Source organism: Bos taurus, chromosome 1 (genome assembly GCF_002263795.3).
Source record: "Bos taurus isolate L1 Dominette 01449 registration number 42190680 breed Hereford chromosome 1, ARS-UCD2.0, whole genome shotgun sequence".
Lineage (NCBI taxonomy): Eukaryota > Metazoa > Chordata > Mammalia > Artiodactyla > Bovidae > Bos > Bos taurus.
The window spans coordinates 80,422,215-80,483,162 of NC_037328.1; the positions used below are offsets into that span (position 1 = coordinate 80,422,215).

The window sequence follows — 60,948 nt, forward strand, 5'->3', positions numbered from 1 at the left end:
AATTTCACTCCTTAATCCATTTCTGATATTTTGTGTTGGGTAAGCTTTGATCTAAGATAATCAAGTGATTTCTTCCTATTTGATGACTAGCTGTTTAAAAGACATTTATTTAATACTTTTCCTCTCTATTGATCTACTGCATCATTTATCAAATATCAAGTTCTAATATCATCTTATAAGTAAAGCAAGAATTGAGAGTGTGACCTGCAGGCTGAGAGGAGAGACAAGCAACACAACCAGTAGGTGCGGATAGAGACAGAGGCTGCCGCCTGGTGGATGAGTCCCTAGCCAAGGCTCTCTTATCATCAGCCTGTACGTTTGTCCCCCTCTACTGGATTTGGAGGATTCAAAGTTATTGTTCTCAATAACTGCCGGAAATAAATGAAAATGATAGTTTAGGCTTGTGCTTTGTCCCTTCAGTCATGTCTGACTTTGAAACCCCATAAACCCCTCCAAGCACCTCTGTCCATGAATAATGGAGTAGGTTGTCATGCCCTCCTCCAGGAGATCTTCCGTAACCCAGGGATCAAACTCAGGTCTCCTGTGGATTCTTCACCTGCTGAACCACCAGGGAAGCCCAATTTAGGCCAAGATGAGCAGAAAGAGAGGAGTTAGCTGCAAAGCCAAGAAGAGATCAGTCAAGTCCCTTTTGTGTTTAAAGAAAATACTTGTTCTAAGACTTTATATGTTGTCCAACCTTCCCACAACTTGTCACCTCCATCCTTTTCCTCTACGGAGTTAGAAGTAAAACTCCTATGAAGACTACCAAGAGGCTCTGTGCTTGCTTTCTCCAGAAATGAGGAAGGCTGAGTTCTTTTCCACAGAGAAACAGGAGGAGAGAATCCAGAACATGAGAACTGGTGGAGGCAGCTACAGAGGGCCCCACAGATGCAGGGTCACTGGGGGCTTCCTCCACATCATTGAAAGGACTGAAAGATCAGGTCTCCTGGATTCTCTGGTTCCTCCTCTTCTTTTAAAAATCAAGATTCTATTTTCCCAGCTCAAGGGGAGTGTTAAGGAACAATCTCTCCTCTCATAGGGGCAATGAGTCTGGATTCCATGACAGTGACAGGTGATGGAGGTAATAGAAGGAGGGAGGGAGGGCAGATGGGCACACAATCCTAGGATGTTTCTGCTGCGAAGAACAGATTCTGACTAAAGAAGAAGGTTATCGTCTAAAGTTCTAGATGGAAAAAATCATCAATTGATAGCAATTGAAAGTCAGTGCAGAGATGCTGAACTTTCAATTTATTTTAAAACTGTGTGTGCTCCCTATTTAAATATAGCAATTATTACATTTTGATTTTGAAAGACCTCTCTTTCTAAAGGGGAAAACATAACTAAATAAAACTGTAATCTAAGACTAAGTTCTAAGGCTCAATTGCACCTATAAAGAAATCATTTACATGGGTCATGAAGCTAATCCTAATACCACTTATAATTCTTTGTCTTTGTAGAATGCCACTTCTAAAGTCCTCACTTCACTTATTATCTCACTTAATTTTCACAACCATTTTGAGAGACAGGATGAGGTAAAATAGAGAGCACATGTTCTCTGACCTCAGTGCGTGGGTGAAAATAATTTGTTCTTCCTTGTAACATGTTTCAGGCATATGCTTGTTGGAGGATTAAAAAGCACAATCTGGGACTTCCCTGGTGGTCCAGTGGCTAAGACTCCGTGTTCCCAATGCAGGGGGTCTGGGTTTGATCCATGGTCAGGGAACTAGAACCCACATACCTCAACTAAGACCTGGCACAGCGAAATAAAAAAATTTTTAACCTAAGAAAAGAATAAAATAAAAGGTACAATCCACATAAAGTATATAGAACAGTGCCTGGCACGTGTCAGTGCTCAATAAATGTTATCAATGACTATACCCATTCTAGAGATGAGAAAAGTGGGTTTCCAGGAAGTTAAGTGACTTGTTCAAGATCCCAGAGATGTTGAACAGCAGAGCTGGAAATCAAACTGTGATCTTCTGAAGCATAATGCTGGACACTTAGGCATAGTCCAAATAAGGAAAACAGCATCAAGGTCACACATTTGCCTGCTAATATTCCACTCCATTGGATGGGGGATAGAAGAGAGAATAGTGTGAAGAAACCCCAGGTCATGATCCAGTGACCTGGCTTCTAATCTGAGCTCCATCATTAACTGACCGGGTGACTTACCTTCCCAACCCACCTCCCAGACTTCGTGTTCTATGCAAGCAAAGCTGATTTATTAATGAGTTTATCCTTACCTATTAATAGACTATTTCACAATACTGTTGTGAGAACAGGTTCACTTAAAGTATCAAGAATTATTTTATAAACTTGTAAAATGTTCCACACAAATAAGTAGTCATGTCCGACTCTTTGCCACCTATGGACTGTAGCCTACCAGGCTCCTCTGTCCATGGGATTCTCCAGGCAAGAATACTGGAGTGGGTTACCATACCCTCCTCCAGGGATATAAGTAAAGAGATGCAAGCAAATATTTATGGAGCACTTGCTGTGGACCACCCTTTGTACATCCACTCCCCTTTAATCTCATTTCACCCTCACGACTACTCCAGGGGGTCAGGACTCAGTTCCAAGAGAAAGCTGAGGACCAGAGAAATTTAGTAACCTCCGCTCAAGGATAAGAAGTATTGGCCAAAAATTTCATTCAAGTTTTTCCATAAATCTAAATGAACTTTTTGCCAACCCAGTGGAAGTGTGGAGAGGTGCATGTTGAAATCCAAAGCCTGGGTTCTTTCTACCGCACTAGCTTTCATGGCGCACTGTGTACAGGTATGGATAAGCTTGCTTTCAAAATTATACAAGGGGATGGGCCATGATGTTCTCTGGATCCTAAAGGTCCATATTATAGTCCCTCATTTTCATTTAAGAGTATGAGAAATTCCACTTTGACCTGCTGGAATTTCAGCAACAGCAGCAGAATCTTGTGAAATGCATGGAGTCTCCTCTGGGACTGATAGGAGACAGAGTAAGATGGGGGAGAGAGGTCACCAAAGCCAATGCCAACTCCTCCAACAGGAAAGGGCATTAAAGCACAGATCGCAGAGTCCAACAAAACTGAAAGGGACCCCAGAAACCATCTCACCTCTGCCCTGCTTGTACAAATGGGAGGCTAAGGGGGAGGAAGGGGTGCATTGTTAGATCCTCATAGGATTTCCCTGGTGGCTCAGACAGTAAAGTGTCTGCCTACAATGTGGGAGACCCAGGTTTGATCCCTGGGTCAGGAAGATCCTCTGGAGAAGGAAATGGCAACCCACTCCAGTACTCTTGCCTGGAAAATCCCATGGATGGAGGAGCGTAGTAGGCTATAGCCCATGGGGTCACAGAGAGTTGGACATGACTGAGCGACTTCACTTTCTTTCACTTTCATAGAAACCAGCTCCCACAGTAGCACCTCCCATCACTATGCCATTTGTTATTTGTTTCAATCTTTACTCCATGAAGCAAAGAAAATATCCCCAACTTCAGAGATGGGGAAACTGAGAGATTAAGGAGAAGATCCCCGAGAGATGCCATCACATTATTACTGCCTCAAAAAAGGCTTCTCAGACTCAGTTCCTTAATCTGCTAAATGAGTTCATGTAAGATGAGGAACATGAGAACACTTTGAAGTTGGTAAGAGTATTTTGCAGTATAAATTGCATAAGGCAGTTTTAAACTATATTTCATTTAATCCTCCTCATTAGCGTTGTCTTTGACTCCACTCTACAGAGGAATCAGAGGTTTGAAGAGACCAAGATACTGGCTTAAGAGCATGCGACTCTTGGGCTGAATTAAATGAGATTGCTGTCTTTAAAGGTCAAAAAATGGTAGAATATTGGCAATTTTACCTGGTACAATCTAATGATAAATGGCAGAGCCAGAAATCAGCTAGGCTCTGCCTGGCACCCAGGAGGGTGACCTGAAAGCTTTCACTCAGCATCCTCATGCCCGCCCCCCCCTCCCCACATGCACTCATACACACATACACACTCATCTCTCTCTCTCTCTTTCACAAACACACACACACACACCTCTGGGACCAGTCTCTCTCCACATGAAGGAATTCCTAATTAAACATTCTAGTGTCCAAAGCTTCTACCTCCCAACCTCAGCCAAGAGTCTGCAGCCCCTGGCCCCCCAGCCTGACAGGGAGTAAGAAGGAAGTCCGTCCCCACAACCGCCAGAAGCCAGTCCTCTGTCCCTCTTTACAAATCCTCAAGAATGAAGGGAGGGAGGCAACAAGAACAGCCAATTAAGCTTCGGGCTCCCTTCCCACTGCTCATCTTCAAGAACAAAGCTGACACCCTCATGCTCCTTTGCACATACTCTGCCAGCATCAAGTCCCCCCTGTTCCCAACCTTGTCGGGAAGAGCTGACCTTACCCCTAAGAACAGGAATCCCCAGGAGTGAGGTGGTTGCACCCGTCCTGAGGCTTGATCTGAACACCAGAGTCTCCCCAGACCAGGGACCTGCATCCTCAGACACACATGGCCAGCCTGACCTTTAAAATCCCTTCCACTCCAGCCTCTGCATCTATGGCCAGAAACAGCCAGGATGCCTCAAGTGCAGCCCTCCCCAGGGCAGGCAGGACTGGGCTTGGTAAGGCCAGACAGATCATGATTTCTGTCAGAAGGTGTCTGCTACAAAAAAGATTTTTCATAAGTTTCCAGTAGATGCCAGGCTGCTTGCTCACCTTACCTCTTTTGAACTTCTTCATCATCCTGTGAGATATCCCCACAATGGTGTAGATAGCCATGTGTTTACAGACACCCCCCAAAATCTATAGATAAGGACCATGTCTCATCCATCTTTGTATCTCACAAACCGCACCCAGGGTCTGGCCTGTAAAATCTGCTCAATAAATACTGCTGAGTAGACTCCAGTAGCAGAGTCGGACTCCAAACTCAGTCTGAGGTCAGAGCTCAGGCGTTACCCAAGCTGCTTCTTCATGTGCTTCTTTCTCTGCCCTACTTGGTCAGCTGAGAAGTGATGTATCATCTTCTCCTCTCATATAATTGAACTTTATTGCTGGACCATCCCTCCCACTTCACTGACCCCAACCTTCTCTTTGGTTAAGCATCTTTACCACAGAGTGAACTGGACAAAATTCAGGATGGTCCCAGACATTTTGACCAGAGGCAACAGTCCCTTTTCTCTTGGAGCTCTGGGGAAATCGAGGCAGAAGCCCAAGGCTTGTTGGCCTCCACCAGTGCTGCCCTGACTGGGGTTTTGCCTGTATCCCTCCCCACCCTGCTAACAGGGCAGCCTGGGCACAGCCCAGCCAAAGGCTCCATGGTAAGGACCCTTCACCTCCAGCCTAGAACTTGAATCAGTCGTCCTTACCCTCAGGTGTGGAATCAGAGCCACAGACTTCAGTCAGGGTGGAAGTAGGAGGCGATGGCGCAGCCTCAGCAGCTCGGTACTCATGGGGACAAGCAGCCCCCGCCCCACCGCCGTCCCTTCCCATTGGCCAGCACAGTGAGAGCCAGAGACCAATGGGTAGACACGTGCCCCTGGCAGCTCCTTTGGCTTGCCACTCCAGGGAACCTGGTGCAACCCAGTTCGGGCTTGGGATGCCAAGTAGAGCTGCAGTCATCATACTTATGTCTCCAGGCTTTGGCCTTTATCTTTGCCTCTTACAACAGCGACAGAAGACGGGACCAAGGGTCAAGATCAGAAGCAGGAAAACAAAGTATTTCTTCATGTAAAATGAATTGCCTGGTGGTCTGGGGCACCAGTTACCACCATCAGCTCCCACTCACTCTACATGACAGGGAACTGCAGTATAGCAAGAAATACAATACATCCTTTCCTCTCTGGCCTGAACCCCAGACTGGGGAAAGATTTTGCATGCTAATTTTGAGGACTGAGGTGAGGGAACATTTCTGGGGTGGTGTGAGGCAGAGCCAGATTAAGATTATTAAAGGCCTTGGGTTCCAAATGATTTTGAAGCTCCAACCTGTATGTGATTCAAATTCAATATATCAGAAAATAAATACTAACTAGGAGAGATTGGGCTTCTCAGGTGGTACAAGTGGTATAGAACCACTTTATGCCAATACAGAAGACACAAGAGACGTGGGCTCAATCCCTGGGTCAGGAAGATCTCCAGGAGGAGGGCATGGCAATTCACCCCATTATTCTTGACAGTAGAATCCCACAGACAGAAGAGCCTGGTGGGCTACAGTTCATAGGGTGGCGAAGAGTACGACACAACTGAAGCAATTTAGCACATACAGAGGATGCTAAATTGCTAAAGATTTAATTAGCAATTAATTTAAATTAAATTAATTTAATCACTAAAGATTGCTTTAGCTTTAATATGCTAAAGATGCACATATAGATGCATCTTTCATGGATTTTCTGGTTCCAAAATTCTGGGTAAGCTTTTGAAAACTAACTTTTCACATGTGTGTGAGTCCCCATTTTGCCAGAGCCTGAGCCTGTACCCACCTAACTGGGGAACCCTCCCCTGGGTTAGGAGCAGCCTGGAGTGGTGCTAAGGCACACAGGTATTCCTAGAAGGCTTAGATTTAAAGTGGCAGTGTTCATCACCTTGAACTCTGTCTTGGCAAAGCCACATTCTGTTTTTGAAGGACAGGATCAGCGCCACTTCCTGCAAGCCACAAATTCTGATACATTAAATTCCGACCCCAGCAAGGGCTCAGGATCCCAGCAATAATTTCTGCAGACATTCAGAAACAGATGTCCTCAGGCAGAGGGTGGGCAAGTATTTGCCTGCCCCTAAATACCACCTCTACTGACCACACAGAGCCTAAAAGCCCCCAGCAAAGTAAAATAAAAGTCGGATCTAAGTCTTGTGCTGTGTTGTGCTCAGTCACTTCAGTTCAGTTCAGTTCAGTCACTCAGTCATGTTCAACTCTTTGCAACCTCATGAACTGCAGCACCCAAGGCCTCCCTGTCCATCACCGTCTCCTGGAGTTCACTCAGACTCACATCCATCGAGTCAGTGATGCCATCCAGCCATCTCATCCTCTGTTGTCCCCTTCTCCTCCTGCCCCCAATCCCTCCTAGCATCAGAGTCTTTTCCAATGAGTCAACTCTTTGCATGAGGTGGCCAAAGTACTGGAGTCTCAGCTTTAGCATCATTCCTTCCAAAGAAATCCCAGGGCTGATCTCCTTCAGAATGGACTGGTTGGATCTCCTTTCAGTCCAAGGGACTCTCAAGAGTCTTCTACCTCACCACAGTTCAAAAGCATCAATTCTTCAGCGCTCAGCTTTCTTCACAGTCCAACTCTCACATCCATACATGACTACTGGAAAAACCATAGCCTTGACTAGACGGACCTTTGTTGGCAAAGTAATGTCTCTGCTTTTCAATATGCTGTCTAGGTTGGTCATAACTTTTCTTCTAAGGAGTAAGTGTCTTTTAATTTCATGGCTGCAGTCACCATCTGCAGTGATTTTGGAGCCCAGAAAAATAAAGTCTGACACTGTTTCCACTGTTTCCCTATCTATTTCCCATGAAGTGATGGGACCAGATGCCATGATCTTAGTTTTCTGAAGGTTGAGTTTTAAGCCAACTTTTTCACTCTCCTCTTTCATCTTCATCAAGAGGCTTTTTAGTTCCTCTTCACTTTCTGCCATAAGGGTGGTATCATGTGCATATCTGAGGTTATTCATATTTCTCCCGGCAATCTTGATTCCAGTTTGTGCTTCTTCCAGCCCAGCGTTTCTCATGATGTACTCTGCATATAAGTTAAATAAGCAGGGTGACAATATACAGCCTTGACGTATTCCTTTTCCTATTTGGAACCAGTCTGTTGTTCCATGTACAGTTCTAACTGTTGCTTCCTGACCTGCATACAAATTTCTCAAGAAGCAGTCTGGTATTCCCACCTCTTTAAGAATTTTCCACAGTTTATTGTGATCCACACAGTCAAAGGCTTTGGCGTAGTCAATAAAGCAGAAATAGATGTTTTTCTGGAACTCTCTTGCTTTTTGACCTAAATCAAATCCCTATGATTATACAGTGGAAGTGAGAAATAGATTTAAGGGACTAGATCTGATAGATAGAGTGCCTGATGAACTATGGATGGAGGGTCGTGACATTGTACAGGAGACAGGGATCAAGACCATCCCCATGGAAAAGAAATGCAAAAAAGCAAAATGGCTGTCTGGGGAGGCCTTACAAATAGCTGTGAAAAGAAGAGAAGCGAAAAGCAAAGGGGAAAAGGAAAGATATAAGCATGTGAATGCAGAGTTCCAAAGAATAGCAAGAAGAGATAAGAAAGCCTTCCTCAGCGATCAATGCAAAGAAATAGAGGAAAACAACAGAATGGGAAAGACTAGAGATCTCTTCAAGAAAATTAGAGATACCAAGGGAACATTTCATGCAAAGATGGGCTCGATAAAGGACAGAAATGGTATGGACCTAACAGAAGCAGAAGATATTAAGAAGAGGTGGCAAGAATACACAGAAGAACTGTACAAAAAAGATCTTCATGATCAAGATAATAACGATGGTATGATCACTCACCTAGAGCCAGACATCCTGGAATGTGAAGTCAAGTGGGCCTTAGAAAGCATCACTGTGAACAAAGCTAGTGGAGGTTTCCAGTTGAGCTATTTCAAATCCTGAAAGATGATGCTGTGAAAGTGCTGCACTCAATATGCCGGCAAATTTGGAAAACTCAGCAGTGTCCACAGGACTGGAAAAGGTCAGTTTTCATTCCAATCCCAAAGAAAGGCAATGCCAAAGAATGCTCAAACTACCGCACAATTGCACTCATCTCACACGCTAGTAAGGCAATGGCACCCCGCTCCAGTATTCTTGCCTGGAAAATCCCATGGACGGAGGGCCCGTTGGGCTGTAGTCCATGGGGCTGCTAAGAGTCGGACATGACTGAGCGACTTCACTTTCACTTTTCACTTTCATGCATTGGAGAAGGAAATGGCAACCCACTCCAGTATTCTTGCCTGGAGAATCCCAGAGATGGGGGAGCCTTGTGGGTTGCCGTCTATGGGGTCGCACAGAGTCAGACATGACTGAAGCGACTTAGCAGCAGCAGCAGCACACGCTAGTAAAGTAATGCTCAAAATTCTCCAAGCCAGGCTTCAGCAGTACGTGCACTGTGAACTTCCAGATGTTCAAGCTGGTTTTAGAAAAGGCAGAGGAACCAGAGATCCAATTGCCAACATCAGCTGTATCTAAAGCCTAGCCTCCTACTAATATGCAAATATTTTGAGAGGAGTCACATCGGGCCTTTGAGATTAGAGTCATGAGTGTCTCTCCCCAAAGGCCTACTGGCTTAGGTAAGAGGCTTATGAAAATGAGGTTCCAGTTTACTTGAGAAGCAGGACTGAGGAGAAAACATAGAACAACTGCAGCAACGCTCAATTACGCCAATATTTTATTTTTATTGTGGCTTCTCTGATTTATTTTGGGTTTGTATTACTATGTGTCTCTCCATACTAGACTGTAGACTTCATGAAAGCAGCTGCCTTGCCTGTTCAATGTTTTACCCTCAAACTCCAAGAATAAGACCTGGTATAAGATGGGCAATGATAAATGCTGAATGGAAAATCAGGGAATGATTCTATTTAATCTTCCCCTTGGAGATAACTCTGTCTCCTAGTTTACAAATCAAGTGTCTGCAGTTCAGTGAGTTTAAGCGATTTGTCCAGATTTGTACAATCTTGGACAGATCCAAGACTGGAACTCAGTCTATCTGGCTTCAAAACTCATATGCTTTCCAGGACCTGCTCTCACTCCTCCTGATGGACTATACGATACTAAGACTCATGCACTTACTTCAGGGTAGCTTTGAGTTTGGCATAAAAAATACTTTCTTCCAATCTTATGGGAATACAGCTGTTTACAGCAAGGTTAAATGATTGCACAACATGGAATGCGACGTGGAATGACTTTAGTCCCCAAATCGCATGGCTACTGTGCTTACCTGGCTGTCAGACAGGAACATTGTGCAAGCCTATCTTTTGAGGCCTCAGGGAAATCTGCCATTCACTACACAAGGGCCAACATGTGGAAAGACACAATTCTGTGGCATACTGGTTTAGAGACTGAGACTGAAAAACATTCAGTCAGAGACGCCTCGAGGCTAGCCTTTTTCCCAGGATTGAACTGTTACTATCTAAAGTAAAATAATCAAATACATGTGAGCCTTTCCTCCAGGGTGTGTCATGGTTACCATTCAGTCCCCTGTCAGCATGGGGACTAGGGTATTGAAAATAGCAGGTCATGTGATCTCTCCCTCCCATAAGTATGTTTAAGTATTGTATATATTTTTGCTTAATTGTGATTTTTTTAAAAATAATCTTAATTAAAATAAGTCAGTATAATCAAGACACAGAAGAAACACACCCTGTGGCCTTCCTCCCACTCCATCCCCCAATTCCTAGAAATGACCAAAAAAAAGTTTTCATTCCTTTATCTCTTCCAAAGACTTGACTACAATTGCACTTTATCCAAGACAAACTCAGATACAAATATAAGACTCTTGTTTTGTCATTCATTCTTTGGACTAACAGCAACCTACTTTTACCAGCAAGGAGGCCAGTTCAAATAAGCAACCCTCGGTTCATATGTTTGAGAGCCTGTATCCTTGGACCACTCCTCACACCAAAATTCTCTGTTAGTTGAAAGGAGGATGAAGTCCTAAGACAGTCCTTGGTGAGAGTTCTTTTAGGGTGAGATTTTCTAGTTCTGGCAGGGTGAGATTTTCGAGAGTTGGGGAAACTTTCTGATTGACTTTCAAGTACATCTGGCAGTCTCTAACTGGTCCATTATTTACGTGTACATAGTGGGGGCTTTCATATGGGTTATCTTGCTTCATCTGAAAGAAAAACTGATGCTCAGCTTTAGAGTACTGCATTAGCAACTCATGTTTTAAAAAATAAGGTAAAATCTAGCTTTTTTTTTTTGCATTCTTAGTGTGCCCGGCACCCATTTTAATACATATTTGTCTTTTACATTCTAATGTTAAATGTTTTTTTTTTTCATATAGTCAGTTTTCAAATGCATGGAGGGGATATTTCAGGATTCTCTGTACTGATCATTGTGTGTGTTTATTCTTCATCAGGAGAAAGTATCCTCTTGGCCAATGAAAATAGCATGATGCAAAGCTCTAAGATATAAGTATTAAGGTCATATCTGAAAGTTTATCTACTTATAAAGCTTGATATTTGAGTAAACATGTAATTGGGAGATTTTATTTAAAAAAACTTTCCAACCCCATATTCTGACATGGAACTCGGCATACAAGAGGACTCCATATACGTTGGCTGAGTCCAGAATTGCTACTGTGGCAATGAGGACTCTGGACCTGGAGTTGGGAAACCTGAATTCCAGTCTCTGCTTCACTACAGGCTGGTTGGATGACCATGCTATGTATTAATGGCCTAGTAGCTGGGAAATGGCCTCCATTATTAGGGACTATAATTCCTGCTGCTGCTGCTGCTAAGTCGCTTCAGTCATGTCCGACTCTGTGCGACCCCATAAACGGCAGCCCACCAGGCTCCCCCGTCCCTGGGATTCTCCAGGCAAGAACACTGGAGTGGGTTTCCATTTCCTTCTCCAATGCATGAAAGTGAAAAAATAAAGTGAAGTCGCTCAGTTGTGTCCGACTCCTACTATAATTCCTACCACCCCTTAAAGCTAGGAGTTAGCCTATGACAAAATTTTCACCCATAGTATATTAGAGACTCAGCTACTCCTGGCTGAATCTTAAAATATTACATCTGTGATTCTTCGATTTCTTCCCTAACAGTGAACAGGAGTGCAGATATGCCTGTGACCCAGTTTTTTGAGGGTTTGTTTGTTTTTTTTAGAATTACCTATCACTTTTCCCCCAAGTTTATTGAGGAATTATTGAAAAATATGATCATATATATTTAAAGTATACAATCTGATGATTTGATATATGTATGCACTGTGAAATGGTTATCAAGATAATTAACACCTCATTCACCAGAGTTAACTATTTTTTTGTGTGCCTGGTGAAAATGTTTAAGACCTACTCTCAGCAACTTCCAAGTACACAACACGTATTATTGACTAGAGGCCCATGACCCAGTTTTGATCATACAGGCAAAGATGATGTTCTAGGGGATGGTGGAAAAACCAGAGGAAAGAAACCTGGGAGTCCCGAATGACCGTGTGGAACAGAATAGTCTTCCTACCTGCCCTGGACTGTTACCTGAGATAGAAATAAACCTATCAAGTCATTATATTGTTGGGTTGTTGTTGCAGCAGCTTACTATTCTACTTGGCCTATGATATCGCACAAAGAAAACTGTTTGCAAAGAGTCTGGGAAATAAAGGGTGTACTAAAAGTATGCAGATTTCCCTTCTATAGGACTTCTCTGCACCTGGATAAACGTTTCCTTTTCTCCTGTATACTGCAACTTGAGGAAAAAAACTGCTGATCTCTTGTATTCTCTTACTGTTTCTGAAAAACACATCTGGAAAATGCTGACTTAGATGATTTCTATTTCCTCTAAATATTGCGTGTTAGTAGGAATTCAGAACACTACCAAATTTTCCAGAATCAAGGCTGCCTTTAGTCTAACTAGTCAGGGTATGTTATCTCTAGGGACAACAGGAAACATTATAAAATCATAAAGAATATTAATAATTTTTTCAACAGCTTTAGGGGAAAAAAAGGTTTAGGAGATTTTGATCTCATTGTTCTGTAATCTTTCTTACCTAATCAAATGGAAAGATGACAGAAGTTTTACCCGCAGAGGAGTATCTTTTTTGTTGTTGTGTTTGGTCTTACTTTCAAAGGGCTTGAAAAAGGTTCTGCAACCAATTCATTCAGTAGCCTGGGTGACCTGGAAGGCTACTGTGTATAAGCCCCTGGAAAAGAGTACGCAGGGCCCATGGGGATCAGTGGGAGGACAGAATGGCCCTGTTCCAGAGCACCTGAGGGCAGCATCCTGGGGACGTCAGCAGTGGTGATGGGATTGAAACAGTTCCTCTGGCAGCCCGTCTGGGACAGATTTGTGGAGAGGGTCTTCCTGAAAGGACTGGGAGGTTTGAGCACTTTGCATTCTTCCAGTGCCATCAAGTGTGGCCATTTTTGTAGATTCATAAAACGGCTGAGGTCCAAATGAGAGTTTCCGGCTGTTTCCATAGTGGGCAACTAGCCAACAGATGGTCGAAAGTTTTTCAGGGAATCCAAGTGATGTGTTTGGGCTTCCCAGGTGGCTCAGTGGCAAAGAATCTGCGGGCCGGTACAAGAGACACAGGAGACGCGGGTTTGATGCCTGGGTCAGGAAGATCCCCTGGAGGATGAAACGGCAACCCACTCCAGTATTCATGCCTGGGAAACCCCATGGACAAGAGGAGCTTGGGGGGCTACAGTCCATGGTGTCAGAAAGAGTCAGACACAACTGAGAGACCGAGCATGCATGCATGCAAGCAATGTGTTTTCTGAGGCTAGTAGTCAGAATCCTGAGGATTCCTCCGTCCAAATGTAGTTCTTACATATTCTTACTGAGAAATGTATTAGTGTGATTGACAAGATAATTGGAGAGACGAAAGCAGAGAAGTCCGCTGGGAAATCTGTATGTTCAAGACTGACTATGTGAATGTATGTTATAAAAAATGTGAAAATATGCCATTGTAGATTATGCTAGACTACACTTTCTTTTGGCCTGGTAGATTGACTTGGTAGCTTATACATGTCCAATGTTGTTAATGCAGCAATGGACTCTGACTGCTTAGAAAAACCCCAATCTGTTGACCCACAAACTTGAATTGGATCTAAAACAGGTTTTTCCCCCTCCCTTTAGGGAAGGAATCTGCGCAACCTTTCAAGGGTTTCTGAATGCAGGTGGAGGATGTAAGGATTGGTTTGCCAAGATCCCACTCCCATCACCTTGGTCTGCAGAACTCCCCTGAGAAATCCAGCTGCAGAGTTCCTTTGCTCTGCTCTGCTTCCTCTCCAACTTCACAGCTGGCTGGCCTAACCATCCTTCTTCCCTGAAGTTTACAAAGCAGCAATCAGAAGGTGGAGGGGGAAGGACTCACCTCCAAGGGTTAAGTAGGAAGGAGTGAAAGGATCAGGGACACAGCCAGGAAGGGGCTGGAGAATTCCAGACATGGCAAGTCAGATGGTCTTCTAAACCGTGGTTGGAACAGTCATGTCAGGAAGAGCACTGACTGCTGGTGTTGCTTCCTAGCTTCATGCACACTGGCTGTGGGGACCAAAGGAGGCCATGTCTGTCAAGCACCAGGGCCAGCCTTTAATGGCAGTGCCTTTCTGAACCCTATGGCCCAATGGTCTCGGCCAATACATCCTCCCTGCTGTGTATACATTGCTCCTCTGTGCCTGTGCACAGATGTCCTTCTCTTTCCTCTCCACTTGGAGAAAATGCTTACTCCAGAAGACCCAGCTCACCCCTTCCCTGACTGCATCAGGAAGAGGAAGTAGCAAGGTTCTGTGCCCCCACAGTATTTGTCACACCATGTCACGATGATCTGTTTCCACATCCATCTCCCCCAACCAGACTGAGAGTTTCTCACTCGTCCTCATCCCTCCCTGGTCTCTCCTGGTTGCCAGCTCCTTTCTTAGGATGGGGGTACCCAGGAAATAGGCATTGAATTAAATGCATGAATACATACGTAAATAAATAAATATTCTTATGGTCAAAATGGAACAATGTGGGTTGGGAAATAATGCAAATAGAAGGAAATACAATTTCCCAAATTTTATTTGGGGCAGAACTTTGTTTTAGTGTGCAAATAATAAATATTGTATCCAACCAATTTGAAACACTCTACTGAGACAGATACTTTGTTGTTAAGAAAGGGAGCATGAGAGGGTGAATTCACAATCATAGCTTAACATTCTGAAAAATTTCAAACACTCTGCTGAACAACTGTGCCTAGGAGCCTCTCTCTGACAGTCTGTCCCTTAGTTTCTGCCCTTTTTTGGCCACAGTCAAAGGGCTTCTTTGTGAACACACTATTTCTATTTTCTTGAATTCTACAGTGATGTTCCTGAGTCTCATGGGAGACACCCCCCAGCTGCCTCCTGAGCCAATCCATTCCAGGAACAAATCAGGCGACCAAAGACTCAGCCAGATCCCTCATCCAGTGAACAGAGAAAATCAAAACACCCTAACAATTCCCAAACTATTGATTACTAAATCCAAAACTACCTCTAAAACTAAACAACTCCAGAGTTCAGGATGCTGGTTAGAAGCCATGAACGCTCAGCTCTCCACCTACCCTCTGCTCTCTGCTTTGTGGTTGGGGCCATTCACCGCCTTTGCCAGCTGCTCCCAAGTCAGCCTCTGACAACAGTGCTGAGGAGCGGAGGCAGGCGGAGGGGAGACGGCTGGGTTCCTCCTCGGGTGCCTGGGTTCCCTTCAGTATTGCCCTAGCAACTGGCCTCCACCCCCAGAGCCCTAGACAGTTTCAGGACCTGAGGTTTACCATTTTCCCCAACACCTCACTAACCAGCCTCATCACACCCCATCCTCCAGCACCAGCTGGCAGTGCCCCTACCCCAGAGCTCTGAATCCAGTTCCCAGGCCTGTCTCCGAGTCCCTGGGGCCCCTGTTCAACTGGGCAGTGCTACCTCCTCAGAGGGCTACCCCCAGCCATGTGGGGCCACCAACCTCTCCCCTGTTTTCCCTGAGCCTTTGGGCTGGTGGCTGCTTCTTGCAGTTAAATTTTCTACTATACTCCATTATTTTTTTGTTTTGCCTTTTTCATTTTCCAATAGCTGAGTAAAAATTCTTTATATTAAATGTATTAAATTTTTTCTGTTATAGCCAGAATGGAGTCTCTATCAGTTTGGACTCTGACAGTAACTCTAAAGCTAAATAATTTTTAAAATAAATAAATTTCAAGATCAATTAAGTAAAAATAAAGAACAGAGAGAATTTTAATTTAAAAAGTTAAGAAATTGACAATTAATAGCTCTGAAGATAACTTAAAACTAAATAAGTGAAAACATATGACAAAATTTTTGAGAAAATTTTAAAAAACTGAAATTAAGTCTAATAAAATTAAATTTATTTGAAAATAAATAATTCAAAAATAAATAAAAACTAAATCATTCAAACATAAAACAAAATTACATGTCAAAAGTAAATAAAAATAGATTAAAAAAACTAAACATAACTCAAAATTACAATAAATGAAGAGAAACTGAAAAATAACTCAGACACTAAGTCTAAAAATTAATAATTTTAAGCATTAATAAATAATTGTCAAAGCTAATTCAAAAATAACTGAGGATAAGTAACTGAAAATGACCTCTGAAAAAAAGTAAGTTTGAAAATAAGATGAAAACTACAAAATCAAATAACTAGAAAGCTAAAGAACTAAATGGGCTTCCTAGGTGACTCAGTGGTAAAGAACCGGCCTGTCAATGCAGGAGATACCGGGTTTGATCCCTGCTGGAGAAAGGCATGGCAACCCACTCCAGTATTCTTACCTGGAGAATCCCATGGGCAGAGGAGCCTGGCGGGCTACAGTCCTGCCGCTGCTGCTGCTAAGTCACTTCAGTCGTGTCCGACTCTCTGCGACCCCGTAGATGGCAGCCCACCAGGCTCCCCAGTCCCTGGGATTCTCCAGGCATGAACACTGGAGTGGGTTGCCATTTCCTTCTCCAATGCGTGAAAATGAAGTCGCTCAGTCGTGTCCGACTCTTAGCGACCCCATGGACTGCAGCCTACCAGGCTCCTCGGTCCATGGGAGTTTCCAGGCAAGAGTACTGGAGTGGGGTGCCATTGCCTTCTCCGGGGCTACGGTCCATGGAGTCGCAAAAGAGTTGGACACGACTGAGCCACTAAACAACAACTACAACAAAGAACTAAATAGAAATGAAAAAAAAAGAAAAGAAAAGAAAACTGTCCCTCGGGCTGGTCTGCTGCCCCCCGGGTGCCAGTTCGGGTTCCTCCCAGGCTGGGCTGAGCCTCCCAGGAGGGCTGCGCCCCGCATTGAACTGGACCGCTCGCTCCTCAGGCTCCGGGAAGACGGTCCGGTCGCCCCCGCGCAGGACTGCGGATCTGCCGGCTCCCAGGCCCCTTTGCCGCTTCGGCTCCAGTGGGGGCCGGCCTTCGCACCCAAAGCAGCGGCTCCCCCCATGCAGGCGGGCCGGGGCGGCTGGGGGTCTGGAATGTGTGTCAGTTCTCAGCCTCAAGTCCCATTCCTGCGCCCGCACACCCTCTGCTGGAAAACCAGACAGCTTCACCTTGGCTGGTGGGGGTCTGTGATCTCCATTTTCCCTATTCCAACTCAGAATTCTTTCACAGAGAAGTGTCCACATGGTCCTCATAGCCCTACCTCCCTGTCCTCAGGGAAAAACTGTCTTTTTGCGCTTGATGATGTTCCTGCTGTCCCTCCTTCCCGCCCTCCTTCCCTCCATCTCTTCCCTGATGACTGGCCATTTCCCATCTCCTTGGCAGCCTCTGCTGCCAAGAGTCACTGCTCTCCCCTCAGTGGGAAAATCAGAGGGAGGAATACACCTTGCCTCTCTTGTCAAAGAACTGGCTAATTAACCAATTAGCCACACCACTGTGCACCTGTCCTGTGCCAGGGCTGTTGTTGTTAAAGACACAGCGGAGACAGCCACCCCCACCAAATACGAGCCTACTGTGTGCCTACTAGGATGTCAGCTGTTTGTCAAAAGTGAAGTCTCACACAGCTCTAAGGACCTTAGCCACATTTTACAGCTGAGAAGCTGAGATGAGAGAGGAATTATCACTTGGTCTAGTTCCCTTGGCCTGTAGTCACTGCAGCTGGAATCCACCCCACATTACATACATGGTGCAGGCTCCCAGATCAGGTAAGGGAGGCGAGCATCTGCAGAGAGAGCCCCAGGTTGAGCATCAGCTGAGTTCCAGATCCCTCAGGAATCTGAGTGCAGGAAAGAGTTTTTAGTTCAGGTGAGAATTCAGGGGGAGGGCTTTGGGGCAAGGCCCTCTTCTGGGCAGGGGACTGGCAGAGGAGAGGGAGTGTAAGGAGCCTGCAGTTGGGATGGGGTGGGGTGGGGCACAGCACCTCTGGGAGCAGGCAGCCAGCAAGTGGGAGCTCCCAGCCTACAGTCCGGAGGTCCCCCAAACTGTGTTCTGGGGCCCGGGGTCCTTCCCAGAGCAGGGCAGTGGAGGCTGTGCTAGCAACACGGGGAGCAGCAGGGAAGCCTCCAGAAACCCGGCCCAATGCAAGGGCACTGCTGCTGCTAAGTTACTTCAGTTGTGTCCGACTCTGTGCGACCCCATAGACGGAAACCCACCAGGCTCCCCTGTCCCTGGGATTCTCCAGGAAAGAACACTGGAGTGGGTTACCATTTCCTTCTCCAATGCACGAAAGTGAAAAGTGAAAGGGAAGTCGCTCAGTCGTGTCCGACTCGTAGCGACCCTATGGACTGCAGCCCACCAGGCTCCTCTGTCCATGGGATTTTCCAGGCAAGAGTACTGGAGTGGAGTGCCATTGCCTTCTCTGATGCAAGGGCACAGCCTGGTTTAATTCTGGCTCCTGGGAGGTGGTGGGGTGAGCAGAGGAGAACCTGGCTCTGCAAGGTGCCTCCCACTGCCCTCCTCCTGATGTGACTTTGGGGCATCCACAGGAACCCCCAGAGATGCTTCTTTAGGGCAATCATCCAGCATGGGTGCCTTAGACCAGGGGCAGACAGTGAGGACAGGATGGTGGTCTTGCTGGAAGGTTATTAGGGAGGAGCAGAGAAGCTGTGTTCTTGACCACCCCTGTGTGACCCGAAGAGCTGCGTCTCCAGGGCCGTAGCCTGAGTGCCCCAGACAATGCCAGGTGCCAGGGACCCTAGAGGTACCCGCTGGGGATGGGGCTGGGCCTCGATGCAAGGGCAGAGCCTGGTTTAATTCCAGCTCCGGGGAGGCTGGCTGCCCATGTTCCAGTGATAGAACATGGGAGGAAATATGGGAACTGAAAGTCCTGAGGACAAGTTCCAGCCATTCCTCAGGGTAAGCAGCTCCTGGGGTGACATGATGACCTGCTGGGGCTCCTTACCCATCTCTGCTGACAGCCCTACAGGATGCATGAGGGGTGGGGGTTTCACCTGAGCCCAGGGGCCCTCACACACTTGGCCCCGCACTGACTGCATTATTATAGGGTCATCTGGGCCATCCCTTGCCTCCATGTAAGGATTTGCCTGAGCTGATGACCAGTCCTCCAAGCAATGTCAAGACCCAGATGCCACCTCCCTGCTGGGGACACAGGCTCCTTGGCTCCTGGTACCACAGGTGAGGGTAAGAGCTCCCGTTCTAGTCTAGAGCAGGGTTTTCCTAATGTCATAAAATATGTAAAGTTTGCATCTTGACACAGTGTACACACACATGCAGACAGACACACTGACATGTTTCACATGATATTACCTTCACTGTGATTGATACCCTTTAATAGTTTGTATTGTGTTAATTCATTTTTATTAATGCTGGTCCAGACCCACTGAGTTGATTTTGTGGCCTACTAATGGGTTAAAACCCACTGTTAGAAAAACACCTTTCTAGGGCAAGGCAGAGGGAAAAAGAAAAGAAACAGGAGTTAGAAAGATGCAGTAAGGACACATGAAAGAAAGAACAGAGAAAGAAGACAAGGACAGAGTAGAGAAAGGGGTTCGGTGGGAGGTGGTGGAAGGTCACACAGACGCCTGCCGTGATGTCCTTTCAAAACCATCTGCTCTTACACTACATCCCACTCTGTGTGTGGCCTCAGTGGTTCATGGGCCCTGGGCTACTTGGTGGCAGGGACAAAATCTTTTCACTTCTGAAACCCCCACAGCTCCTTGCAGAGGAATTCTTAGAATCAGGCAAAATCTTAGAGAAGATCTCTTAGTCAAAGCTTCTCATTTTCCAGGGGAAGTAAACTGACTTGAAAGGGCCAACCAGCCAATCAGTGATTATTCACTGTAGTGAAGCCCTGGGCACAGTCAGGATTTGCTCATAGGAGGGCGGGGGGCGGGGGTGGTCACAAGCATCAGTTTTCATCCAAAGTGAAGATAGCAATATCTACTTTAGAGGTTTAGTGGACAGATTAGCATTATGTATATCTATCAAGAATGGTCCCTGACTCATCAAAGAAGCTCAACAAATAGCACCTGCTAATTCTAGTAACCAGAGTGAAAAGGAGTCTCAGAACATCATTGGCCACTTCAGGTAAGCTGCTGTCACTAACTTTGGGGGGCTTCCAGCGTCTTCATCCCAGTCAAAATGGAAATCCTCATGAACACCTAAGGAAATGACTTTAGAAATAAAAACAGAAAATGTATGCAGTCATACACCAGCAAAAAAACTAATTCAAACACACAGGCCCTGACAAATATCCATCTTGGTTATACCAACATTTTATGTTGGTGGACATTTTTTACATAAATGGAATTATTGCCTCACTGATTTCACCCAGTACTAGGGAGAAGACATAACCCTCAGAGGCCCTGGGCTTCTCCCAGTCTGTGTGACAGAATAAATGCAGAGGGCTTTGCTGAAATGGATCATATAAATGGGAGGGATGGGCCAGAAAAATTCACAATAAGAACTTGAGAGCATTCTCTCCTTCCACAGACAATCTTCAGAACTCATAGCGTGTAAATATAAACATTTTGAGGAGTTTAGTTGTAGTGCTAAAAGTTTAGAACACTGGATTGTTATTGTGTATTTTAAAAGTTAAATAAACTTATTAAAAGTGAGTTCAGAGTAGACTTTAATTATACTATTCAGAGAACACATTTTTTATTCTTCTACTTCTTAGCTGTATAATTTGGGGCAAGTTCCTTTACCTCTCTATTCCTCTTTTACCTAATTTCTAAAATAGGGACTAAATATGGAACTTATTTCATGAGTGAAGTGAGTGAGTGAAGTCGCTCAGTTGTGTCCGACTCTTTGCAACCCCATGGACTGTAGCCTAACCAGGTTCCTCTGTCCATGGGATTTTCCAGGCAAGAATACTGAAGTGGGTTGCCATTTCCTTCTCCAGGAGATCTTCCCAACCCAGGGATTGAACCCAGGTCTCCCACATTGCAGGTGGATTCTTTACCAGGTGAGCCACCCGGGAAGCCCCCATGAGGTAAATGAGGTAAATGTAATGACAGGCCAAATACCTATAAAATTTCAACATGACTCTGGCAGGATATAAACCTTTAATAATGTTTTATAGTTTTTAAAAAAAAGAGAACTTTCAGTAAATTTCAGATGTTGATAAACTTGAACAGCAATTATTTTGTTCTAAATGTCTCTTTTCCCTCTGTCCACTAGATGGCAGAATGGAACCACTCTGGATCCTGCTGGTTGGGCGGCAGCTCTTCCTGCACAGATTTTAAATGGTTAAACTGTATTTTTGTATTTTGTTTTGGTTCCAAAATTTTGTCTAATGAAAAAGAGAGGTAAGCATTGTATATACAAAATTTAGGACAATTTCTAGTGTATCAACAGAGTCATTGGAGAAGGAAATGGCAACCCAGTATCCTTGCCTGGAGAATTCCACAGACAGAGGAGCCCAGCAGGCTACAGTCCATAGGATCGCAGAGTCAGACACGACTGGGCAACAACAACGAGTTATTTTTGATGGGGGGTGGGGGAAGGGGCCGTGGCTAGAGCTGCAGTAAAGAAGCCCCAGAACTTTCTCCCCTGTCTTTTAAGTATTGGATAAGTACCATTGCGCTAATGTGAATGTAAGCCCCTGAGCCAGGCGCTATGTTAGGAGCTCCATCTCGCTGAATCCCCACAGGGAGACTGCAAGGTGTAACCTCCATTTGTAAAACTGGGAACTCAAACTGGGCTCTGTAATAACCTAGATGGGAGGGAAGATCAAGAGGGAGGGACATATGTATACCTCTGGCTGATTCATGTTGATGTTTGGCAGAAACCAACACAATTCTGTAAAATAATTATCCCTCAATTAAAAAATAAATTAATTAAAAAAATTTTTTAAAGATTAAGAATTTAAGACACATTGAGATTAGGTGACTTGTTCAAAGGAGCAGAGCTGGGCTTAGATTTCAGGAAAGGAGGGCTCTCGGGACTAGCATAGGTTACTAGGCTGGATCAGGACCTTTTGCAGAGTTTTGCTGTGTGAACCAGAGTTTACACCTATACATTTAGACTAGTAAATCTCTGAAGTGTGTATTTCCTTTTCAAACCAATCTAGAACCAAGAGAAATCAGAGTTACTAATAATCACTGAGAGGGGATTGGTACTGTTCTTATAAAAATCAAAAGTACCTTCCAGTGAGCTAAGATAATCAGTCATCAACATGAACTTTCAAAATATACTTCTTTTAAAGATAAAAATAAAATTTACTCAAGCCACAAATATTTTGCATGTTTCATGTAGAAACTGATTTCAGACTAAAAGAAAAAAATCAGCACTCAGATTGAAGCCTGTTTTATTTTATACACACACACTTGGGTCAGCAAATATTAAAGGAATAAGGCCACTATACACACAAAACATTGTACCCATGTACTTAAATGTATATGAAAGTATTTATTTCAGCTTTTCTTGCTCTCATACATTCCGAAGACATTTTGCAGTCGGCTCACTTGGTCCTGGCACCCTCTCCCACCTCTCAGCCCACCTGCTGTGTTCCCTGCAGGCTTTGATTCTAGGCCCACTTAAGTTGTGACAGTTGGCTCTGTTAATACTGAACTAAGCAATACCAGTGGGTCCACCATTCTCTATTCTTCCCTATGTGCACCAAAAGAGAATATCAGATCAGATCAAATCAGTCGCTCAGTCGTGTCCGACTCTTTGCGACCCCATGAATCACAGCACGCCAGGCCTCCCTGTCCATCACCTGAGAATATAGATGATCCCAAACTGTGTGTTGGTGGGGCAGACTTACATACCCCTGGGTCGGTGATCACACTCCATGTTCAGGTGTGATTCCAGCGTGTTGTCCCAGTGACCCCCTCCCCGCCCCTCCACCCAACCCCCTCCCCACCCACTGTCTTCACCTGTATTAAAGCCGAACTCCTCAGCCTGCTACTGGAGGCTTATCTCCCTCTCCCTTAACCTCATTTCCTTCCACTCTACCCAAGAACCTCTCAAGCCTGGCTCCAGGTCATCAATGAACGTGCTCCCTTGGAGGCAGCTCAGTAATTTTCAAAGGTTCCTGGGTCCACTTTCGTTACCCATGTGATGGGCAGAAGTTGTCCAGGTGCTACGACGGGCCTGCAGCTTGGATTTCCTGCCTTGGGCTCAGGTCCCTGCCAGGACAGAGAGAGACTTTATACCAGGCACCATGCTGCCCCTGCAAAGCCATCTGCAGCCAGAGCCCCCACCCCCCCAGTGAGCCTGAACTTCTGGTGTCCCCAGGCCTCCCGGTCACAGGGGTCAGGCCACAAGGGAAGTATATGTAGAAGTTGTCCCAAACCACAGTGCCCGCTGCCCTCCTTGACCTGTGCTGCTGGGTCACACTCTTCTCTTTCCAGCCCACAGCCTCTCCGACTGTAACTCCCTCTGGGTACAGGGCCCCTCCTGCCTGGCTCTCTCCAGAGGCCCTGTCTCCCATTCCTCAGTGGCTCCCAGTGCCCTTCCTATTGCCTTGTCGCTGGGGTCCCAGATGCCTCACCCAGAGCATGGCGTTATCATGCCCAGCAGTTCCCTGTGGTTAAATGGAGGGTGGCAGGGTAGTGGAGGAATGAACTGGGGTGATAACACCACAGATGTAGCGCTGTGTAAAGTGCTGGACAGGGCTGAGGTCCTGATGTTCCTGATCTGACCACATTTGGAATCCCCCGCCCCTGATGCCTGATGCCCTGGAATCTGCATTCTGTCTGGAGTCTCATCTCCTCTCAGGGACCAGCCCAAGGCCCTGCTCCTGTTCACTCAGCCACAGGGCGTGGAGGCCTCTCTGAATTCCTAGAACCCTTGCTGTTGGCATCACTTGCAGTGACATTTCATCAGAACTTCTTGGTAAGCCAGGCTCAGGGGACCTGGTTCTGCTGCTGGAAACTTGTGTGAAACTGACCCTCTGTTTGCCTGTCTGAAGAGGGAAGGGGCCCGGACCACTCCTCTGGGGCTGCCTTCCAATTCTGAGGTTTTATGTGTGCAGACTTCTTCCTTCTTATCTGAACTTTACGTTCTTCATGCCCATCACAACATGGTGCACAGTTCCAGGCTCACAGGGACCCTGTGTTTCTGAACTGGCAACTGAAAAATGGGTTTGTCCTACTAAGATGGTGAAGTGATTTTTCAATTTGATACTCCTAAGTTTATATTTTCTTTCCCCATCTCTTAACAACTGTTTTCTGGGGAAATTTTAATTAGGATACTGAATTGTGTTAAGGCCACTGACTAAGCCCTCCATATTCCACAGATTCCCAGGCACCAAATCTAGAGATTCAGTAGGTTGGTTGGTTGGGAAATCTTCACTAGTGACAAGCCCAAGTGATTCTGAAGGTCCTGAGAAACATTACTCTGGGGATAAAAGATATTCAGGACAATCTAGAGAGTAGGAATTTGTTTCTGTGATATTTTCTGTCTTTATGAGGAAAAGAGTGGTAGGTCTTCTTGAGAGATGGTGCCTGAGGGGAGAGGAGTGCTCAGTGATTTCTGTAAACAGCAGGTTGGACTTTGAACAGTGCAGCTAGAATGGCCCATGCTACTGGACTCATGCGTAGCCTCCGTCTCTGGCACCACGGCCTCTGTTCATGAAACTGCTGCGCCAGCTATAGGATGGCCAAGGGCAGGGGCTGGCTGAGCACACCTCGAAGAGTCGTTCTGTTTGGTTGATAGTGCCTTTCCCAGGGGCTGCAAGGAGGTCAAACCAGTCAATCCTGAAGGAAATCAGTCCTGAATATTCATTGGAAGGACAGATGCTGAAGCTGAAACTCCAATACTTTGGCCACTCGATGTAAAGAACTGACTCATTGGAAAAGACCCTGATGCTGGGAAAGATTGAAGGTGGGAGAAGGGGATGACAGAGGATGAGATGGTTGGATGGCATCACAGACTGGATGGGTGTGAGTTTGAGCAAGCTCTGGGAGTTGGCGATGGATAGGGAAGCCTGGCGTGCTGCAGTCCATGGGGTCGCAAAGAGTCGGATACAACTGAGCGACTGAACTGAACTGAACCTCTCCCAGGGGAGATGCTCGCTACCGGGTGTTGACAGATGTTACAAAGATGTTCACACTCCATGCCCACTGCTTTGGTCCACATGCCACATACCCCTACCCCAGACACCTTCATCCCCAATTGCCCCGCCTTTCTCCTTTCAAGTCTCTGGCCAACCAGCCAAGTATGACCACTACCCACTACCTGGGCATCCTTGCCCAGGCCTCTTCCCTTTCTTCACAAAGTGGATGACCATATACACTGCCTGTTGCTGTCGTTAGAGGGGGATGCGCCTTCCTGCAGTCTCTAGGAGCCACCCCGAGTGAGGCGCAGAGCGGCTGTGGTCCATTTTGGTCTGTACTCACATACCAGGAGGCCTGTCCACGAACCAAGCTTAGCCTTTATCCTCCTCTGTCAGCTTGTCATTGGAATCCTCCATGCAGTCTGAGGCAGGCAGGTTGCAGAGTGGCCCCCATGAGCCCTGCGTCCTGGTGTTCCCTCTCTCAGGCAATCTCTTCAGTGTGGGAAAGTTCTGCAACTTGCTTCTCATCAGTGGAATAAAGCAAAGGCAATGGGACGTACAAGAGAATCCGTACATAATACATGACATGAGATAGCAAGGCCCCTGGGCTTCCCTGGTGGCTCACTGGTCATAAACCTGCCTGCCAATGCAGGGGACACAGGTTTGGTCCTTGATCTGGGAAGATCCCACGTGCCAAGCGACAAGAGAGTCGGTGCACCACAACTACTGAAGCCCACATGCCTAGAGCCCATGTTCCACAACAAAATAAACCACAGTGAGAAGCCCATGCACCACAGCAGGAGAGCAGCCCCTGCTCACTGCAACGAGAGAAACCCCACACGCAGCAATGAAGACCCAGTGGAGCCATCAGTAAATAAATCTTAAAAAAAAAAAAATATGGTAAGACCCATCTTGCAAGGCATTCCTCATGACTCATTTGCTTTGAAGGAGCAAGTGACTATGTTATGAGCTGCCACATGGAAGGAACAGGTGACAAGGACCTAAAGGGGGCGTCTCTCCAACGGCCAATCAGAAACCAAGCCCCTCAAGGTGGCAGTGGGCAAGGAACTGGATTCTGACAAATAAGTACATGCAGCTGGGACTGAATCACCCTGGGGTTGATCCTCAGATAATAACAGCCTGTCCATGTCTCAATCAGTTTTGTGAGAACCTGAAGAGGGCCCAGCTAAGTCATGCTCAAGCTCTGACCCACAGAAACTATGAAATATTTAGTATCTACTAATGTAGGCTGCTAAGTTTATAATATAGTTAGGCAACAATAGAAAGCTAATCCACATTCATATGAGCTAGGACAGAGGCACTGGTACAAAGAATAGTTGACACAGGAACAGGGCCAGCTACTCATGCAGCTTGCTTATATTCCTGACTCATGGCTGTTCCCAGACCTACTCCCACCTGATGACGGAATGCTGCTGACCCCTCCCAGCCCTAAGGCTGGGTGAATGTGACAGAACTCAGCTCCTGGTGGCAAATCTGGATACTCAGTCACTTTACGTCCCAGGTTAGGTGTGTAATCTCTGCCAGGGCCCTTTAGCACAGGAGGGTCTCTTTTCTGAATGCTTCTCTGATGCAGATGGCATAGATTTGCACCTATGGCCAAGCCCCAGGGTCTTGTGCTGCAATCCTGCTCTCCTCCACATGGTATCTTTTCTCACCACAGACAACTCTAGTCCCATAGTGTCTATGTGGAGCCCACTGGCTGCACTGCCCACGAGCAAGGGATGCCTGTACCTCAGCCTCAATCTGCTACACAACCCGTTTCTGCTGTAAGTGTTCCTTGTCACCAAGGAAATAAATGAGAGCAGTATTTCTAAATATGGAATGTGCTGCCTCCAGAATCCAAAAGGCCTGCCACGCATCGTGCTTTCTTCCTAGTTGTGGGAGATGTCAGATAATTTGTCCTAATGCAGTGGAGATGGGAGGGCATGCCCCAAGCCACTGGATTTCTAAAAACTTCACTGATGTGGTAACCCCCTGAATTTTCATCTAGCCTTTATTCTGCCCTCTAGAATCCATGTGTTTTAGTCTTCCATGTCACTTCTTACTCATTTGATCATTTAATGTAAGTGATGTGATCTTCTGCAGAATGTCCAAATGGCCCATGTTCTTAAAACTATATTATGGGGGCTTAACTGGCAGCTCAGTGGTAAAGAATGCACCTGTCAGTGCAAGACTCAGGTTCCATGCCTGGTCCAGGAAGATCCCACATGCTGAGGAGTAACTGAGCCCATGCGCCACGACTACTGAGCCTGTGCTCTAGAGCCCAGGAACCACAACTACTAAAGCCCAAGCGCCCTAGAGCCTGTGCTCCAGACAAGAAAGTCGCTTCAATGAGAAGGCTGCAACTGCACGTAGAATAGCCTCCGCTCTCCACAGCTAGAGAAAAGCCCAGGCAGCAACACAGACCTAGCAGAGCCAGAAATAAATAAATGAAAGACTGTATTATTGCAAAGGGCCATGGGGTTGCAGAAAGTGGGACACAATGGCAAAGGGCAGATTTAGCATAGCTTCAGGCTAACACTGCGAGTGTATACTGTGTCCTGTCCTATGTGGATGCGAGCTGCTTTGCTCCTCTGATAAGGAGGGAAACAAATACGCGTATCAGATTGATGGCTGTATACTGTATATCTAAGACCATCTTAATCTGATCTAGCAAGACAGCTCACATCTGTAATTGGGAAGGCTACTGCTTGGTTGAGCCTATGGTAACCCACTGCTATCCTCCAAGATAAATCTAGTTTTAATAGGGACCATACTGATGGATGGAAAAGGCATGTGATAAAGACCACTATTCCTGCTTATTTCAGTTTGGGGGAGCACCATTATTTGCCACATACCTCATATAGTATTGTTTTTTAGTTACCATCTTGGCTGGGGAATGTAAGGTGGTTTTAGTCTAGTTGGTTTTCTCTACTAGCCCTTCCCACACAGGACAAGGAACCAGTGTGGTTATTGCCAGTACCTAAGCATGGCTGCTCCAGTTAGTCCTTTTAGAACCAGGGAAATGACCAGCCGGTGAGTTTGTGGAGCCAGAGACCTACCAAGAGCCAGAGCTGGGTCCAAACTCCATTTATTACCTGACACCTATCCATCCATTTCAACAAAGGAGTTATATGAGGATGCTTTGGGTCCCTAGATTGAGTACCTCAACTCACACCTTGTATCCAATAGTCCCTGAAAGGTTTTCGTGTCCTTTCCCTTATAGTTGCATGAATAAATCACTTTGGGCAAGGACTGAGGAAATCACTACTCATGTTGCCAAAATTCAGCCTCTGTGCACCAGTGCAGAAAGGCAAAGGGGGCCACGGTGGACTAATCAAGACTACGTGTCCTGCCATGAAGGGGTTAGTGAGGAGTCTTCCAGTATTCAAGGAGTAGGGCATGATCAGCCTGTGGACATTCTTCTGACTGGTTGGTGGTGAGGTATTTGGGAGTCAACATCCGATCTTTATCAACTTTATTTAGGTATAATTTACATAAAATAAAAATGTACAAACATTAAGTGTACATTTTGATGGTTTTGACAATGTAAACCAGTGACCAGATAGGTAACCTGTGTACTTTTTACACTGTCTGGAAGAAGCACAAGCAGGAATCGAGATTGCCAGGATAAATAATAACCTCAGATATGCAGATGACACCACCCTTATGGCAGAAAGTGAAGAGGAACTAAAAAGCCTCTTGATGAAAATGAAAGAGGAAAGTGAAAAAGCTGGCTTAAAACTCAACATTCAGAAAACTAAGATCATGGCATCTGGTCCTATCACTTCATGGGAAATAGATGGGGAAAGAGTGGAAACAGTGGCAGACTTTATTTTGGGGGGCTCCAAAATCACTGCAGATGGTGACTGCAGCCATGAAATTAAAAGACGCTTACTTCTTGGAAGGAAAGTTAGGACCAACCTAGACAGCATATTATAAAGCAGAGATATTACTTTGCCAACAAAGGTCCGTCTAGTCAAGGCTATGGTTTCTCCAGTGGTCATGTATGGATATGAGAATTGAACTGTGAAGAAAGCTGAGTGCTGAAGAATTGATGCTTTTGAACTGTGGTGTTGGAGAAGACTCTTGAGAGTCCCTTGGACTGCAAGGAGATCCAACCAGTCCATCCTAAAGGAGACCAGTCCTGGGTGTTCACTGGAAGGACTGATGCTGAGGCTGAAACGCCAATACTTTGGCCACCTCATGCGAAGAGCTGACTCATTGGAAAAAAACCCTGATGCTGGAAGGCACTGGGGGCAGGAGGAGAAGGGGACAACAGAGGATGAGATGGCTGGATGGCATCACCAACTGGATGGACATGAGTTTGAATGAACTGCAGGAGTTGATGATGGACAGGGAGGCCTGGCCTGCTGCGATTCATGGGGTCGCAGGGAGTCCTACAGGACTGAGCCATGACTGAACTGAGAGATTATATCAGGCCCTGCCTGTGAGAGTTACAAAGTAGCACAAAGCACCCTTACTGTGGTTAACCCCTTGATTAGGTTAGGCCTGGGATGTATGTACTCAGGGCCCCTACTTCCTCTGCATAACACAATGCACTGTCACTGTCCTAGGCTACCTGTAAAGCTACCTGAGGGCAGGATCCAGCTTGTTCTCTGTCGCATCCCCAGCACCCCTCAGCCTAAGGACACGCCATAAGCATTTTCTGAAAGACAAATGAATAAACATGTAGTTAAAAACGCGTGATAAGTTTATGCTGAAGAAAATATTCATCTGGAGAAGACCTAGATCAATCCTGCAGGTTAGAGTAATTAGAAAAAGGCCTGAAACTAAAGTAGTATTTCAAACGGGTTAAATTTCAGTAACATTTAGAAAAAATTCAAAGCTAAAACAAGCAATGGGCAAAGATAAAAAGGGTGGCCTCAAACACTTGCCTAGAGGACACATTGCCTGTACCCTGGTGGCGCACCACCAGGTTTCTGGGCAGGGCTCCAGGATTAGCTGACCATAGCTGCACGGCAATGTCCTCCCGCTCACCAACGGGCAGACACTAATAGAGATAATAAGCCACATGCACCCAAAATGGCAAGGAAAAGCATCTTCAGTCTACGCTCACGGTGAGCCTCGCGACGACCAAGCCGAAGGGTGAGGACAGGGATCTCCAGGGCGCCCTCTTCTGGCGAAGGAGAGACTCCATCCTCCCCTATTCTCGTCCTTTAAGGTAAAACAGGCTGCAGGCCGAATTGTGTCGCCGCAGAAATGTCAGTGACACTCCCCATGACTGCCAAAGAATTAATAGTGCGGTACAGCTTCCGCAGGCTCGTCCCCACAAAGAAGGTGGACCTGCGGGATTCGAGGCCCCGTATTCACCTCCCCAAGCACCCTTGCGGGTCGGCTCTCGGAGCCCTCCCTGACCCCAGCCGCTAAGCACCCGAGTTCGCGGCCCCAGCGTCTCCTCCAGAAGGCCGTGCTCAAGTTCACTTGCCTGCAGCCTCGAGTCGGAGGGGTGCGCGAGAGAAGGGTGGAGCTTTACTTACACCACCGCATTCATTCCCATCCCACCCACAGCGTACCCGAAGACCCGCGAGTCTCATCAGTTTGAACACTGCAGACTAGGAGGACGCGGCTCCCTTAAGGCTGGGCGCGCGCGGCGGACCGGAAGTGACGTGACGTGCGGCGTATTCCCGCCCTGCCCTTCGCCGGCGGGAACTCAGGCTGCTGCTGAAGGCGGCAGCTGTTAAGTGTCCCCGCTCTGCGCTCGGGGGTTCCTGGGCCTGAGAGTCTCAGCTTGGGGGACGGAGCTAAGACTTCGTGACCACCTCGCCCTTTCCTTGTCCCGGAAATCTCAGGAACGAGCCGGCGGCGTCCTCGCTCTCGATACGAGCGACTGAAAGGCCCAGGCACTGCCGGGGAACACGCGCGGGGAACCGGGGAGAACAGGTGACCAGCCGGAGAAATTGCGAGGATTACCTTCGCCTTTCTCCATTCTTGCTCCCTCGATGCCCCTGTGATGTCTTCCACCCCTTGCGCACCCCTTGGTGTACGGGTAGCTCAGTCTTATCCTTCAAAGCCCTGCTTTGGATGATACTACAGCCTGTGGCAGGGATGGACTAATCCAACAACGTTGAAAACCTTAGTTTACAGATATTAACACTTTATTTTATTCATTGATTATATACTCCTAATGCTAAGCACAGAGCTTTGTGTTTGCACAGTTCTTTTAACTCAGTTGCCTTATGAAATAGGTCTTTAGGTTCTTTTACAGAAGGGGAAACTGGGTCTGATAAATGGTAATTCAGTCACCAAATCTTATAGAGCATCTATCCTGTGCCAGGCCCTGGAAACACAACAGTGAAAAAAAATTGCCACTAATGCTGGGGATTTTCAGGCAAACTATCCCTAAAAACAGCCTTGTGCTGCTTGGGTGAATGTTTACTTGAATGATAGTACTTATCTTCTGGGTGAGATTTTGTAAATTCCTCATGCTTTTCTGCGTTGTTTCGATTTCTTCACATGAGCATGCAATCAGAAAAACAGCTATTTACATTTTAACATCAGTGTCTCCTCTCCCCCAAAAGCTTCTGAAAGCAAGCACAGGCTCTGCCAGTAAAATAGGCTCTTGAGTGGAGCTCTAGGCCCATGAGAAGCAGAGGGTTTTCATTTGTGGTCCTGGTACTCCTCCTAATTTTTGAGTCCATTCTAGGGTCTGAGCAAGAGCTAGGCCGATGACTGTTGAGACCCCTGTACAGTTTGGCCATTAATGCCATTGTACTTAACAAAAAGTTGGAAGGCCTTTTTTTTATAATTCACTCACTGTAAGTAGATTTTAAGTTCCTTTAGCACTTTGGCTTGTTGATGTCCCACTAGTGCTCAGTAGAATGCATTCAGAGGATGCTAGGTCACGGAGTGATGCCCTTCGCATAGTATTTATTGAATGTCTATACGGGGTTAAGTGTGCTTTCAGGCTATACTTCTTCATAATGGTTTCAAAAGAGCTTTTCCCTTTCTGTCTTAGACCTGGTCAGGGTGAAGTAACCATGCAGGCGTTTCTAAAAGGCGCATCTATCAGCACTAAACCACCGCCGACTAAGGATCGAGGAGTAACTGCCACTGCCAGAAGTAGTGGAGAGAACAAGAAAGCCAAACCTGTTCCGTGGGTGGAAAAATAGTAAGAACACGTATTTTTGTTGAAATAATAAATTACTCTCAGACCAGTTTTGAGTCACTTTTTCTGTTTAACTTAGGAGGATGACTTGCCTTGCTTGTGAAGTGAAGTTGCTCAGTTGCGTCTGACTCTGTGACCCCGTGGACTGTAGGCTACCATGCTCCTCTGTCCATGGGATTTTCCAGGCAAGAATACTGTAGGGGGTTGCCATTTCCTTCTCTAGGAGATCTTCCGGACCCAGGGATAGAACCCAGGTCTCCCATATTGTAGGCAGGCGCTTTACCATCTGAGCCATGAGGGAAGTCCTTGCCTTGCTTTAGTTCAGTTCAGTCACTCAGTTGTGTCCGACTCTTTGCAACCCCATGAACTGCAGCACGCCAGGCCTCTCTGTCCATCATCAACTCCCGCAGTGCACTCAAACTCACGTCCATCGAGTCGGTGATGCCATCCAACCATCTCATCCTCTGTCGTCCCCTTCTCCTCCTGCCCCCAATCCCTCCCAGCATCAGTCTTTTCCAGTGAGTCAACTCTTCGCATGAGGTGGCCAAAGTATCGGAGTTTCAGCTTTAGCATCATTCCTTCCAAAGAAATCCCAGGACTGGTCTCCTTTAGAATGGACTGGTTGGATCTCCTTGCAGTCCAGGGGACTCTTGAAGAGTCTTCTCCAACCACAGTTCAAAAGCATCAATTCTTTGGTGCTCAGCTTTCTTCACAGTCCAACTCTCACATCCATACATGACTACTGGAAAAACCATAGCCTTGACTAGACAGACCTTTGTTGGCAAAGTAATATCTCTGCTTTTGAATATGCTATCTAGGTTGGTCATAACTTTCCTTCCAAGAAGTAAGCGTCTTTTAACTTCATGGCTGCAGTCACCATCTGCAGTGATTTTGGAGCCCCAAAAAATAAAACACTGTTTCCACTGTTTTCCCCATCTATTTGCCATGAAGTGATGGGACCAGATGCCATGATCTTAGTTTTTTGAACGTTGAGCTTTAAACCAACTTTTTCACTCTCCTCTTTCACTTTCATCAAGAGGCTTTTTAGTTCCTCTTCAGTTTCTGCCATAAAGGTGGTGTCATCTGCATATCTGGGGTTATTGATATTTCTCCTGGCAACCTTGATTCCAGCTTGTGCTTCTTCCAGTCCAGCGTTTCTCATGATGTACTCTGCATATAAGTTAAATTAAGCAGGGTAACAATATACAGCCTTGACGTACTCCTTTTCCTATTTGGAACCAGTCTGTTGTTCCATGTCCAGTTCTAACTGTTGCTTCCTGACCTGCATATAGGTTTCTCAAGAGGCAGGGTTGCCAATTAGGACTTCCCTAGTGGTCCAGTGGCTCAGACTCCGTCCTCCCAATGCAGAGGGCCCAGGTTCTATCCCTGGTGGGGGAACTAGATCCTAAGAGCTCACATGCCAAAGCAAAAATCAAAGATCCTGTATGCTGTGGCTAAGACCTGGCACAGCCAAATAAACAAATACTATTTTTTTTTTTTAAAAATCATCTTTAAAAGAAAATCACCCAATTGTATAAGTCATAGAACCTTGGAACTGAAATGTACCTTAGAATACTCTAGCTCAATTCACTTATTTTCTGCATGAACTACAGCCTTCTCTGTTACTGAGGTCTGTAGTTTTGGGGGCTGAGATACAGCAGTGAAGAAAACAAAGTTTCTATAAGCTGATCATAAGCTCTTAGGAGTTTTGCTTAAGTCCACATAATCTGTTCCTCTTTTCATTACTGGTAACTGGAAATTGTTGAGCTTTTGTTTATACATTTTTGGCAAAAACAACACGATGGGGCTATTAAATTTCAGTCAGTTAAGTGATATTATAACAAGTAGTTGTAACCCCTAGTGTACCCTCAGTTATTACCAAAGAATTGCAGATTACTTAAAGCAAAGTAAGGCCTTCATAAGTTTTGTTTGGCATCAATAATGGTTTTAAAAGTTGGAAATTTCACATAAAAGTCTAGAATCTTTTCATTAAATAAATTACACAAAGGTTAAAATCTAGATTTTCAGCTTCTCAGGAGATTATGCAGCACTGTATTCAGGTTCTCACCTGAAAACACTTAAATGGAATACTGCTCATTCTGGAAAGGTAGTATGTTCCTCACTTCACCATAGTCCCTACTAGTGTCTCTTGTCTTAAACTTGCATTTTTCACTCTTGTTATCTGCCTGGACTCTGCAGGTATTTGAATATGAAACCCTGGTTTATAATACATACTGGTTTTCTAAGGTAACATCTGACATAAATTCTTTCTGGCGTTGGCCTGATTACTTAGAAAAGTATAAATAGAAAAGAGCTTTTGATTAGTTAACTAAGCACTAAAGCATAACCTTAGTGTTGGATAACTTAGGTTAACATCATTAGTTACGTAAGACAAAAGTTATACTTCATATTGATTAAGCTTATTTTGTTAGTGCTCAAGTGAATAGGTATGTGAATAGGTATGCATTTTTTGTGCACTTAGGTGATAAAAGAAATTGGTTTTAACCAATTAACAACACAGTAACATATATGTAACTGTATTAGCCATAATTGTTATCTATTTTGAGGTTGCTAAATAGGTCTCTTTTCAGCTTAGGTGCAACGAAACATGTTACTTACTAGGCAAGTGTTAACTTTACATTTTGAACCAGTTGGCATTTGTGATGTTATAAAATAAAATCATATTGCATAATTTTTGTAAGCACAACAGATGGAAACAGTGCATCTGGAACAGTGAGGAGTCACTTAATTTCATTCCTAAGTATGTATTTGCCTGAAGTGAATACAGACAGGGTTTCCATATCCAGTTATGAAAGTTTCTCATTTCATTACTGATATGAGAGAATTATCATTGGTATTTTAGCAAAAGGAAAGACTTCTGTGGCTACTGTAATATACTAAATAAGTTTTTTTTTCCCGCCCACAGTCGACCAAAATGTGTGGATGAAGTTGCTTTCCAGGAAGAAGTGGTTGCAGTCCTTAAAAAGTCTTTAGAAGGAGCTGATGTGAGTAGCATATGCTGTCTGGAGTCCTAAAGTCATTGGGAGATTTGAGAATTCATTCACTCTCTTCCTTCCTTTATAGCTTCCAGTCCCTTTTAAATACTATTCTGTATATACATAGTAGGCCCTTTATTACTATTTGTACAGTGGAAGGAGTAGTTCAACAAATATTTGTTGAGCATCTCTTCTATCCTATGGTGGCATGGTTATATGGTACACAAGTAGAGACCATTAAGCAAGATAGACTGGGTCCCTTTGCTCATGAGCTTTCATTTTGGTGGGGAGATAGAATAAACATGTAAGTACAATAAATGAGAGAATTCTGTCCTAGAGGAAATCAACCCTGAATATTCATTGGAAGGACTGATGCTGAAACTGAAGCTCTAATATTTTGGCCATCTGATGTGAAGAGCCTCATTGGAAAAGACCCTGATGCTGGGAAAGATTGAGGGCAAGAGGAGAAGGGAGTGACAGAGGATGAGATGGTTGGATGGCATCACCAACTCAATGGGCATGAGTTTGAGCAAACTCCAGGAGACAGTGAAGGACAGGGAAGTTTGGCGTGCTACAGTCCATGGTTTGCAAAGAGTCAAAAACAACAGCGACTGAACAACAATAGGTACTATGAGGAAGAGTAAAAGATTCTTTGAAACTATGATTGCTCACCTAATTTTAGGATTTGAACTCTCAATACAATACCAAAAAAAAAAGTGTTCTGTTTACAGCATCATATTACCTGCTGTGATATAGGATAAAATGTCCTTGAGTGAGTTTACAGCATCATGTCACCTGCTGTGACATAGGATAAAATGTCGTTGAGTGAGTTGCATTTTCGATTAATTCAGAGACAAGATAAACCCATGTGAAGAATTAGGAGTTTAAAATTGTATAAGGCAAAGTGTTATAAGAGCTTAGTGGAGGAAGGGAAACAGTTGCAGAGGATAGTGTGATGTGGTTTTTGCTGTATTCTGACAGTTTTCTTCCTTCCTCTCAACCTGACTGTTTTGAATTAGAGATTCTTTAGGTTTTGATGCCATTGTTCTCTTCCTAGAATTACACTGCAACAGTATATATTTGAAAGAAGTTATATTTATAAAACTGTTGAATCTTCTTCACTAGTATTTGTCTTAATTTGATCCACATACCTTTAGCTTTTAATTTTATAATGACATACAATTTAAATTGCATGCTAATATTTACACAGATTGCAGGACATGATGTTTTTTAATTGCTATGATTCATCAACTCCTTAAAAAAATGAAGTGGGATTATGATCCAGTTCTTGACTTTATGGCATCTAATTTACAAGGCTGAATTAAGAATTTTCTTCTTTAACCGCTTGTTCAATAATTTGTGTTTCTTTTCAGATTTAAGTTTTTTGAAACTTAGAGTTGAAGTAATTTTGTAAAGGAAATTAAAATGGATAACCTGTATAGCACAGGGAATTCTGCTTAATATTATATGGCAGCCTGGATGGGAGGGGAGTTTGGGAGAGAATGGATAATTGTATATGTATGATTGAGTCCCTTACCTGTCCATCTGAAACTGTCACAACATTGTTAATCAGCTATATTCCAATACAAATAAATTTTTTTTAAAAAAAGACTAAAGCAAAATAATTCATTCCTTCATTTACACTAAAGAATATTAAAGTAGAATTATAAGAGACTTTTTTTCAGAAATCAATTTTTAGAACTGATATTGCATGTACAGTCCTTGAATGCTCTTTATGTATATATTATCAGACTATTACATAATGTAAGGCTTCATAATTTTACTGTATTGTAAAGAATTTAAAGTATTGTATGTAGTAGTTGACTGGATGAATCATTACAACTACTGAAGTAGTTGGAGCAAAGTACAAATGAAGTCTTAAAAATGAAGATGGCTGGGAGATTTTGTTTTTGTTTTTAAATAGGGAATCTCATAGTTTGTATCTTAAACTGTATGTTACCAGTGTAACAGTAATAGTTTTTTAATATATTTATGTATTGGTTTATTTACTTCGCACATACTGAGTACTGCAGGAGATACTGAGAACATAGATGTGAGTAGAACAAATAAGATTCAAGCTTTCCATATAGTGAGGTGAACAGGTATTTTAAGTTAAACCCAACAGCTAAATAAATAACAATAAATAATTGCAAATTACATCAAGTGCAACAGAGACCAATGGGAGAATAACAGAAGAGACCCTCCTTAGATTGGGTGGTCAGGGGAGGCGTCTGACTTGTAGTATGGGAGGAGTTGATAAACAGAAGAACGGAGTCAGACTTCAGCTCATGGGGAAGTATATGTGCAAGCCAGAAAGTGCTTAGCTGTTGGAGGCCATTGTGAGTTGGAATCTAGGAGAGAGAGGTGGTGAGAAAATCATGGACATCCTTGTAGGTTATAGTAAGCAAGTTGATTTGGGGATGTGTTTTGCTTTTCTCAGTAGAGTTTGAACATGGTGAATAGCTTTAAGTAGCAAGTAGCGTGGCATCTGATTTGAGTGAGGAATGAATGGATGGGAAGAGGGAGGACGGGGCAAGAGTGGAAGCAAATAAACCTCACTGCTTAGTTTCCTATGTGCAGTGGTTGCCGTACAGGAAAGGACATACTGAAGACTGTAGTTTCACAGAGAAAGACAAATATCATACGATACAGCTTATGTACAGCAATTAAAAAAATATATACAAATGAACTTACTTACAAAACAGAAACAGAGTCACAGACTTAGTACACAAACATATCCTTACTAGAGAGGGGAAGGGTTAGTAGGTAGATGGGGAGTTTGGGATTGACATGTACACACTGCTATATCTAAAATAGAAAGCCAACAAGGACCTACTGTATAGCACAGGGAACTCTGCTTAATATTCTGTAATAACCTAAATGGGGAAAGAATTTGAAAAAAAAGACACATGCCTATATATAACTGAATCACTCTGCTGTACACCTGAAACTACCAATTATATTCCAATATAAAATCAAAAAAATGTTTTAAAGTATACAGTTTCATAACAGTACTTGTTAGAATTTAGTACATTTGTTAATCTGTACCACAGATGAGTTGACTGTTTGATAGGAGCCAAGCCAGCTAGATTTAAGGTTTATAAGAACTAGTTATTTAATCTTATCCTATCTTCTACTGGTGAAATATATGCAGACATCCCTACAGGCGGGGTACATAATCATGATGTGGACTACTGTGTGACAATAGATGCTTTTTATTTTTAATGTTTCTATTCTTGGAACTTTAGCTCATGGAAAGCCCCAGTATGCCATTTTCATTCCTTTTTCCTTGATATTGGCCAAATCCAATTTGGTCAGTGTCCCTTTTGAACCAACTGACATCTTTATAAAATATAAAATCTTGCCCGGTCATGAGTTCAGATGTGAGATAAGGAACTGACAGAAGCTCAGGATTTCATTCACAAATAGGAGGTTTTTAATTCCAGCTTTGAAAATCCCACCTAAGTATTAGATTAGATATAGAACAATTGTAAGTATTGATTCAGTTTAAGATACTAGAAAGACATCTTTGGGAAAAATGATAGTGTTTGTGAAAAAGCAGGATTTAGTAGTATTATTACTGTAATACCAGTTATATTAAGAAATCTTTGTTTTCAGACATATATGCCCTATTAAGGAAGTCATTGTACTCTTCCATAGACATTTTCAGTCACTTTTAACCTGGGTGCATCAGAATATAATTTTTTTAAAAATAAAATCTTAACTTCTGCAGCTCCCTAATCTCTTGTTTTACGGGCCACCTGGAACTGGAAAAACATCAACTATTTTGGCAGCAGCTAGGGAACTCTTCGGGTAAGTTGAAATCTCTCTCTTTCTCTTTTAAGACGACACTAAGAACCTCTGGTACTGCTTTTCTTTCTCTAAAACTTTGCACTTGGTTTTTCTGTGAGTTTGTTGTTGGGTTGTTGTTCAAGCGTTTGAATGTACAAGGAGCCTCGTGATTTTTTTTCATCACTTTAAAACTCATTGTCATTTTGGAGACTAGAGAACCCTATCTGCAGTCATGCTGATAATTTCATTACTCTTAATGGTCATGTTCATGTCTGTGTCATAGAATTTGCTGTTTTGATGCTACTGATGTGGACCACCCCTTCTTGAGTTCTTTCTTGCTCTGGACTTCCCAGGGCCTGCCTCTAAAGTGGCTGGGCCAGCTTCATGCCCTCAAGTATCCTAAGTGTAAGCAGAGTGTCCTAGTTGATGCAGTATGATTCCAGGTACAGCAGAAAATCTCTGTGAGCCACCTTCTTAGAGTCCTCTTCCTAGACTGACTGTGTTTAGCTTAGCCAGCTGTTACAGTAGGGGGGGCTGGAGCCCTGTATTTAAAGTTAAAAGATATATTTCAGCCCCTATATGGTATCCATGCAACATGCACCAACATAACAGCAGCTATCTTTAATTTGTCCAGGATTTTAATATCAGGCATATGGCCTAAGGGTACATTTGAAATCCTACACATGAAAATAATTAGATGCCTCTGAAACCACCAAATACGTAAGGATAATCAGTTCTGTTGAGATGTCAAGGAAGACAAAAGGGGAAGCTGCTCTGAACCTAGTATTTTGACAGCAACATTTGTTTTCTCAAGAAAATTTTAAAGGAGCTTTTTTGATTAATTCCACAACTCAGATCCAGTCTGAACCATCCTTAGCAATGCAGTCATAAAGAAGCTGTTAAGTATAGTTTACTATTAGTTGTTCTAGAGTAAGTTTTATATATATATATATGTATGTATGTATGTTATGTGTATATATATACACACACACGTAGAAAAATAACTAGAAGGAAGTATTAAAACAGTGGTTTAGCAGGATATGCCAGGTGTTTTTATTTTCTTCTAAATTCTCAGATTTTCCTACGAAGAGCTACTTTTAATAATTTTTTAAAAAGAACTAAAAAGTAAATAAATAAACTTCATATTTGGATCCAGTAGTTTTCCTTATAGCAAGATACTTTTTGGAAAGAATTCAAAATATGCTACATTGCACCTTCATTTTAAATTGTAACATATTTAAAACTAAATGTTTAACAATGGAAGGATGTTACCAGTCTTAGGTTAGAAAGTCACAGCTATTAAAATGATTTTTACAGTGTTTATCATGATATGGCAAGATGTTTATGAACAGTACAAAGTGGAAAATTGATTTAAAATTTAGCACAGTATGTGGTATCATCTACCTTTTTTTTTTTAATGTATCAGCAAAAAGCTAGAATGTTAAAAAAAAAGAAAAGAAAAAAGCTAGAATGTTAACTGTATGACTTTCCAAAAGAGAAAATACAGGACTGTGTGCCTTATATCCATATTGTTAACTAGGTGTATTTTAAACTATTGAAAAATGTACAGATGTTAAAATATGGTTTAAACCTGGTTTACTTATGTGCTCTATGATGTTTCTCTTTTTTTTATTTTAACATAGGCCTGAACTTTTTCGATTAAGAGTTCTTGAGTTAAATGCATCTGATGAACGTGGAATACAAGTAGTTAGAGAGAAAGTTAAGAATTTTGCCCAATTAACTGTGTCAGGAAGCCGTTCAGAGTAAGTAAGCTCACCTTCCCTTTTTTATACCGTGTCTTTTTATTTGTTTAAAATACATTTCTGCCAAAATTTCAACTTTTTTCATATTAGATCATATTATTTAAAATTAGAAATGACTTTTCCATTAGTAACTAATTTTAAGTTATTTAGCTATCAGGGGTTTTTAGTTGATATTTTGTCTAAGGAGTATTCATTAGTCAAATATGGTTTGGTGGTACACTCAAATAAAAATCCTGATTTTTAATAATAATTCAATAGGGATGTTTAGTCAACTGCATATACTCCTTAGGTGGCAAAGTTCAAAGGTTGAATTTTTGGTACCTGGCATATATTTAATTTTATATGAGAGCACACTTGAGAATTTATAGAAAGTGAATGACAGTTTTTGATATCTACCTTGGATTGACAATATATATATATCATGTACTTGATAAGGGACTTAGATCAAGAATAAAGAATTTTTACAACTCAGTAATAAAAAGACAACCCAATTTAAAAATGGGCAAAGGATGTGAATAGGCATTATTCCAAGGAAGATGTTGCTGTTGTTGAGTTGCTAAGTCATGTCCAACTCTTTTGAAACCCCATGGACTGTAGCCCACCAGGTTCCTCTATCCATGAGGTTTCCCAGGTAAGAATGTTGGAGTGGATTGCCATTTCCACCTCCAAGGGATCTTCCCAACCCAGGGATTGAACCTGAGTCTTCTGCATTAGCCAACAGGTTCTTTACCACTGAGCCACCAAGGAAGCCCAGGGATGATAAACAAATGGTCAATAAGCATATCTAAACATGCTCATCAACATCATGAGCCATTCAGTTCAGTTCAGTCACTCAGTCGTGTCCGACTCTATGCGACCCCATGAATCACAGCACGCCAGGCCTCCCTGTCCATCACCATCTCCTGGAGTTCACTCAAACTCACATCCATCGAGTCAGTGATGCCATCCAGCCATCTCATCCTCTGTCGTCCCCTTTTCCCCCTGCCCCCAATCCCTCCCAGCATCAGAGTCTTTTCCAATGAGTCAACTCTTCGCATGAGGTGGCCAAAGTACTGGAGTTTCAGCTTTAGCATCATTCCTTCCAAGGAATACCCAGGGCTGATCTCCTGTAGAATGGACTGGTTGGATCTCCTTGTAGTCCAAGGGACTCTCAAGAGTCTTTTCCAACACCACAGTTCAAAAGCATCAGTTCTTTGGTGCTCAGCTTTCTTCACAGTCCAACTTTCCCATCCATACATGACTACTGGAAAAACCTTAGCCTTGACTAGATGGGAGAAATGCAAATCAAAACCATGTTGAAATACCATTTACACCCATGTAGAATGGCTATATGGAGAAGGCAGTGGCACCCCACTCTAGTACTCTTGCCTGGAAAATCCCATGGATGGAGGAGCCTGGTGGGCTGCAGTCCATGGGGTCGCTAGGAGTCGGACACGACTGAGCGACTTCACTTTCACTTTTCACTTTCATGCATTGGAGAAGGAAATGGCAACCCACTCCAGTGTTCTTGCCTGGAGAATCCCAGGGATGGCAGAGCCTGGTGGGCTGCCGTCTATGGGGTCGCACAGAGTCGGACACAACTGAAGTGACTTACAGCAGCAGCAGCAGAATGGCTATAATCAAAAAGACAGAAAACAACTGGTATTACAAAGGATGTGGAGAAATCAGAACTCTTGTACATTGCTGGTTGTAATGTAAAATGGCACAGCCACTTTGAAAACAGTTGGCAGTTCCTCTAAAAGTTAAATATGACCCAGCAATTCCAGCCCTACGATATGTACTGACAGGATATGAAAATATATACACATGTACACAAATGTTTATAGCTGCAGCTTTCATAATAGTCAGAACATGGGGAAAACCCAATATCCATCAACTAAAGAATGGATGAATGAAAGATAGTATGTTCATCCATTTGGCAATAAAAGGAATTGAAATATGAGTTACAACATGGTTGAACCTTAAAAAACATTACATTAAGCGAAAGAAGCCAGTCACAAAAGACAGCATATTATGTTGACAATATGATTCCATTTGTGTTAAATGTCCAGAATAGGCAAACCTGTGGAAACAGAAGGTAGAGATTCCTGATTGCCTATGGCTGGAAAAGATGGGAGAGAAGAGAGATGACTCCTGATGGGCACAGGTTTCCTTTTGGAGTGATGAGAACATTCTAAAGTAGATTGTGATAATGATGTGTGAATTAACTCCTGTGTATTTCTCTGAATCAGTGGAAAGCCATGTCCTCCTTTTAAAATTGTGATTCTGGATGAAGCAGATTCTATGACCTCAGCTGCTCAGGCAGCTTTAAGACGTACCATGGAGAAAGAGTCTAAAACCACCCGATTCTGTCTCATCTGTAACTATGTCAGCCGGTATGTATATTGCCCTAAAGATAGATACCAGGGAGCCTTACTTTGATAGCCCCTAACAGAGGAAAAAAATGTTTCAAGGTTACCCTTAGTTTCCCCTTCATCAAATCTTGTTCTTAATTATTTGGGGGAGTTTTTGTAGACAATGACTTGTTTTTTTCCAATATTTTACAGAATAATTGAACCTCTGACCTCTAGATGTTCTAAATTCCGCTTCAAACCTCTGTCAGATAAAATTCAGCAGCAGCGGTTACTAGACATTGCTGATAAAGAACATGTCAAAATTAGCAATGAGGTAATTACTGTTACTGTTACAGCTACTGTAAATTAGTAATGCCTTTGATGAATGCCTATGAAGAGGCCCTTTCTGAAAAGTCAATTTTGTATTGCTTCAATTTCTGATGCCAGTTGCTCAGCCAAAGGTAAATGAATAGCTGGAATGTCTAGGAATTACAGGTTCAGCCTTACTGTTGCTATTAGAAATTTATTGTCTGTCAATATTGCAGACTCAAAGCTGAGGCAGATTTCATACAGACTACAAATTCTTCAACAGCAAACCTCTGCATAGTCATTACTAATACTTCTGTGCAAGAATTAGGTATGATGCAATTCTGGTAGTGATAGAATATATACACCCCTTATTCATTGTAACAGAATTTAACCATAATTTATGTAATCAAGGCTGTCTCCATTAATCCTGCCACTACAGAATTGACATTCTCCATTAAATTCATCCTTAATTGGCCATTACAGATTAAGAACAACTTTTTTCTCTTTAGGGAATAGCTTATCTTGTTCAAGTGTCAGAAGGAGACTTAAGAAAAGCCATTACATTTCTTCAAAGTGCTACTCGACTAACTGGTGGAAAGGAAGTCACAGAAAAAGTGATCACAGATATTGCTGGGGTAAGAGCACTGGGTATCCTGAAATTATTGTAGTTGACTTTTTTGTGACTTGACTTTACTTCAGCAACTAAGAGTGCTTATTATGTGCTGTCTATTCAAGCTGCTTCAACAAATGCCATAGACTGTTATATAAACAGAATTCTCAGTTCTAAAGGCTGGGAATTAAAGTGCCCACAGAGCCAGTGTTGAGGACATACTTCCTAATTCAGACCCATTGATACCTCCCTGCATCCTTCTATGGTAAAGGAATATTTTCTAAGGGCATAAATTCAATTTGCGAGGGCTGCACTCATGACTGTAATCACCTCCCAGTGGTGTCACCTCCAAATACTATCATGTTTAGTCTGTAGCTTATAGTAGTAGCTAGGGAGTATCAGAATGCAGGCAGGGATGTGGCAGTTAAATTTTAAAGGGTGGGCCCTATCCAAGGGGTAAGTGACTAAAGGAATTCTCTGGTGCCACACCCTTGTTTTCAGATAGTCCTTTCCAAACTTAGCTCAACTGATCAACTAGCTCTGTATTGACATCTTGGAGAAAAGATTTTGTAAATGCCTTCCTCTGGTTATATGGCAGTGCCTGATCTTTATGCATTGGTGTGCATAATCAAGGCTGGACCTACCTATCCAGCTACAAAACATGTGCTGCCTGAAGCATTTAACAGGGAGTAGGTACAAGACTGGTAGAGAAGTCAACTGTCTTCACCCAGAAACTAATTCTTTTAGGTAGTACCAGCTAAGACAATTGATGGAGTATTTGCTGCCTGTCAGAGTGGCTCTTTCGACAAACTAGAAGCTGTGGTCAAGGTAAAGTGACTTTACTAGCCTTGGGGAAGGGTGAAGGGATAATAATGCTAAAATATATACGTTTTGGTTATAGGACTTAATAAATGAGGGTCATGCAGCAACTCAACTTGTAAATCAACTCCATGATGTGGTGGTAGAAAATGATAACCTTTCTGATAAACAGAAGTCTATTATTACAGAAAAACTTGCTGTAAGTAGGCATTTTCTACATTTCAGCACAACATACACACCACACCCACAAAAGGGCAGTTTTACTTACAATGTTTCATTTTCTTGTAGGAAGTTGATAAATGCTTAGCAGACGGTGCTGATGAACATCTGCAGCTGATCAGCCTCTGTGCTACTGTGATGCAGCAGTTAACTCAGAATTGCTAAAACTATGTTCAGTTATGTATTTCATAAACAATTTATAATAAAAATAACCAAAGCACCTTCAAAGTGAATATACAATTTATTTAACATTCAAACTTCATTAAGACATGTGCAATATGGCAATTTTACTGGGGGTTTAACCCTACCTAGGATGATTGCTTGCTGGGGCTTAGCAACAGGGTCCAGTTCACACTTAGCACTAATTAAATACTTTATTGAATAAATATAATACCAAACAAAATGCATTCAAATGCTAAAAAAAAAATCAATTTTAAAGGCCTTTCTATTCAGGCTAATGACAAACACAATAAAGGCAGATATGCTAGTTTAACATAATTGGCTGATTTTATACAGCACTTATATCTTTTAGTCCACAAGTATATTATTAAATGATAGAGAACATCTAATACAACCATTTCTACAGAACTAGGAAATAAATTTCTAAGAAAGAAAGATTTTACAGACCCCATCTTTTATACCCACCCCAACAGTCTAACTCTAAAGAGGATAAAGCCAATGCCTTTCCTCACAAGAGCTCACGACTAATGTCGCTTTGCTATCAAAATCTGTATTTCTGATCCGTTATGAGCATTGAGACAAGATTCAAATATTCCCAACGAAAGAAGCACAATGCACGTTGTGATCGCCTATTCAGCAACAGCGAGCACTGCATTCAAAACTATCTCATCCCAGGAATTAAATAAGGTCGGCCACATTCATTGGCATTTCCTCCACTGTAGTATTGTAGAAAGTCTCAATGTCACGAAGAATCCTCTTGTCTTCTTCAGTAACAAAGTTTATAGCCACACCTTTCCTCCCAAATCGACCCCCTCTGCCAATTCTGTGTGAGGAAAAGAAATCAGTCATTAGAATACATTACTTCTCACATGCTGCATGAACTACTGAACATGATGATCCACTTGTTAACCATCAGCTGCTGTTTACTTATCAAGGTTATAGTTCGTGCTTCTAATTGGAGCACTAGCTGCTCATCAATATCTAGAGAAAAAAATCTTCCTCTGCAGTTAGTGCCAAAAGGATTCAAGGCTTGTCTGGCTGCAAAATGAGATTTCATCAGGTGTTTTGAGCATTACTTTTTTTTTTAAAGCAGATGACAGTATTGTGTTTGGGGCAGTGAATTTAAAGCCCATACCAAAGTGGGCCAGCCAAGAGCAGATGTCGGCCTGGGACAGATGTAAAACACCAGGGATAAAACAAAGAAGTTATGTAATCCATTTCGACGCACTCCTGGAACTGTAAACTGCAAATACAAATGCTTTAAGGTTAACTATTGTCTGAAACTTAACAACTTTTTCCAGTGGGAAAACAAGTATTTGGTATGGTAACCCAAACTTATCACTGCTTTTTTGCTCAGTTTCACACGTTGTAACTCAAATTACTCAAACATGTTACCTCCAAAACATCTCTCTAACCTTCCTGATAGAAACCAGACAATACAAACCACCTAACAGGCTAATATACAAAATGCCTTAGCTGGAGCATGTTAAAATATCAAATAATCATGACAAAAAAAAAAACAAGTATAAATACCGACTCGCTCTTTATTCAAACAGTGTGCTGTTTCGCTTATGATTCCACGTCCTAAATTACGTCAACGCCGTTTCTGAGTGCCATCTCGTCATCAACTGCTGCTATCGACTCCTGTATTTTTTAAAAAGTCTTTTTTTACATCATATAACAAAGTACAATTCAATTTACTTAGGGATAAAGCCACTATAACTAAACCAGGGACTGCTCAAATTGCTACCAGACAACACCAAGAAAATCCCAACTATAGAGGAATCACCAAGAAATCACATGGACACAAGAGCATCACTAAAAATAAAGCTCAAAAGTAAGACCAACAGATCTAAAACAACCTGATCTGTATACTGTGGAGTCCACGATTTGGGCAACATTCACAACTGTTTTCCCACTGTGTATAATCTTCCCAAGTACAGTTTTGATTATATCCTACCAAGTCACTGTCTTAATACTTAATTCCCTGATTTGAAGTTACCTTTCAGACAATTTAGTCAGTAGAAAAGCAATGAGTTACACCAATACATTACTAAGTCAAGATGCCATCTACTCACCTGTGAATATAATTTTCACGATTGGTAGGTAGATCATAGTTTATAACCAATGACACTTGTTGCACATCAATTCCACGAGCCTGAAATACAGTGATAATGATGTTCAAATTCTATGTAATACAGGGGCTTCCCTGGTGGCTCAGCAGTAAAAATCTGCCTTCAGTGAATGAAGGAGATGTGGGTTCAATTCCTGAGGTCCCCTGGGAAAGGAAATGACAACCCACTCCTATATTCTTGCTAGGGAAATTCCATGAGCAGACGAGCCTGGTGGGCTACAGTCCGTGCGATGTAGGCCACAAAATAGTAATGAACTATATACTAAGTAGTATAGCTCACTGTGGAGCGTGGCCTTCTTTATTCTCCCAAATAGCCTGAAGTTGGTAAAGGCCATTAAAAAACCTTCCCGCAATAACAAACTTTTGGTGGACTAAAAAAAGCATTAAGAGACTTACCAACAGGTCAGTAGTGATCAGAACACGGCTTGACCCTGATCGAAATTCCCTCATGATAACATCTCTTTCTTTCTGGTCCATGTCACCATGCTGCAAAGTAACAAACCTATTAATTCAAGGATCACCAATCAAATCAGTAACTTAAAACTTTATCAACATGTATGAGACCAAGCGTCCCTGGCTGCTACTGGAGCATAGCAGACAGGTATAGTAAAGAAACAACTTTATTTTTAGCAGGGGGAACGACAACACAGCACTTAGCAGCTATATTGTAGTCTAAATCCTGCTTTAGTAGAGGCTTCAATTACCAGTACTAGGTTAGAATACCTCTTACCAGGGCAGAAACTGTGAAGTCCCTGGCATGCATTTTCTCTGTGAGCCAGTCCACCTTGCGCCTTGTATTGAGAAAAATAACAGCCTGTGTAATTGTCAGTGTCTCGTACAAGTCACAAAGTGTATCCAACTTCCATTCCTACAGTATTTCAAAGAGAAAGTAACAGTCACGAACTTTCCAACTTACATTCTTTAAAAACTCATTTATTAGATTGGTCTAATGACATATTGCACCAAATCTTAAGACAAAGGACACTGGACATTAAGAAAGAGGTCCACCCCAGTCTTTACAATCTAGTGCAGTTCCTCTTCTTCTTGTGTAATACTCTGCTAGCATTATTACAAAAACCAAGGCTATCTTGGTTTCTGTAATTTTAGCACAGTGCTTATACAAGAAGGTAAAAACCTAACTTTTTATTTTAACAATTACAAAAATTACCTCTCTTTCAACATTAATATAAAACTGTTTGATTCCTTCAAGGGTCAATTCTTCCTTTTTCACCAAAATTCGAATTGGATCTCTCATGAATTTTTTGGTCACTTCCAACACATCCGTTGGCATTGTGGCAGAAAGCAACACCACCTTAAAAAGATTTGTCACACATAGTTAGCACAACTTCCACAATACTCAAGGGAAAACATTTTAAAGTCAAGCACCCCTGAACGTGGAATTATGCCAGACTAAAGTAAGTTATGCATCAGTTGCTGTTAAGTAGGGGGAATGACACAGAACACTTCAACTGTAATAGTGCCTGTGTTTAATCTCCAGCAATTTTAGGAGACTGAAACAAAGCTCACCTGAATACTAGTATTTAATTTTTGGAAAATCTCATAGATTTGATCCTTAAACCCTCGGCTCAGCATTTCATCTGCTTCATCCAAAACGAACATTTTGATCCATTTTGGAGCTGTTAAAAAATACAGTCATGCCATCATATCTAAATTCTCAGGCATACTATTTGCTTAATTTTAATAAAAACTCTACTCATCAGCAATACTTACAGAGATATCTTCTGTTTAACATATCAAACACTCTCCCTGGTGTTCCAACAACAATATGTGGTGCTTCAGCCTGCAGTTTTTGCATTTCATTTCGAACATTTGTTCCACCAATGCAGGCATGACAAGTTGCTCCCATATAATCTCCAAGTGCCAGAATTACCTTTTGGATCTGAAAGCCAAAAGCTTTAATTATTATCCTGCAGAATTACAGGCTTGTGACTAAACTTCAAAAGCATAATGGCAAATATCTGGTCTGCAAATAGCTTTAATTGCATGCACAGCACTTAACTACTTCCAAGCTTAAAATGCAGACCAATCTAACTACCTCAAAATAGACTTCTGTGAAAACATCTTGTGCCTCAAACTTTGAATCCTAATGCCCAGGTATCAGCTAGGTAAAATACTTCCTGCACTATCCTCCACTGTGTAGCAAAGTGTAAGTAGTGATAAAAAAGTAGCAGATTTAGCTGGAAGTTAATATTTATCCCTGAAGGATACTGCGACTTAATAATCTTGGCCTTAATAAAGCCTACAGGTATATTAGCAAGGCTTTACTTCAAAGCCAATAGAGCAGTGAGCTTTGAAAACGCAGCATGCAACAGATGTATCACAAACTACTAAGACTGTCAAAAGAGATTATATCACTGCAGTTTTCATGTTGCACAACTGCATTCAAACTTAAAAATGAAAACGGGTCTAGTCCACCCTGAACAGAAACCTCCAGTTTCTCAATCTGTTACACAACCCTGCAAACCATACCTGCACACCCAGTTCCTGTCTAGCTTTCAACAAAACTCCCTGCATGCATGGACAGTTAAAAGGAGGGCTCTATAGGACAAATTTATACTAAGCTTTAAATTCTTCACAGTTGTGAAACCTGAAACCTATGCAACACGCAAGCAGTTTTTTCAACTACACTATCAATACCTGTTGAGCCAGTTCTCTGGTGGGGGCCAATACTAGTGCTTGGGTCTCCTTGAACTCAATCTCCAACTGTTGCAGGATGGAAATAGCAAATGTGGCTGTCTTGCCAGTACCTGACTGAGCTTGAGCAATCACATCATACCCTAAAAAAAGTAGGATACATATTTACCGATCCCACATCAAACCGTTACTTCTAGTTCACACCATGTATTCCCTTTGGAACATGAATTATGCCCAAACAATAAAAGTGATCAGCAATGAGTATTCTCTTCATTTCAGGTCAGTCCCGAAAGATGATTGCCATCATTTCACTTTAAGGAATACGTATAAGTGCTAGTTTCCCAAAAGGTAATTTCCCCATATTAGAGGGGGAAAGATCCAGGTCTATGTTGAACAGTTAACTCGTTTTTAAGAAGTGTCAACACGTTCTTTTACCTTTAATACATGGAATAATAGCTCTCTGCTGAATAGCTGATGGCTTCTCAAAACCATAAGCATAGATGCCCCGAAGAAGAGACTCCTTTAAGTTCATATCATCAAAGTTATCAACAATCTCATTCCAGTTGCTCTGCAAGTTAAAAAAAAAAAAAATAAAGGAATAAATGGGATGAACCAACCCACCTTTCCAAAGTTCCAAATTCCACATCTATTTCTTACCTCGATGACACCATCGGGGTCCATTCCCTCTGGGCCGCCATGTTCTCTGCTGACAAAAATACTGCAGTTAGAGAACTCCCTTCCCCATAACCCCAAAACTGCACATTCAGGGCGATAAAAGCCCTTTCATAACCGGTCTCACCCGGTCGCCCTCCCCGGCACGTGTAAACTTTCCAAACGATCAAAGGAAGATGGTGCCGCAGGGCACAAGACGTACAGCGCGCCCACTCAAAGGTTAGCAACCAGGGACGCCCTGAAACCCTACGGACGCAGGCCCTTCCCCCCAGGCCCGAGCGCCGGGCGCTCCCCTCTCGGCCACGGACCATCTCGCGAGAGCTCCACGCGCCGAGCTCCGCCCCTAACACTGCGCAAGCCGGGGTGATTGACGCGGGCCAAGGCCCGGCAAGGCCTTGCCAACGGTTCGCCGGGAACGTGTGGCCCACCCAGCCCGGCCTCTAGCCGCCGCCGTCCTACCCCTACCCACACCTATCGTCTAACGCTCCCAAACCGCGCGGCTGGCCGCGAATAAAGCTTCGGGCCCCAGTTATACTATACCGACTGCGGACTGCGCCACGGCTTCCACTAAACGCCGGGCTCCGCAGAGGCAGGGGAAACGGCCGCGAATTCAAGGCGTATTTGGGAAAACACACTCTTTTACCACCCCGTTTTCATACTTTTACCCCACAACCTAAGCCCTACCCACCATGGAAGCTTCTCGAAGGACACTGGGGTACTGTACCCCAAGGCAATGCCTAAAACCCAGAATTCCCTGCCTCCTGACCACCTATTACAATCTCCACCGGCGCCTTAGGACCTATACCACAGAGCACCACCGAGGAAGCGCCATACCTGTTATAATCCGCGGAGCCACCAGACATGATCCGAAGAACCACTCAGTGCCGGACTGAAAAGACAGCCGGGCCGCGCCACCCGTTTTTTATAGGCTCGCGGCCGGAACCCGTTTTCTGCGGAGGAATTTTCCTTCGCGCTTCGGCAGCCACAAAATTGAGACCCTAAAGTGCTTATCTCAGAAAATATCCTAAGCAAATCGGTGTTAAAGCCCAAATTAGGTTATTTGCCGATATTACAGGGCTGCTGAGAATCCCAGGACCTTGGGGAAGGTTGGAACTCTTTGCTCTGCAGCGGAAGAATATTGCAGCAAGCGGTGGGCCGACCTCGTTCCAGGCCCGCCCTGTTCCTACGGGGTTTCCGCATCCCCGAAGCAGAGGCAGCTGGGGCTCTGGACAGGACCGAGAGAAGGAAAGCTGGGGCGCCCGGGGCTCTGGGTTCCCCCGGCTTCCCCTCCGGTTAGTGGGGCCAAGCTCGCCAATCCCGCGGCGCTCCGTGCCGGAGGGGCAGACAAGTCTCTACGCTGCACTGGAGGGGACTCGGGTTATTCCGCCTGTTCCCACCAATACCTGACTTGAAGATGAAGAGCCTCCTGGCCTTTCGCCGGAGCATTTAACATCCTGCAGACCCTGACTATGTGAAATTACTGCTTCGGAAAATGTCGGCCACCCAACATGTCCTGGAAGGTCCCGTTTACCGTGTATTGTGCAAGGCGAGAAGAAATTGTGTGCTCTGCACATATCTCTGGGGTAGCCACCTCTATTCTTCTCATGTTGCCTCTGGTCTTTTCTTAATTTCTCTTTAATACAATGCTTATAATATTTTAACAGGCGTGAGAAATGGCAGATAAAATCATTGTAAACTTTTGCAAATATAGGGGTAATATTCCTTGAAACGCCAGAATTTAAATGGATACTTCCTCGCCAGGTACAGCTCCATGCTGCTTTGGAATTACATAGGTTTTGGTTCTGGTCTTTTTTTTTTTTTTTTCCCCCTAAAGGTTTTTTGAATTGTAACTGCTTGTATATAATGAATGTTGATTTATTGAAACTGAGAGCAATATAATCCTTGCTGTTTAATTAAGCTCCATGATTCGTAAAGCTCTAGAGGTTTTCCAACTGTAGCCCTAAGCCAGACTCGTTAATAAAAACAAAGAGAATAGTATGTTTAGTCATCTAACTTTAAAATACAGTCCCACTCATACCGCAAGATAGCACGAATACTCAAGAAAATATTTTCTCATTAATTCAGAAGGACGGCCTAAAGTATGATAACTAGAAAAAAAATGACTCAACTTTGTACATTTGTGTATTATATTCAACATAGTTGGTTCTAAATACCTCTTTTTTTTCTTAAAACAATTATTTTTTATAAAGTTATCATGCTGGAAATTCTGACCAAAAGTTATACCCAGATGACAAAGTGTACTTGGCCCTCCATCCAGGGATTTCGCTCCCAATCCATCCCTTTATAATGTTCAAATCCAGATTTGAAATAATGCCAGACATTTTCTGAGAATGGAGGTCAGAGGTCCTTGTTGGCTCATCCAAAACCTACTAAAAATCTGGGATCCAGGAAACTGAAGAAAATACTTAATTAGAAATGTGGCCAACAGTTAAGTCTCACTTGAGTCTTTACCATGAATCAGTCAACCATGGGGGAAATCAATCAACAATTAACACCTAATTGTTGAGTGATTTCCTTAGGTTTAGCACTACTGTTAAATGCTGTGGAGGATTTCCAGAGTATCTTAACAGGAAATAATCAAGGACTAAAACTCTGGTTTTAGGTCACAGTTGCTCAAGGGGTTTCAAGGTAAGAAAGCTCCTTAATCTAAAATTCAGCAAAAATCCAGACCCACGTACCCTGCAAGTCTAAAATGTATTTCAAATAAATGCTGTGTTTACTACATTTTCAAGTGCTTACTCAATAACATTAATAAATAAAAAATGAGATAAAGACACAAACAAAAGACACTTTAACAAAGTTTTGCATATCAACACAGAGCATACTGTTAAACTTTTTTACTTACCCGAGATCTAAAATTAGATGGCCGTCTCTAAGTCAACTACAAACTGCTTCTTTGCTAAGCTGGAACGTAGGAGGCTATTTGTACTGCAAATATACTAAAACTAGGCTTCTATCCCTTTGTGAGCCACAATTGTAAATCTATCTAGCAATTTTAAGTCAATGTTCAGCAGAGGAATCAAGGAATTAGTATGGGTTTGTCAGTATGACATGAAAAAACAGTAACAAAACATTAAAAGAGTATGCTTTATGTCGGGTGATGTCACCCTATAGAAAGGACCAAGTATTCTCATGATTCAACAACATTCAACAACTACATTGTGTGCCTTCTTGCCAATCTAACATTGGTTTAAGGCCTCAGTTGATTTTTAAGTAACAGCTATGCGTTTAAAGCAATGTCTTGGTAAACTATTGATACACAAAAGTTTGTTAAGGTGTGTTTGGATCTTTTGGACTGGCTTCTCTGGTGGCTCAGGTGGTAAAGCATCTGCCTATAAGAGAGTTGGGTTTGATCCCTGGGTCAGTAGAATCCCTTGGAGAAGGGAATGGCTACCCACTCCAGTATTCTTGCCTGGATAAGTCCATGGACAGAGGGGCCTGGCAGGCTATCCAGGGGGTCACAAAGAATCAGGCATAACTGAATAACTTTCACTTTGGATCTTTAATTCATTTATTACTTATTAATGTTGTCTATTATTTAGTAAACACATAAGATAATACATCCATCTATAAGTGTTTAGAAAGAATTGTCTTGAACTGGTCAGGAACAGTGCCTCTTTATTATTCAGTTACTGGAGGAAATTAAGAGGCTAGATTCTGCTTGAATGACGGCAATGTCCACAGAAGCAATTTGGACAGTGGCACTCACTGCCGCATTCTTCACAATAACTTTTTTTTCCTTTGCTGCTTGGCTTATGGGATCTTAGTTCCCTAATCATAGATTGAACCTGGGCCTTTGGCACTGAAATTACTGAGTCCTAACCACAGGACCACAGTGAGAAAGTTGGCTTAAAGCTCAACCTTCAGAAAACGAAGATCATGGCATCCGGTTCCATCACTTCATGGGAAATAGATGGGGAAACAGGGGAAACAGTTCAGACTTTATTTTTTGGGGCTCCAAAATCACTGCAGATGGTGACTGCAGCCATGAAATTAAAAGACACTTAATCCTTGGAAGGAAAGTTATGATCAACATAGATAGCATATTCAAAAGCAGAGACATTACTTTGCCAACAAAGGTTCGTCTAGTCAAGGCTATGGTTTTTCCAGTGGTCATGTATGGATGTGAGAGTTGGACTGTGAAGAAGGCTGAGCGCCGAAGAATTGATGCTTTTGAACTGTGGTGTTGGAGAAGACTCTTGAGAGTCCCTTGGACTGCAAGGAGATCCAACCAGTCCATTCTGAAGGAGGTCAGCCCTGGGATTTCTTTGGAGGGAATGATGCTGAAGCTGAAACTCCAGTAACTTTGGCCACCTCAGGCGAAGAGTTGACTCATTGAAAAAGACTTTGATGCTGGGAGGGATTGGGGGCAGAAGGAGAAGGGGACGACAGAGGATGAGATGCTGGATGGCATCACTGACTCGATGGACGTGAGTCTGAGAGAACTCCGGGAGTTGGTGATGGACAGCGAGGCCTGGCATGCTGCGATTCATGGGGTCACAAAGAGTCGGACGTGACTGAGCGACTGAACTGAACTGAACCACAGGACCACCAGGGAATTGTCCTTCACAATGACTTTTAAAACCATCTATGTGAAGATAGGTAAAGATATTAATAGAGTTGAAAAAAATGCAAAAAATTGAGGAGGACCATGGAATGGGGTGTTGAACAAGGACAAGTTTATACTCATTAATCCAGGGTTATTAAGTTCTATTGTGTAATCAAGATATGGAGGTTTTTCTAGCTCTACCCTTATAAAAACTGAAATAAAGATACATTGTTGTACTTCAAATCAATACATCTTAAACCATGGTATGGGTAAAAATCAATAGGAAGAGCTATCTGAAATGCAGATTACGTGGGACTCCACCCTCCCAACCCAGATCCAGTAGATCTAATCTGAGGTGGGGCCAGCTTTTTATTTTGGAAAATTCTAAACCTAAAGACCAACCTAGATAGCATATTCAAAAGCAGAGACATTACTTTGCCAACAAAGGTTCTTCTAGTCAAGACTATGGTTTTTCCAGTGGTCATGTATGGATGTGAGAGTTGGACTGTGAAGAAGGCTGAGCGCCGAAGAATTGATGCTTTTGAACTGTGGTGTTGGAGAAGACTCTTGAGAGTCCCTTGGACTGCAAGGAGATCCAACCAGTCCATTCTGAAGGAGATCAGCCCTGGGATTTCTTTGGAAGGAATGATGCTAAAGCTGAAACTCCAGTACTATGGCCACCTCACGCGAAGAGTTGATTCATTGGAAAAGACCCTGATGCTGGGAGGGATTGGGGGCAGGAGGAGAAGGGGACGACAGAGGATGAGATGGCTGGATGGCATCACTGACTCGATGGACGTGAGTCTGGGTGAACTCTGGGAGTTGGTGATGGACCGGGAGGCCTGGCGTGCTGCGATTCATGGGGTCGCAGGGAGTCGGACACGACTGAGCAACTGATCTGATCTGAAACCTAAAGAAAAGTTGCAAGAAAATTCAACAAATGCCAAATGTTTGAAACACCGATTATTAACAGTTCACTACATTTGTTTTCTCTCATATTTATCCGTGACTCTTTCTTAACTTCTGAAAGTCACAGACATAGTAGTGACTGTTTAGTTCTAATGCTTCAGCACTACATCCTAAAAACAATGATACTCTTTTCATAAAAGGACAAACTTTTTTTCTTTCTCCACATTCCTTAGGATTATATAACAATAATGTATCCTGCCTAAGGACAGTCTTTGGATTCAACCTTCTGTTATCTTAAAATGTAAATTATGGGAGTAGACCTGGTCTTTACAAGGATGTATGTTGCCTAAGGACAGTGTTATCTTAAAACGTAAATTATGGGAGTAGGTCTGATGAGGTCTTTACAACCTCCAGACATTCTTTGGATTATATAACCTCATTATTAACGCTAGCAAGGGGGTACTCTTTCTACCCCCTTCTGATGGCTATGTCAGAAGCTTTCTCTATCTCCTTCATACTTTAATAAAACTTTATTACACACACACACACACACACAAAGCACAAAGTATCATTATAGTCCCAAATTAACTATTGATGTAATAATTATAAAACTATCTATATTCAACATTTCTCAAATGTCCCAGCAATTTACTTTGTGACCTTAAAAACAAAAATCTAGGATTTTATCATCAGAAATTCTATTACATATATGTGTGTATACATTGTATGTGTGTGTAGTGTGTGCTTGTGTGTCTTATGACCTCGTAAATCTGGTTTGGGTGTTTTTCTTGTCTGTCATAACACTGACATCTTTGAAGATTCCAGACCAGTTTGTTTTGTTTCTTTGTTTTAGAATGTCCCTCACTTTGAATTTCTCTGATCATTCCCTCATTATAGATTCGTCTTCAATATTCTTGCCAAGAATATTACATATAAGTGGCAAAGCATCTTCCCCAATCCTTCAGGTTAGGAGGTGTTAGAATTACCCATTACCCCTGTGCGATTTTGATTCAGGTTAGTCTGTAGACAGCACGGTTTCCCAGGTGACTCAGTAGTAAAGATGTGGCTTTGATCCCTGAGTCAGGAAGATCCCCAGGGGGAAGAAATGTCAGGCTACTCCAGTATTCTTTCCTGGAAAAACCGCACGGACAGAGGAGCCTAGCAGGCTCAGTCCATGGGGTTGCAAGAGTCGGGCACAACAACTAAACAATGATAGACAACACTTTAACAGAAACCCGCCTTTAAAAATTTGAAAATTTATGTTTTATTTGAAGAAATAAAACTTGGTCAGAGTTCTGTATTATCAGCTCAAATCCTTTATTTAAACTGCTAAAAGCATTCAGTTCAGTTCATTTCAGTCACTCAGTCGTGTCCGACTCTGTGACCCCATGGACTGCAGCATGCCGGGCTTCCCTGTCCATCACCAACTCCCAGAGCTTACTCAAACTCATGTCCATTGAGTCGGTGATACCATCCAACCATCTCATCCTCTATCGTCCCCTTCTCCTCCAGCCTCAGTCTTTCCTAGCATCAGGGTCCTTTCAAGTGAGTCAGTTCTTTGCATCAGGTGGCCAAAGTATTGGAGTTCCAGCTTCATCATCAGTCCTTCCAAAGAATATTCAGGACTGATTTCCTTTAGGATTGACTGGTTGTATCTCCTTGCGGTCCAAGGGACTCTCAAGAGTCTTCTCCAACACCACGGTTCAAAAGCATCAGTTCTTTGGCACTCAGCTTTCTTTATGGCCCAACTCTCATATTCATATATGACTACTAGAAAAACCATAGCTTTGACTAGACAGACCTTTGTTGGCAAAGTAGTGTCTTTGCTCTTTCATATGCTGTGTAGGTTGGTCATAGCTTTTCTTGCAAGGAGCAAGTGGCTTTTAATTTCATGGCTACCATAACCATCTTCAGTGATTTTGGAGTCCAAGAAAATAGTCTGTCATTGTTTCCATTGTTTCCAGTCTATTTGCCACGAAGTGATGGGACTGGATGCCCTGATCTTAGTTTTCTGAATGTTAAGTTTAAACCAACTTTTTCACTCTCCTCTTTCATTTTCATCAAGAGGCTCTTTAATTCTTCTTTGCTTTCTGCCATAAGGGTGGGATCATCTGCATATCTGAGGTTATTGATATTTCTCCCCGCTAAAAGCATTAACAACAAATAACTAGTATGGTATAGTGCTGGGTCCTTGCAGACACCAAGAAAATTAAAGGGGGCACAATTCTTGCTTTGGATCCAATTGAGAAAGTAAAATAGCACATACAAACAAGAGAACAATTTTCCATCAGGTGATTAAAGATTACAAAACTTTATAACACTTGGTGAGAAAACATACTCTTATATTGTTGGGAGTTAAGTGTAATATTTTTGAGACTATTTTAGCAGTATGAAGAATTAGATTGCATACGTCCTTTGACCCAACAACTCCAGTTAAGAGTTTTAGGCTGGGCATGTAATAGTACAAGAACCCAAAACTCTGTCCCTCTTGCCCACCTGTCTTCCCGTCCCCACCCCCACTCCCCTCAGTGCACATTCCTTTCCTCATTATTTTGAGACAACTTAAATGCCTGCCAAAATTAGATTGGTTAATAAGTTATATGCCATGCACATTAGTTAGTCTCTTCTAGGAAGAGAGAATAGACACGCTTTCCCTATTTCTCCCACTTAGTACAACTCAAACCTCTGCATGTTATGTATACAGCAAACCCAAGAACACTGAGAGGTAGAGAAACTAGGAACTTGGAGATGGACTTCGTGGTAAGTTCCCTGGGTTTTCCTCTTGCATCATAGATCCCCAGTTGGAAATGAAGAAGTCGGCAACCCACATAAGCTAACAGGCAACAGATCAAAAACAAGGTCCAGCAGAAGTCTGCTCCTTCTAGCCAGAAGCTGAAGAAAAGGGGCATCCTGGGAAGACAGAAAAGCTTCAGACAATAAACTATTCCAGCCAAATACCAGAGAAGAAACTAAACTGTGGTCCTACTCACAACCCCACCAGCAAAGGCCAAGGGGGAAGCCTATGATTCCACCCCAAGACTCATGGGGCACCTTGGTATTCCCATCACCACCACTGTGGTGTCACAGAGATCTCAGGGAAGTCTACACTTCCGTACCCAGCAGGCAATAACCAAGGCACTGTTTTCTCCTCACTTGGGGTGGTGGCAATTCAGAACATCAGGAAGCTCACCATCTCACAGTGGCAACAAGGCCACTTGTCACTGTGCTGGTGGAGAGCATCCGGGAGCTGGAATTCCCAGCCCTGCCCAACAGTAACAAGGGGCACCTCCCTCAGCTGTCCCGAGGCTAGTAGGGAACGTGGACTTTCACCTCCTCCTGGCAATAGAGAGGTGATGCCAGAGCAGTGTCAGAGAAAGCCAGCTAAAACAAAAGATTTAAGATCTAATAACCATGTGAAAAAATGCTCATTATCACTGATCACTAGAGAAATGCAATCAAAAGCACAAGGAGATGGCACTTCACAGCCATTAGAATAGCCATGATTTAAAAAAACAGCAACAGCACAGAAAAGAACAAGTGCTGGCAAGGCTTGGGAGAAACTGAAACCCTTGTACATTGCCACTTACGGTGACTCTTCAAAAAGTAAACTCAGTGAGAATTCCCTGGCAGTCCTAAAATCAAGTTGTCAGCAGAGCTGTCTCTGGTCCTTCTGGAGGTCTTAGGGAAAAATCTGTTTTTTCCTTTTCCACCTTCTAGAGGCTGCCCATATTCCTTGGCTCCTGGCCACATCCCTCTGCTTCCATTATTGTCACATCTGTTCTAACTCTGACCTTCTTCCTTTCCTCATATAAGGACTTGTGGTTCCAGTGGATCCACCTGGATAATCCAGAATAATCCCTCCACCTTGGGACCTTTAACTTAATCACACCTGAACAGTCCCTTTTGCCATGTAAGATAACACAGTCACAGGTTTGGGGGATTAGGATGTAGACATATATGGGGGACATTATTCTGCCTGCCACAATGACCAATCAGCTTTGTTGAATAGTGTATAAAATAAGAACCAAGAGGAGACAGTAAAGACATTATTAGAATAAAGTTGAAAAGTTTCTAAGAAGTTGTGCATTTTAGTCCAAAAATGGCAAAATTATTATTATTTTTTGCTTCTTTTATTCTTAGGTTAAACAAACCAATGACCAGTGATGGAAAGTGTTTGTTTGTTTTTCACTGCTGGCAATAATTCCTTACACATATAGTAAGCACTTAAGTATTTTTGAATGAATGAGTGAAAACTATAAGAATAAATAGTAGAACTACAAAGATCAAGGCATATTATCTATTTCATATAGTGATTTGTAATGTTGATATGCTGTTTAAATTACTCTTTAAAATTTCTTTTAAAGATTAAAACTACTCCTGCTATTCATATTCAAAAAGGATATATCCTGATGTCTGTCCCCTTTAGCTTACATGACCATTTCTGTCCTCTGGATTTGTAGGCCTGCATTTATCTACTAAAATGATGATTTACATAAAGGTGCTTTTTAAAAAATATATTTATTTTAATTTATTTGCACCAGGTCTTAGTTGCTGCACAGCTGCAGTATGTAGGATCTTTAGTTGCACCTGTGGGATCTACTTCCCTGACCAAGGATCTAAGCCAGGCCCCATGCATTAAAAGCATGGAGTCTTAGCCACCAGACAACCAGGTAAGTCATTACATAAGAGTGCTTTTAATAAGAAGCTGTTTTAAACTATCTGGACTATAAAACAAACTGAGTTCTACTTGCAATTTTTTATCTTACTTTTTTGGTTGCACAAGCAATAATTTAAAAACAATAAAGGGCATTTTAAAAATAAAATT

General features: G+C 43.0%; 3 protein-coding genes and 4 non-coding genes across 13 annotated transcripts in view; 1 reads left to right on the plus strand and 6 right to left on the minus strand.

Annotated features, from left to right (window-relative positions):
• Nucleotides 1-5,384, minus strand: part of ADIPOQ (adiponectin, C1Q and collagen domain containing) — a 13,206-nt gene extending 7,822 nt beyond the window's left edge. Inside the window, exon 1 of one of the 2 annotated variants that reach the window (XM_024995232.2) lies at nucleotides 5,329-5,384. Coding sequence is in view for 1 of the 2 variants with exons in the window: in XM_015472143.1 (XP_015327629.1) it covers nucleotides 461-470 (10 nt within the window). In the remaining variant the exon portion in view is untranslated. Of the gene's footprint in view, nucleotides 1-460; nucleotides 611-5,328 lie in introns of those variants that run through there. The other variant, XM_015472143.1, reaches the window with a different exon arrangement.
• Nucleotides 5,385-30,688: 25,304 nt separating this feature from the next.
• RFC4 (replication factor C subunit 4) lies at nucleotides 30,689-45,232 on the plus strand. 2 transcript variants are annotated; one of them, XM_005201464.5, is made up of 11 exons: nucleotides 30,689-30,937; nucleotides 32,013-32,165; nucleotides 35,089-35,167; nucleotides 38,892-38,971; nucleotides 40,594-40,713; nucleotides 42,945-43,088; nucleotides 43,260-43,380; nucleotides 43,865-43,990; nucleotides 44,713-44,793; nucleotides 44,867-44,983; nucleotides 45,073-45,231. In XM_005201464.5, the coding sequence occupies exons 2-11, from the start codon at nucleotides 32,035-32,037 to the stop codon at nucleotides 45,166-45,168; spliced, it is 1,095 nt and encodes a 364-aa protein (XP_005201521.1). In that variant the 5' UTR covers nucleotides 30,689-30,937; nucleotides 32,013-32,034; the 3' UTR covers nucleotides 45,169-45,231.
• Nucleotides 45,226-51,546, minus strand: EIF4A2 (eukaryotic translation initiation factor 4A2). 5 transcript variants are annotated; one of them, XR_003035343.2, is made up of 12 exons: nucleotides 51,479-51,546; nucleotides 50,630-50,678; nucleotides 50,408-50,540; nucleotides 49,976-50,115; nucleotides 49,049-49,217; nucleotides 48,845-48,954; nucleotides 48,486-48,629; nucleotides 48,048-48,185; nucleotides 47,714-47,803; nucleotides 47,262-47,341; nucleotides 46,721-46,827; nucleotides 45,915-46,006 (listed from the first exon to the last, which is right to left on the minus strand). XR_003035343.2 is itself a non-coding variant. In XM_005201462.3 (11 exons), exons 1-11 carry the CDS (start codon nucleotides 51,505-51,507, stop codon nucleotides 45,862-45,864), a joined length of 1,227 nt encoding a protein of 408 aa, XP_005201519.1. In that variant the 5' UTR covers nucleotides 51,508-51,546; the 3' UTR covers nucleotides 45,226-45,861. The 5 variants fall into 5 exon arrangements, 2 of the variants coding, with proteins under 2 accessions (XP_005201519.1, NP_001029216.1); XR_003035345.2 differs by having other exon boundaries at nucleotides 45,916-46,006; nucleotides 46,717-46,827; nucleotides 50,630-50,675; XR_003035342.2 differs by having other exon boundaries at nucleotides 45,916-46,006; nucleotides 46,717-46,827.
• On the minus strand, nucleotides 47,547-47,687 carry LOC112448315 (small nucleolar RNA SNORA4). Its single transcript, XR_003036681.1, has one exon. It is a non-coding gene; the product is annotated as a small nucleolar RNA SNORA4 (small nucleolar RNA).
• On the minus strand, nucleotides 47,871-48,002 carry LOC112448304 (small nucleolar RNA SNORA63). The gene has a single exon (XR_003036672.1). It is a non-coding gene; the product is annotated as a small nucleolar RNA SNORA63 (small nucleolar RNA).
• On the minus strand, nucleotides 48,345-48,449 carry MIR1248-1 (microRNA mir-1248-1). The gene has a single exon (NR_030890.1). It is a non-coding gene; the product is annotated as a microRNA mir-1248-1 (primary transcript).
• LOC112448336 (small nucleolar RNA SNORD2) lies at nucleotides 50,218-50,286 on the minus strand. Its single transcript, XR_003036706.1, has one exon. It is a non-coding gene; the product is annotated as a small nucleolar RNA SNORD2 (small nucleolar RNA).
• Nucleotides 51,547-60,948: the final 9,402 nt, after the last annotated feature.

Coding starts and splice junctions, on each gene's coding strand:
- RFC4 (XM_005201464.5), top strand. CDS start 32,035: ATGCAGGCGTTTCTAAAAGGCGCATCTATCAGCACTAAACCACCGCCG. Junction 32,166..35,088: donor GTTCCGTGGGTGGAAAAATA/GTAAGAACACGT, acceptor TCCCGCCCACAG/TCGACCAAAATGTGTGGATG. Junction 40,714..42,944: donor GTGTCAGGAAGCCGTTCAGA/GTAAGTAAGCTC, acceptor TCTCTGAATCAG/TGGAAAGCCATGTCCTCCTT.
- EIF4A2 (XM_005201462.3), bottom strand. CDS start 51,507: ATGTCTGGTGGCTCCGCGGATTATAACAG. Junction 50,679..51,478: donor GGCTCCGCGGATTATAACAG/GTATGGCGCTTC, acceptor TATTTTTGTCAG/CAGAGAACATGGCGGCCCAG. Junction 48,955..49,048: donor GTTAAACAGAAGATATCTCT/GTAAGTATTGCT, acceptor ATTTTTTAACAG/CTCCAAAATGGATCAAAATG.